General features: G+C 34.1%; 7 protein-coding genes across 10 annotated transcripts; 6 read left to right on the top strand and 1 right to left on the bottom strand.

The window, feature by feature from the left end:
* Positions 1-16,906: 16,906 nt before the first annotated feature.
* Positions 16,907-19,164, top strand: LOC133318308 (NAC domain-containing protein 90). Its single transcript, XM_061520299.1, has 3 exons — positions 16,907-17,095; positions 17,201-17,490; positions 18,323-19,164. The coding sequence occupies exons 1-3, from the start codon at positions 16,942-16,944 to the stop codon at positions 18,596-18,598; spliced, it is 720 nt and encodes a 239-aa protein (XP_061376283.1). The 5' UTR covers positions 16,907-16,941; the 3' UTR covers positions 18,599-19,164.
* Positions 19,165-23,013: 3,849 nt separating this feature from the next.
* LOC133318312 (vesicle-associated membrane protein 714-like) lies at positions 23,014-25,829 on the top strand. The gene is made up of 4 exons (XM_061520304.1): positions 23,014-23,230; positions 24,332-24,522; positions 25,222-25,385; positions 25,530-25,829. The coding sequence occupies exons 1-4, from the start codon at positions 23,014-23,016 to the stop codon at positions 25,618-25,620; spliced, it is 663 nt and encodes a 220-aa protein (XP_061376288.1). The 3' UTR covers positions 25,621-25,829.
* Positions 25,830-26,725: 896 nt separating this feature from the next.
* Positions 26,726-28,249, top strand: LOC133318310 (capsanthin/capsorubin synthase, chromoplastic-like). Its single transcript, XM_061520301.1, has one exon. The coding sequence runs from the start codon at positions 26,726-26,728 to the stop codon at positions 28,235-28,237; it is 1,512 nt and encodes a 503-aa protein (XP_061376285.1). The 3' UTR covers positions 28,238-28,249.
* Positions 28,250-38,301: 10,052 nt separating this feature from the next.
* LOC133318265 (OVARIAN TUMOR DOMAIN-containing deubiquitinating enzyme 6-like) lies at positions 38,302-45,272 on the top strand. Of its 2 annotated transcripts, XM_061520259.1 has the most exons (10): positions 38,303-38,386; positions 38,620-38,645; positions 38,726-39,527; positions 40,076-40,237; positions 41,707-41,784; positions 43,306-43,384; positions 43,469-43,614; positions 43,896-43,961; positions 44,070-44,244; positions 44,814-45,272. In XM_061520259.1, the coding sequence occupies exons 3-10, from the start codon at positions 38,853-38,855 to the stop codon at positions 45,020-45,022; spliced, it is 1,590 nt and encodes a 529-aa protein (XP_061376243.1). In that variant the 5' UTR covers positions 38,303-38,386; positions 38,620-38,645; positions 38,726-38,852; the 3' UTR covers positions 45,023-45,272. The 2 variants fall into 2 exon arrangements, with proteins under 2 accessions (XP_061376242.1, XP_061376243.1); XM_061520258.1 differs by having other exon boundaries at positions 38,302-38,386; positions 38,620-39,527.
* A 1,255-nt stretch (positions 45,273-46,527) lies between these two features.
* LOC133318268 (mRNA-decapping enzyme-like protein) lies at positions 46,528-52,167 on the top strand. 3 transcript variants are annotated; one of them, XM_061520263.1, is made up of 9 exons: positions 46,528-46,819; positions 46,914-46,954; positions 47,093-47,142; positions 47,891-48,035; positions 49,236-49,292; positions 50,216-50,342; positions 50,923-51,393; positions 51,630-51,696; positions 51,802-52,167. In XM_061520263.1, exons 1-8 carry the CDS (start codon positions 46,661-46,663, stop codon positions 51,684-51,686), a joined length of 1,107 nt encoding a protein of 368 aa, XP_061376247.1. In that variant the 5' UTR covers positions 46,528-46,660; the 3' UTR covers positions 51,687-51,696; positions 51,802-52,167. The 3 variants fall into 3 exon arrangements, with proteins under 3 accessions (XP_061376247.1, XP_061376245.1, XP_061376246.1); XM_061520261.1 differs by having other exon boundaries at positions 51,630-52,167; XM_061520262.1 differs by having other exon boundaries at positions 50,216-50,346; positions 50,927-51,393; positions 51,630-52,167.
* Positions 52,168-53,946: 1,779 nt separating this feature from the next.
* Positions 53,947-57,822, bottom strand: LOC133318276 (uncharacterized). Its single transcript, XM_061520272.1, has 9 exons — positions 57,491-57,822; positions 56,979-57,151; positions 56,111-56,215; positions 55,850-55,906; positions 55,610-55,690; positions 55,267-55,301; positions 54,957-55,046; positions 54,701-54,860; positions 53,947-54,587 (listed from the first exon to the last, which is right to left on the bottom strand). Exons 1-9 carry the CDS (start codon positions 57,648-57,650, stop codon positions 54,477-54,479), a joined length of 972 nt encoding a protein of 323 aa, XP_061376256.1. The 5' UTR covers positions 57,651-57,822; the 3' UTR covers positions 53,947-54,476.
* Positions 57,823-60,880: 3,058 nt separating this feature from the next.
* Positions 60,881-64,952, top strand: LOC133318274 (uncharacterized). Its single transcript, XM_061520270.1, has 10 exons — positions 60,881-61,020; positions 61,110-61,181; positions 61,288-61,380; positions 62,303-62,384; positions 62,537-62,593; positions 63,202-63,266; positions 63,352-63,447; positions 63,618-63,704; positions 63,804-63,884; positions 63,973-64,952. The coding sequence occupies exons 1-10, from the start codon at positions 60,919-60,921 to the stop codon at positions 64,705-64,707; spliced, it is 1,470 nt and encodes a 489-aa protein (XP_061376254.1). The 5' UTR covers positions 60,881-60,918; the 3' UTR covers positions 64,708-64,952.
* The last annotated feature ends 6,163 nt before the right edge of the window (positions 64,953-71,115 follow it).

Raw genomic sequence — 71,115 nt, 5'->3', positions numbered from 1 at the left:
AAAGAAAATTCATTCAATATTGAAAAGGAAATCTACATTAAAAGATTAACTCAAGAACATCAAGATCCAATTAGGTTCCATCTAACCTTAACTACAAAGGAAATTAGTTAGACATAGCGAAAACAAAAATAAAAGAAATCAAAAAGGCTTTTCCAAACTTCATCTCAAAGAGATACCTGGTAAATCTCTATGTATCTTAGCTCGATTGTGCCTCCTATGCGTCTCTGGCTCTCCAAAGCATAAAATTCTAATGACTTGCATTCTAAGAATAATTTTTCTCCTTCCTCAACAATTTTATAAGGAGAAAACCTAATTTTGGGGCCTTTATCCAATTTGGATCTTTTTCTCCTTCATTGGGCACTTGGCGTGCTCAAAAAGTAAAGATTATGATCAACAGATATGTCTACTCTTTGATGAAGGTGTGTGTTGTTAGGGCTTTATTAGCGCGCTAATCCAATGGCTTCCTTGCTTCTCATTTGCACAGTCCAAGTTTTTCTAGATTAGTCCTTGCTCCAATTCAACTTAATTCACTGTTGCGATCACGACAAGTATATCGATTGTACAAGTAATGAGTAAGTGAGTAGATTTATCTTTCTCACAAGGATTGATCTACCAAGCAATAATTTATCTACATGATCAAAGTTGGATCGACCTTAAAAGTTGTTTGGAATATGATTTAAATATTAAAAATGAAAAATAAAACTAACAATTATCAAGATCAAGAACTAAGAACGCAAGATCAAGAATGTATTATAATCAAATATGCAAAAGTGTAACTAGGGTGTTGATTTTCCCAATGTCTTCCAATGAATCTACTATTTTCTATAACTAACATTCAATTCATGTTATTGATAATTCTTTCTAAATTAATTAAACTTCAATCCCTTGGTGATTCAATCCTTTACCATATTCAAGATCCTAATCCCTTAGTAATTTCTCCTAGGGAAAGCATTAAGAACAAGAATTAAAGGTCATAGATTTCACAAGTTTATCCCAATATTAAGCAAAACCTAGCAATTAACCAATCAGAAACCTACACTAACATCCTTAATGTTATACGAGATTAATGATTTCATCTATGAGTGATTAGTTTCTACACAAAGTTAGGAATGGAAAACAGATTAATTGCATAACATAAAATTGAATGTCAATTACAAGAAAAGCATAAATATCAAAAGAAATCCATTGGTTCCATCTAACCTTAACTACAAAGAAACCTAGCCTCACATAATCAGGGAAACTAAGAAAACAGATAAAAATCTAAAGAAAAAGATAAAAAGAACTCATAAACCAGTCTTAACGGCGAAGCTTTAACCGTTTCTCCTCCTCCTCCGCTTTAGAACAGAGCTCCTCTACCTGTCCTTCTTCTCTGCCGCCCAAGAATGATGCAAAACGACCCTAACTTCTGTTTTTCATCGCATAAGATCTATGCTAAATGACGTCGCTCGCTAAGGTGCTCGCGGAAGCGAGCAGCTTAGGGAGCAGACACGATTTGCTCGCTGAAGCGAGTAAGCCAGCAAGGAGTAGGAAAAATTGGATGTCCTGAATGTTGCTCGCTTAAACAAGCAAGCCAGTGAGGATGAGGCTACTTCAATCTTGAAATAACACTACTCCGGCTCTTCCTTGGCTCAAGTCTTGACTTGTCCTGGCTTCCTTGATCCATAAATGTTCTGATTTAGCATTTTAAACCTAAAATCAATATATTTAAGTTAGTATCAAATCAAATCATAAAAACTTAAGATTCTTTTGCATTTGACAACATATCTTATGTTCTAGACTAATTAAAACGTTATTTATCTTGCTTTTGGCCTTATAAACGTAATGTGTTTTACACCTAACATTCACCCACAAAAATAGCAAGAAATACTTGGATTTGTAAGAGAAGTAAGGTTACAGTCTTCTATCTAAAATAACTCTAAGTTATTATGTTTTAGCCTAAACTTAAGAGATAATTATTTTAATTTTAACCATTTGAAATAAGATAAATTATGAGTTTATCAACCATTCCTAAAACGTAGAGTGCATACAACGATAGATTTTTGGCACTTGCCATTTTTCTCATAACTTAAATGGAAGATGGGTACGTTTTCTTCTTAATTAATGAAAATACCTATATACGATTAAAAAAATGCTTGTGGCCAATGACAAATTCGGAAGGTTTAAAATGCAAATGCACCGTCCCTCAGAACAACTTTATTTTCCTCCTAGTTAGGTTTATTATTTTGAATTGGTACTCGACTTCTTACCTTATGTAACATTTCCCTTCTTATATAATATTCGATTTTTGAATTTTTAACTAATAGTTTTTAGTGATTCTCAACACGTTTGTTTAACACTAAGAAATTTCATTCATCTTAAATAAAGTCTTAGTCTGAGTCTAGTGAACAAAGAAAATAGACGGTAAAAAAACTTAACCCCTAAAAGTAAGTCCACTCAATTCAAATTAGTCAGAGTCTAAAACGATTTTAAGATAGAGTTTCAAACAAAAAAATCTTTGGTGGTCGTGTTGGGAAACACCTAGGTATGTCCAGTTTGGTTCGTTCTTTTATTTATTTATTTATTATTTTACTCTTTTGAGTTTTGACAATAAAGTTTCTTTGATTATTAAAAAGAAAAGGGTTGGTTGCTCTTTTAAATTAAAATTCTTATCTAAGACTCTTAACATAGTCCAAAAGAACATATAATTTTCTGTGTTAGGCTTTTTTTGGCTCACGTAGTCACGTTCACTAAAAGCAATGACTAACGAGGACAAGTTCGATCAGTTCCTATGCCCTTTTTCGACAGCGCGCTGAGCCCGTAGCTGTAGTTAAGCTTCTCCCAGGGAAACTGTAAAGAAAATTTGGAAATCGACAATATAAAATCCGTTCGGATGGGTTTTTTTAGCCGAAAGCTGTTTTTTATCAGAAAAAAATACATTTATTTGGACGTCTGTTATAAAAAAAATAGAAATTACAAAAAAGTCATAAATCTACGTTTTTTTTTAAGGCTACGAATTTTAGCTTCCAGAAAAAAGTCAAATATTTTTCTCAAAAATCAAATGTTTTTTTAAAAATCTAAATAATTTTAACTTTTATAAAAAAATACTTTTAAAATAAGCAAGACATAATTTTTTTTATATATAAGTCACGGTCCGACCGAGAAATAGCTTTCTTCCATGAACTAATTAATGACATTTGAGATTTCACTTTTTTAATATCAAAGAGAATTTAGCAAAAAATTAGCAATAAATAATAACTTGGTTGTTCTAGAATTGACAATTATCAATAATAATTGGATTTACGTCATGTTTCCAATATTTCAATTAGGAGGTACACTGACCCTCTGACAGGACTCTCAAATTGTGTCCAGGTCAAGTTGTCTCGATCAATGTTAATAAAATCGGATTTACCCGGCCGGATTGACTCAAAAATTGATAAATCAGAGATATAACTGGTCCGGTTGAAGTAACGGACTGGCTATACATTAGAACCGGTACGATCCGGCCAATTTTCGTGAAAATTGGTGACCCGATCCAGTCCCAAAAAAAATTTTCAAAAAAAGAATTTTTGAAAAAAAAATCATAATGAACATATTTGAGTATTTTTTGCTTATTGATTTAGATAGGTTATGTATCTACAACACTAATATTATCTCAATTATACACTATGCAGGAAATTTTGATTTAATTTATAATTAGAAATATCATTTACTGAACCTGAAATTTCGTATCATGATCATTATATTTTTGTTTGATCCTTTATTGGATAATAATGTGTGATTTATTATTTTCATATTAAAATATTTGAATTTTTTTATCATTTTTTATGATAATTGAGTATATTTATAATTTTTTAATATAAATTATAAAATCGTATATAATTATTGACTTCAATCAATGACCTAGTATTCTGATCGGATCAATGACTCAGCCGATTTTAATAACATTGATCTCGTAGAAGGCAACACTCTTTTGGATTCAAAAAGAATTAAATATATAAATAAAAAGAAGAAAACACCGTTTTAGGTCTTGGGCCTACCGGGTCCAAAGACCTTGGTCACCCCTATCTAATTATCAATCACGACTTCAAGTCAATCATACATAGCATCCCCTGAACCAACGCTTAGGGCATTGTAAATCAAATTACTCTTGTTTAAACAATGCAAAGAGAAAAATAAAATAAAAATAGAAGGGTCATTCACTCATGAATAATGATGCAGCAATTAATCACGCACTCTTTACATGCATTGTATCAGTTTTTATTTCAAAAGGGTAAAAGAAAAAAAAAATACACAAAAACTTTCACGCATATATGGGTTTGGCAGCATCATTTTATGATTAGGGGTTATTAGAAAGTTTAAATATAAACAACGGGGGTTGACTCAAGTGGTAAGGTATTTAAATTCGCTTAAGCAAGGACTCGAGTTCGAGATTTTGTGTATGTAAAAAATTCTCGCTGGAAGACTCACCTATGCTAGGTAACTTACCTGGGTCGGACTGGATATAGTCAGAGCGAAACTCCAGAAACCAGTGGAACAATAAAAAAAAAAATTAAAGATATTATTACATCTTCGATGGTGTGGTGACTAGTGAGAGGGTCCCAACTCCCAAGTTCCTCACTCTCCCTCAGACAACTCCATTAACTCAACGCGGAAAGGAAGAGTATGCAAAGGGGAGGGAGGGAGTGGCGGTGAGTGATTTTATATCAACCCAAATTAAAGTCCGCTTGCGTTGATATCAATACGCAAGAAGCCAAGAAAAACACCCCATAACATGCTTTTCTTATTTAGATATTTTATCTCTCTCTCACACACATTGAAATTTGAAACTTTACAATAGAAGATTGGGTCATCGACACGTTGTTGAGTGATGATGTGTAAGGTCCCAATCCCGACAGCACTTACGTACTCATACAAAAGATTTAATTAGTATTATTTTAAAGGATATAAATTATGTTATTTTAATAATTTTAATTATATATTTTCAGAAATGTATAATTATAATATTAAAATTGTAACTTTGTCTTCCTCTTTAGAAGCTATCTGCTGATATAAAAATGAAAAAAAAATATAACCTTAATATTATAATATATAATTAAAGACTGCTAAAAAAAAAATAAGATCGTAGAAATGTATAGTTATATATGTATAAGGTTGTGTCACACAACCTTATTTAACAAATGTATAGTTATTTATAATGTACCCTCCAAAACACCATTTTTTTACTCTTGGATCCTAAATTCTAGGGAGAAAATTAACTCGAGGATACCCTTATTCAATTTTCGTTCCTTTGCTTCAATGAAGAATTCTAAGATATTGTACCCTTATTCAATTTTCGTTCCTTTGCTTCAATGAAGAATTCTAAGATATTGTAGATTACACCAGGAATTAATGAGTTTTATACTTTACTTCTTAACCCCATAAGTTAAATATTTATAGTTTAGTAAGTAATAATGGTACAGAACCATTTCAACGCACAAGTTTAATTTGTTAAGTGGGGACATAATAATTTTATATTATATTTTCAACATATCCTCTTATGTAAAAATTTATTAGGGTTGAAAGGTGGATATACACAGATTCATTCACATGTGTTAAATTTTTTTTATAATATTTAATTATTTATTGAAAAAAATGGAAGGATGAAGATCAAATCCATGATCACTTTATTATATAGGCTTTGATATCATATAAAGAACTCATTTAATCAAAAAATTTAAGTTATTAAATGAGAGTTACTATAATTATATATTATATTTATTTAATATATATATATATATATATATATATATATATATATATAATTGAGTGTAGGTTTTCAAATACTATGGAAAAAGCTAGTCAATAACATTCATAAATGATATATGAAACTCATAAACCATGCAACTTAAAAATAATCATAGATCATAAAGTTTTAAGGCCAACTTTATTTAATAAAAGGTATTATTTACTTGACCAGCTTGACCTTAACAGTGTTACTTCATAATCTTGTAATTTCATGCTATCTAGCACACAGTGTGCACCGTGGAATTTGCCCCTAGTTGGTTGCAATTGTGTTAAAATTTAGGGTTCTTTTCCCATTCGGTCTTGCATCACTCTACTATTTTTACTTTTATTTTTTATGGGGCATCACTCTTATGTTAATTATATGTTGTGAAGAAGGGAATTTGAAGTTGATTTAGTCGCTAATGATCTAGTATGAATGGGTAAGAGGAATCCACAAGTCTTATTTTCACATAGCACGTGTGTCACGTAGAATTTTGAGTCGCAAGATGCCCAATAATATGTTAGTACATATACCGCGAAACGTAATCCATAATATAAATGTCAATTGTGCTTTCACTGCTTTGGATTCCTTCCCAGTTTTTGTCTTTAAAAATAAAAAAAGAAGGAGCTATATTATACAGCAACAATTTTTATTTTTATTTTGAAACTGATCCTAATTACCTCTTTGAGACGAATCAGAACCCCCCGGTATCCCCACGAATTCGACTCTTTGAGCCATCTATGAGACTAATCTAGAGTTTGGGTGCGAGCTCAAGAATTACGGTACTTATGCTCCTCCCCAGATGGTGTTGGTGGGATTCGAACCGAAGTCATCCCACCACTCAGTCCCTATGCTACCAACTGAGCCACCACACTTGGGTTATACAGCAGCAATTTAATTTCACAAAAATTTTACGAATCACATGCAATTAAATTAAGGGATAAATATTTATCTATAAGATAGAGATAATTTTATCTTATGTACTCACATAAAAATAAATGAAACCCTACTCAATTTTACATAAATGTAGGAGATAAAATTATTTTTAGTTTCGTAATATTCTCTTAGGGGACGTTTGATAAAAGAATTTTTTTTTATTCTTGGAAATCGTGATTCCAAGAAATATGTTGAACAAATGAATTTCTTGATAATGTTATCAAAAATCTATTTGGTAGGCCAAGATATTTATCAAACTTATTCTATGTTTAGTTAATTGTCAATTATTGACGAGAATGTGGACTATTTACAAAGCTAACATTAGGAAAACCTCCTCCTCTCTCTCTCTCTTTCATAAGTCATAAAGCTTATTTTCTTAAATTAACAACACGAGCCACCCCAAAATTTGATTAACAACCCGTCATTATCCTAAACTATTGCAACTTCTCTCACCACAAAACTACCATGAAAAGTTGACGAATTCTTAGTTTCCACTAACTAACCAACCATAGGAAACTATCAGCAACTTAAACCAAATAGATCACACCCCAAATTTGCAGGAGAAACACAAAATCAAACAAAACAATCACGGAACCAAACAAATGTATAGTTCTGGGAATGTTCTCTCAAGCTAAGCGATTTTTTGACATGAAAATTTATTGAAAGCAGAAAGTAAAACAAATTAGAAAATGAAGGAAAATTGCAAAATGGTATTGAAGACAAAAAAGGTAAGAAATCTACCTTGTCAGGAGCTTGGGAAAAGAAGCTGTGAACCGAGGAAAAGAACTCAACGAAGGGTAAGAAACCTTGAGATGGACGGAGATGGTGGCGGAGGAGAGTTTTCCGGCAAGGTAAGTCATACAAGAGAACAAAGAAGCTGCTCAAGCCCAACATAATGCAACCAAAGTTCAAGATGTTGATGCCCAAATTCAGAGAAGCAAATCGTCATGTGTATCACACATACAAGCTACTAACCATGACAGAATAAATTAGCCACGTCAGCTGCTTGACTTATTTTTAGTTAGAGAGTTTGTTATGAAACTCAATTATGCAGTTAGTTAGTTTAGCTATTACGCGCGCGTTTACTTCTCTTTCTTGATGTATATATACAGTCACTCTTGTTCTATGACTCTCAAATAATGAAAACAATGGAATTTTTCACATTTTCTTCCATTCTTTCTCTTTTCTTTGAGTTTCAAGATGGTATCACAACTTTGAAAGCTCTGATATCTGCTTCGACAATCGTTGTTCAAGCTTCATCGTTCTTCTGATAAGTAATTTTTTTTTGAATTTCAATGGCAAATCAAATCCAGTTGCTGGAATTCTTGTCCAATCCTTCTCATTCGTATTTTTTGCATCTGAATGAGAGTCTGTCTCAGGAGCTTGTAACTCCACATTAAATGGGAGGAACTATCATACTTGGTCTCGTGCAATGTCAATGGCACTGAGATCCAAGAACAAACTCAATTTCATCAGTGATGCAGCAGCTATGCCAAATGCAGATGATCGATAATTTGAAGCCTGAGATATGTGTAACACGATGGTCATAGGATGGATTCATAGATCCATAACACAGACTATAGCTCAGTCGATCTTGTGGATAGAGAAGGCCTCTGATGCAATCATTTCTCACAATCAGACGTGTTTCATGTGCTTGATCTTCAAGAAGATATTTACAAGCTATGTTAGGGAGATAAACATGTAAGTGATTACTTCACTCAAATGAAAACAATGTAGGATGAATTAGAGGTTCTAAAATCTTTTCCCACACCTGCTATACCATGTGTATGTGGAGCTACATAGCAGGTACGCACATATCGTGATAGAGATCAAACCATTCATTTTTTGAAAGGCTTAAATGAGCAATATGCTCAGGTGAGATCACAGATCATGTTAACTGAGCCTCTGCCTAGTGTTACTAAGGCATTTTCATTAGTGGCTCAACAAGATCGCCAATTCCAATATGAAAATAATATGAAATTTTTGAATAATCCTCAAGCTTTGGTTGTAGTTAATGTTCAATTTAATTACAAAAGAGGAAATCAATTCAGTGGTGGACGTAGTGTTGCTGGAAAAGGTCGTGGACACACCTATGGTGGAAGAGGATCCAATTTCAAGCTTTGTACACACTGTCTTATAACTAATCACACCACTGAAACCTATTATATCCTTCATGGCTTCCCACCTGGATACAGAAAGAGCAATTTGAGCAATGCCAATGCAGTAAATACAGAAGTGAATGCTTAGCAAGTAAACTCATATTCAATGAAACAACCATTGATGCTTATGATCCAAGACTAATATCAAAAGATTCTCAATCTGTTGCAGAAATCTGAAACATCAAAAAGTGCCCAAACACAACATCTAGTCAATGTTGCTCACATTCAAATTCTCACTGATAATTTGAACTCAGGTATTAAGAGTGTGGAGTGGGTCGTAGACACAGGTGCCACTGATCATATTACCCATCTCTTATCGCAGTTTTCAAGCTTTCATGAGATCAAACCAATTCCTATAATGTTGCCCAATGGTACATCAGTAAATGCATCAATTTCAGAAACTGTCATTATTTCCCCATTGCTTACACTCACCAACGTTCTTTTTGTACCAACTTTTCACATAAATCTTCTTTCAGTTACCAAATTATTGAGCTCAATTCCTTGTACCATCACCTTTGATGAATCTACTTGTCTTATACAAGAGAAAAGCCTAGGCTACCCGATGACGATTGGTTCTGCTAAGAAGAAAAATATACTACATGTGATGATTAGTAAATGCAACAAGTTGACCAAGACTGTTTCCCTTTTACATACTCCTATTACCTCCACTTGTAATATAGCTCATAATAAAGATGTATCACTTCTTTGGCATCAAATATCAGGCCATGTTTCCAAAGATGCAACACGATTAATGTCATTGTAGTTCCCTTTTATACCAGCAGATCATATTCTTCCGTGTGAAGTTTTCCATTTAGCCAAACAACACAAACTCCTTTTTAACCTGAGCACAACAAAATCTTTAAAGCCTTTTGATTTACTTCATGCAGACATCTGGGGCCCTTACTCAATCAGTTTTATACATGAGCACAAATACTTCCTCACTCTAGTAGATGAATTCTCACGGTTTACCTGGACATTACTCATGTGTACTAAGGCGGAAGCTTGTGAACACTTACAGAACTTTATTGCTTTTGTCAAGAATCAATTTGGCACTACCATTAAAATTCTAAGATCAGATAATGGGCCTGATTTTTTGTCAATAAACTCTATTCTCAGGAAGGCATCATACACCAACGCACTTGCATTGAAACTCTGCAATAAAATGGCACCGTAGAACGCAAACATCAATATATTATGAACGTTGCTAGAGCATTGCTATTTCAGGCACATATTCCAGTTTCTCTTTGGAACTACACTAACACTTATGTTGTGCATTTGATAAATCGCATATGCACTCCAGTTCTTGATAACAAATCACCATATGAGAAGCTGCATGGCATTCCTCCTACACTGTTTTATTTGCGTGTCTTCGAATGTCTGGCTTACGCATCAACTATTTCGTCTCATCGCACCAAGTTTTCACCTCATGCTCGAAAAGCTACTTTCATAGGCTACCATGATGACACAAAAGGATATATGTTGTATGACTTGACAACAAATGAGCTTTTTGTCTCTCGTAATATTATCTTTCATGAATCCATCTTTCCATTCATTAAATCATCTACTGAGGTCTCTATTACATCTCCAACCGAAACACCTCTCACACCACCAATAGCTCACCTTGACATTGACCATTTTTTATCCATTAATTCACAACTCACAAACCATTGCAGCGATGAAGCTGATCACACTGAACTAGATAACCATATACCACCAAGCCACCAAAGTTCATCTCCACCACAACCACTTCATCGGCCTTCACGTCAACATGTGCCACCAAGTTATTTGCGTGATTATCACTATAGTCTGTCTTCGGCTCAGCAGTCCCATTCATCTTTAGGTAATACTTCAACCCATATTAAACACCCCTTATCTAACGTTTTATCTTATGGTATGTGTATTTCATATTACAATTTTTTTTTTGAAAAGAACCAAAAACCTTCAACTAGGCTATTAAGTGTGAGCACAGGCAGAAATTATGGATGCCAAATTATCAGCTGTAGCTAGTAGACGTTGGTAGAGTTACCTCAAGGCAAAACACTCATCAGTTGCAAATGGGTTTATCGCACGAAATACAAATCCAATAGAGACATCGAACGTTATAAAGCCGGACTTGAGGCTAAATGTTTTACACAACTTGAGGGTGTGGATTTTTTTGATACGTTTTCTCAGGTTGCGAAACTGACTTCTATTTGCGTTCTGCTTGCTATAGCAGCTACCAAGGGTTGGCTTCTTGAGCAACTGGATGTAGATAACGTTTTTCTCCACGAAGACTTATCAGAAGAAGTTTATATGGAACCTCCTTCGGGGTTGAGTGGCCTAAAATCGAACCATGTCTGCCGCTTGAATAAGTCACTATATGGACTTCGTCAAGTTAGTAGGCAATAGTACAACAAATTCTCGTTAGCTCTTCTTTCTCTCAGATATATTCAAGCCTAATTAGATCATTCTATGTTTACCCTTAAGAATGGAGAATCTTTCACAGTACTGCTCGTTTATGTTGACGATATTGTATTATCAGATAATTCATACTCTGAAATACAGTGTCAAATCTTTTCTCCATGATCAGTTCCACATAAAGGACTTAGGTTCCTTAAGGTACTTTCTAGGGCTTGAAGTATCATATTCGCAAAAGCGTATTCATCTCAATCAGCGTAAATATACGCTTGAAATCCTCTTTGATGCAAGACTTCTAGTTGTCAAATCTTGCTCCACGCCCATGGATTCTACTCAACATCTGAGCAGAACAAATGGGACTCCACTCAATGATCCTAATTCCTTCAGAAGATTGGTTGGAAGGTTATTGTATCTCACTACCACACGTCTTGATATATCATTCGCAATACAACAGCTCAGTCAATTCATTTCTCACCTACTTGACACTCACATGGCAGCAACTACTAGGGTTCTTCGCTACTTAAAGGGATCCCCTTCCACTGGTTTATTCTTTTCTTCTGCATCTTATTTTCATGTTTGTGCATTCAGTGATTCAGATTCGGCTTCATGTCCTGATACCAGACACTCCATTACTAGTATTTGTATTTTCGTTTGTTCATCCTTCGTCGCTTGGTGTTCAAAGAAGCAGCTTACAGTCTCAAGATCATCTTCTGAAGCGGAATATAGAGCTTTGACACGTTTATCATTTGAACTTCAATGGTTCCAATATATGTTCTATGACTTGCGCATTCCTTGGTCCAAACTAGCATCTGTATATTGCTACAACAAGTCTGCCATATTTCTTGCTCATAACCCAGTCTTTCATGAATGACCTAAACACATAGACATTGATTGTCATGTAACAAGAGAGAAGATTAGCTCTGGTTTGATCCACTTGCTCCTAGTCCCCTGCAATGCTTAGCTAGCTGATATCTTCACAAAGCCTTTGCCTTCAAAGGTTTTCATTCGTGCTATACTCAAGTTGGGTTTATTCAATTTGCATAGTCCCACTTGCATGGGGGAGGGGGTCATACAAGAGAACAAAGAAGCTACCCAAGCCCAATATAATGCAACCAAAGTTCAAGATCCTGAAGCCCAAATTTAGAGAAGCAAACCATCGCGTGTATCACACATACAAACTACTAACCATTACAAAATACATTAGCCACATCAGCTACTTGACTTATTTTTAGTTAAAGAGTTTGTTATACAACTCAGTTATGTAGTCAATTAGTTTAGCTACTATGCGCGCATTTACTTTTCTTTCGTGATGTATATATATAGTCACTCATGTTTTGTGACTCTCAAATAATGAAAACAATGGAATTTTTCACATTTCCTCTTCCATTCTTTCTTTGCTCTTTGAGTTTCAATAGTAAGAATGGTGGGCCATAAGAGAGTGTGGGCCAGTGGTTGATGGCGTTGGAGATGATGAAGGGTTTGTTTAGTCATTAGACAAGATAAAGCATGGATTTTTTTCCTAAAAAATGTGAAAAACTTTCTCATTTCACGGTAATCCAAGAATACCAAACATTCTCGTTCATAAAATAAATTAAAATAGTGACAAATGTGCCACGTTTTTGGTATTTATATACCAAACTGCCACGCGAACAGTAAAATTTATTCGACTGTCACAAGTTGAAGTTCCCTATGACTGGTAGCGAACTTGGTAGCTAATCATTTCTTGACACGTGGCACACTTTCGCAGGAAAAGCTGACTGCCACTTGTCCAAGTTCACAACAACTTGGAGCGAACTTGGTAGCCAATGATTTCGTGACACGTAGCACACTTTCGCAGGAAAATCTGACTGGATTAAGTTTGCTACCAAGGGGTAGCGAACTTGGTGCGCTCTGTGGCACAATCTCATTGCCCAATTAGAATTAATGTACAAATCACAATCAAAAAAAGAAAAAGAAGGACCAATTATCAATCATAATTAATGTACCAATTACCAATCATAATTAATGTATCAATCATCAATCACAATTAATTTTGATCACAAATAACGGACCAATTATCAATCTTAAATAATGTACCAATCAATATTAATTTTGATTGGTACATTAATTGTGATTGCTGATTGGTACATTAATTGTGATTGGTGATTGGTATATTAATTGTTTGTGATACTATTATTACAAATTCGAACGATATTTTGTGAGAGATAAAATATACCAAATGAGTTGTTATTGTGTATATCTCGAAAAGTTATATGAAATAAAATAAAAAATCATGTGATTTGGATATCCGAATCAAAAGTTATGGCCTTCCGAAGTGATTGATTATTGCTACATTAATTGTGATTGGTACATTAATTAAATAGTCTTTTTTCTTCGTTTTCTTTTTTTGATTGTGATTGGTACATTAATTTTGATCGGGCAACAAGATTGTGCCACGTAGCACACCAAGTTCGCTACCCCCAGTAGTGAACTTAGTCCAGTTAGCTTTTTCTGTGAAAATGTGCCACGTGTAACGAAATCCTTGGCTACCAAGCTCGCTATCAGTCGTAGAGAACTTAGACACGAGACAGTCAACTTTTCCTACGAAAGTGTGTCACATGTCACGAAATTATTGGCTACCAAATTCGTTACAAGTCATAGCAAACTTCAACGCATAGAAGTCTGATAAAAAATATTGTTCGTGTGACAGATTGGAAAAAAATTGCCAAAAAAGTGGCAGTCTGGTCACTATTCAAATAAATTCTCGTGAATGTGATTTTCCCAGAAAAATTTTCACAATCCTTATACCAATTATGGGTAAATAAAATTCTCAATATCAATTTTCCGAGAACTACAAAAAAAAACTCTACCAAATACCTCCTTAAACCAAATTAAAGTAAAGTATTTCTCAACTGAAATATTATGAATAAAAAATAAATAACCTAAAAAAGCTGACAACGTTAACTCACTCTTTACGGGAGTGTTTAGTAAAAGGTTCTTTTTAGGATTCTCAGGAATTTGAAGGTGCTAATTTTTTTTACCTACGTTTAGTATGAGATTTCTAAAATTTTATCTGGAATCTAATTTTCTCATGATTTTATTTTGTGAGAATTTTTTTTTGAAAATACCATCAAAGAATACCACTCATGGGTGATATTCTAAGATTTCCATGACAAGAAAAAATTTAACACAACCAAACATAACATCAAAAAATTTAACCCAATATTTTCAATAATATTTTATTCTACCAAATAACTTTTTGATAACATTATCAGAAAACTCATTTTCTCAATATATTTTTAGAAATTGTGATTCCCGGATAATTTTTTTTTCCCTTAACCAAATGCTCACTAAGTCTTTTTTGAGTGAAAAATAATAAATAAAATTAATGACATAAATTCTTATGTATGCCTCGCATTTAGGCATGGCAAAATGGAGCCAACCCATCATAACCCAGCTAAAATGAGTCGATTGGGTTAGGAAAAATGAGTTAGTAACTCGAGTCAGCCCGACTCGTTTCAGCTCGAAAAAAACCGAGCCAACCCACGGGTCAAACGGGTTGTCTCGCGGGTTATGATTTTTTTTTAATATAAAAGTATTAAAATTAATGAAGATAAAGTGAAAAGCTAAAACCTAAAATTTCAATTCCAAAGACCCAAACAAAAATACCCTGTTGCTGCCAATAAGTCCAAAATCGTGTATTAAGGACCTTTTTTTATAGTATGTGTGACAGTGTGAATGTGGTGCTAATTGTCAATAAGTCCAAGTTCAAATGCAAAATTTTCTATGGTTTATCAGTATAATGTTTTTGTATTGAATAAATTAATAATTTAGAAAAAAAATTAGAAGTTATAACATCAATGGAATTTTACTTTTTTTTTCTATTTTTTTGAGTCAACCTGCGAGCCAACCCTAACCCGACTCGAGTCGGGTTAGGTTGAGTTTTCTGACTCGTTTATTGTTCGAATCAACCCTAACCCGACTTATTTTTTTCGGATTAAACGCGAATTGAGTCGGGTTGACCTGTTTTGCCAACCCTACTCGCAGCTGAAAAACAAAAGCCAATTGTTTTCTATTTTTATTATTTTGTTGGTCACGAGTCACGTCAATGCAAAGTGCAAACGATTAGCCACATGCTTTTGAGTTTTGACTAATAAAGTAAAGACCGTTTCCCCCTGTCCAGGCTAGGATTACGTATTCATTACATAAACTTCAGGATTATTTATTTACACATATTTTACTTAACAGTTTTTAATCGAAGACAGAAATCCTTCGTCCATTTATCATTTAAAATGGTGAGGGGTTTATATTATTCGATTATTAGAAGCTTCACGATCTTTTGATCGGTTATGACAATAAAAATCATGATGCTTCATGAATAAATAGTTTGTTTTCATGTTCTTTAACTATAATTTTTTTTTTTTATTAATGAACCAAATTAAATTGTGAACTGTGATTTAGTTTGATTCAATTCGCAAGAACTCGTGATTTATTTTATAAAATTTCCGAGGAATATGCTAATAAAGTTGCTCTACCTATTCCTAAACAATTAATTAAGTATGATTTGATTAGTTTCAACTGTTGAATATGACTAATATTTCGTATGTATATGAGGATTCTTATTGGGTATAGTTGTGGGTCTCAAATTTATTTTATTTTATTTCAAAAGGTGAACCAAAATAAATATGTGTCTTCATTATTTCTTCCTTACTTTACTTTTTATTTTGCAATTTTGTGTGCAATTGTTCCGTATCAATACCTACTCAATTTTAATTTGCAGTATTATATAATTCAGAAGACCTATTTAAAATAAGATCGGGATGAAGGTCAATTAAACATAATTTTTACCTTTAAATTTTTTAAACCCGTAAATTTTCAATTATAAAAGAAAATTTTATTATTGCTCCAAAACTCACCCTAATCATATATAACTTGATACAAACTTTAATAGAAATAAAATCATTGGCATTTTTCTTTGAGGTAGGATATTGTAACAACTAATTAATTTTATTATCAAAGTTCAATTAATTTTACAGTTAGATCGATTATGTTGATCTAACAGTTATATTTATTTTCATCTTTTTATGGTTATAATTCCACATATTTAATGTAAAAGTATTAAATATGGAAAATCATAACCATACAAAGATGAAAATAAATATAATCGTTGGATTAATTTAATCAATCTAACGATAAAATTAATTGGTAGTAATAACACTAATTGATTATTACAATATCTTTTTCTTTTTCTTTTAATGAAAATCACAAATACGACTTGTTCCACTTATAAGATTCTACGGCACAGAAATATAAGCAAAAGGATCTTAGATTGACGTACGGGAAAATGCCATTGGTATATTTTGATAATGCAAAATTTATTGGGTTGGGCTTAGAAGAGGATGGAGATGACTAATTCAAAAGGGGGTTGATGATGTCATGGCTAAAAGTGAAACCATCATAAATATACCCAAAGGGAAGAAAAACACTTATTGGGGGGCACAAAGACGTTTTCTTGCTCCTGCAACCGCGTGGAAGTTTCCAACCAATCCCACCTCATCAAACTTTTCTAATTTCACTCGGCAAATCTCTCTTCTCATATCTCTTTAGCAATAAACAAACTATTGCATATATATTTATGTATATATATATATTAAGTGAGGTCATTCGAAATGTACAAACACACAAAATAAAAAGTACGAGGAGCTACTAGCACCACCGAAAAACAATATGGAGAATCCCCCAACCGGTTTTCGATTTTACCCAACAGAAGAAGAGCTAGTTGTTTTCTATCTACACAACCAGCTACAAGGCCAAACAAACGACATAAACAGAGTTATCCCAGTCATTGACATCAACGGCGTAGAGCCATGGCACCTTCCAAGTACAATAAATAAAGTTTTTGTAACTCATGTGATTCATGTTTACTTTTCAAACCCAAATGTGTTTGCTAAAATGATTTTGGTTTCTTGTGATTACGTTGTTGCAGCACTTGCAGGGGAGCTGTGTCATGGAGACAGAGAGCAATGGTTTTTCTTTTCACCAAGACAAGAGAGAGAAGCCAGGGGAGGCAGACCCAACAGAACCACACCTTGTGGATATTGGAAGGCCACGGGTTCTCCTGGCCACGTTTACTCTTCTGACAACACTATCATTGGGATTAAGAAAACCATGGTGTTTTACCAAGGGAAAGCTCCTAGCGGAACCAAAACCAAATGGAAGATGCATGAGTACAAAGCCATTGATCACTCTCACCAATCCAATACAGCCCCTCCTAAGGTATATTGTATATACAAGGATTTATTGATTTTATCTCCTATACATAAAAGAACCATGTTTTTCTTTTATTTTTTTTCTTTCCCACACACTTTTATATACGTAGAAGATAATTTTATCTCCTACAATATGAGAGACATTAAACTCATACAATACAACTGCTTTTATGTTATCGTAGCATTTTCGTATATATTTTTAGGGTAAAGGATTTCTCCGGTCAATAGAGATATGTTGTCTCCGGTGATACCAAAACGACGTCATTTTGTAGCAGAAATAAAAAATCAAGGATTTTTTTGTAATTTTAATATATTGCAAGATTATATTAGTCTTTATCATTATAATTTTTAAATCTTAAAACCTTAAAACGACGTCATTTTGAATTCACTGAACATAACTTTGTCTCCGATTACTGGAGAAATACTTTTCCCATATTTTTATAGGCTTTAATGTTTCTAAAGTGAATGTAGATAAGTTATCTACATTCGCTCGCAAAACGACGTCGTTTTGGGTTGAAAAATTAAAAAATTATAATGAAAAAGACTATTATAACTCTGAAATAAATTATAATTACAAAAATACCTTAATTTTCGCCTCAAAACGACGTCGTTTTGGACTCATTGTAGATAAGTTACCTACATTAACTGAAGAAAAAGCGAACCCATTTTTATATTATATTTTTCTAAGATTTTATTTGCATAAAGCCTATTGAAATTCAAGGATATACAATACACACATCCTTTTACTAGTGTCAAGATGGTGTCAATTTAATATAAAAACTTAAACGGTTAGTGAAGACTATATTGATAATTTTATATTATATATTGTTTTTTAATAGTTAAGGCACGAATTCAGCTTGTGTCGCATTTATGTCGTATCGGGAAGCTTTCGATCATTTGATCGACGGCCACTAGAGACTTCAAGAGAGTCACGAGTTGATGGGGACATAGGTGCCGCTTCAACAAGTGCTCAGCAAGCAGGGGTGGATGCATCAAGCTCGTCTGAAACTTGTCATTCAGGAGGAGGAGTTGAAGGGTCAAGTGGTACAAATTGTAATGAAAATAACGAGGCTGAAGAACCTCTTTGGGAATGGGAACAGCTTAATTGGCTCTAACCTGTGAGTCAAGCCTACGGCTACCAAGACCATTTCATTGAGTGTAACATGATCATTGTATTATGTTTTAGGCATAGTCGGCGGGTTCAGCTTAATTTCCTTCACGTCATAGGGATATGTAACATGATCATCATATTTGGGAACAGTGGCCAAAGTGCCACTGTTGGCAAAAAAAAACATCAAATGTCACATCAACATTAAATTTTGTCAAAATATCACATGATGTATTTCACTACACTGTGTAGCGAAATATGTGTGCAAATAATTCACTACACGGTGTAGCGAAATATACCACGTCAGAACCAAAAATGCCACGTGTCAATTAGGGAGAATTTCGCTACACAGTGTAGCGAAATTCTTTCTATCTGACATGTGTCATTTTTGGTTCTGTGTATTCTGACGCGGCATATTTCGCTACACCGTGTAGCGAATTATTTGCACACATATTTCGCTACACAATGTGACGAAATATGCCACGTGATATTTTGGCAAAATTTACTGTTAGCATAACATTTTGGTATTTTTTATTCAACAGTGATATTTTGGCCACTGTTACTCATATTTGTCGTGTAAGAATAGTATTGATTTTTCCCGGGGAAAATAAATTATATATATATAAGCTCCACGTAAAAAAGGATGGTAGCTTTGCGTCTTGTCAGATTGCTTTAATTAGTTTGTTTGTAGATGGCTTAGTCTTGTAACGTTTTCCAATTTGAATATTATATCAATCTCTTTTTCGCCCCTTTTTAACCTTTTTTTGCAAACTGCGGAGTTGAAATGAATTGACATGTACGTAAATGTTTCTTTCGCTATATAGTTCATTCATATCCATAGTGAGAAACTTGAAAGGATTTTCAAATAGCATGCTTAAGTGGGTTCAGATTTCGCAGGAATATAGGCAATAGTCAATGATCGTGCGTTTTTATATTCATCTATTGAATATTGATAAAGTAGTCAAATTCCCATTGCTTTCCCTACAGCTGGGATATAATTAATGAGACGTGCATATTTAAGCAAAGATTTTCAAATGCATGTTCAATTGTTCGCATTAGCGCATTTTGTACAAAGTGTTTGTTGCTAAACGTATGTGTGGATTATGTCTATAAATTAATCGCCTTATAAATAATTGAAGAAAAAATGTATAAGAATTGAGAAATTAGAAAATTAAAGTCCAACTGAAGTTCACTTCTAGGACAAATAAAGGGTAGGAAATGTCATCCAGAGTCCATGATGATTTACTTGAGCTCCACCTAGAAATTTATGTTAAGAATTATTTTCCTTTATAACCGTCAATGTCAAAATTGGTATTGTGACTTGAGCGTAGAGACCAACTTAACTCCGTCCTTATATATATATATATATATATATATATATATATATATATATATATATATATATGGAGAACATGTTTATCATTTTAAATAACATAATTTTTTGTCATTTTAAATGAAAATACGTCATTTTGTTGTATTTTATCATTTTAGGAAGAAAAAAAAGTGGAGGAAAGAGAATGTAAAAACATAGCAAAACGATGTAGTTCCATTATTCATATTGCATGTGACTGTCCAAAGATTAAAAAAGTTTGGTCTGATCTTGTAAGGCCAAATTTGATAAATGATTTATTTGATACTGAATTAGATTCTTGGCTTTCCTTAAATATTCAAAATGTATCTATTTTGTGCTTTGATGCCCCTTGGTCGTTGGTTTTTGTTGTTACTGTTTGGTTAGCTTGGCAGTGGAGAAACAATCAGGTGCATGGTGTGAAAAATAACAGGAAAGCATACAAGGTGCAGTCCGTAGAGAGTCTGGTTTGTGAGTATACACAAGCCTAGATAACTTCTAAGGGGACAGAGCTGACCAAGAAATACATTTCTGTTCCTATTAGATGGTTACCTCCGGACACAGGTTGGGTAAAACTAAACACAGATGGTGCAACCAGTAGTGATGGTAGAGGTGCTGCTTGTGGAGGAATTATAAGAGATGCAAATGGTTATTGGATAGAAGGGTTTGCTTACTATATTGGCCATTGTTCAGCTTTTGTTGCAGAATTATGGGGCGTCCTCAAGGGTCTTGAATTTGCTTGGGCTAGAGGTTGGAGACGCTGCATTCTAGAAAGTGATTCAAGCTTAGTTATCACTTTGCTCTCCAGCAGTGGAAGAGCATCTCGAGAGTCTCGCTTAGTGACTCGGATTCGAGCATGGTTACAAAAGAATTCAGAAGTTCACCTGGTTCATGTTTTTAGAGAAGGAAATAGTTGTGCAGATTAGCTTTCTAAATATCCTTTAGACTATCCTCTTGAGAATAATTTTTGTGTTTTTTCAAACTCTCCCCCTGATATTTGGCCTTTATCTTGTAATTTCAGAACGATTTTATTGAATTGATCTCTTTGGGGTGTTGTTTTTAACCCTCTTAGATTACCAAAAAAATGACAACTATATATATATATATATATATATATATGGGATTAATGTTTCTCATGTTGTAGGAGATAATTTTATCTCCTATACATACATAAAAGTGTGTGGGCCCATGTGTTTTGTCTCTTATCTTCACATGGGGGGTCCACATGGGCCCACACACTTTTATGATTTTGTAGGAGATAAAATTATCTCTTGCAATATGAGAAACACTAAACCATATATATGCTTAGCCCCATTCATCTTTGATGCAAGAGCACTGATTAGTGAGCTATTATGTACTTTCAAATGTGTTTGCTTCTAAGCAATTGTCTCTGCACCACTTTTAATCACTCTCTCACTGAGCAGTCTTTCCTAGTTGTCTCTATATCCTTCTCGACGATGAGGCTTATCCCTTATCATCTCATGGGCCGACCTTGACCCTTGTTATTTGGAGGTCATATCTAGTATTTAGGGTTTGCCTTGATATGGTACCGCTTTCATGTGGCTTGCTGTAACACCCCGTGTATACCCGGTTTGTTATCATGTCATCGTATTAAGCTTTGCTTAATTAAAAATGTAGAATAACTTTTTCTTTTCAATTTTGACGTCATTATCAATTACCAAGTTGATTACTTAATCCTTTTAAAAACCTTGCATGTACGTAATTGCAATTAAACAGCTATCTACACTGAATAACCTCATAATATAAATATGTGAGTACCTAAATCACGGAACTACAACACGCAGTCAGGACCATAATCCTAATACATTAATATAACTCGAATCTAAAATAAGACATAATCAATCAATGTGGCATGGACAATCCTCATGCTCACCCAATAAGGCAACAAAGTCCAACACCATATAATTTAAATTTTTTAAAAAACTTGCTTAAGATAGAGAGTTTACACTTTTCAAAAGAATCCAAATTATTATATGAAGTACACGTGGCAAAACTTTTAACATAATGACTTTGAATTATAATATAATATAGATTTTCCTCTATTTTTTTTTTACTATTAGTTTTTTCTATAAGTGTTGTAAGTTTTCAAAACATTTAATCTTAATTTTTAGTCATCACTCTATTTTCTTCTTGTAAAAAGAGTAAAATAGGTATATTAGTTAAAATTCTATCCGTTTTAATGAGAAATTTAGATGGAAAAATTATGGAGGATAAATGGTTAGAAAAATGATAAATAATTCAAAGTAAAACCACAATGAGATTTTTGAAATTTTCTCAAATTTTTAATATTGCAATCAAATAGGATTTGGATTCTCTTACGTATGTAAAAGTGGTTATGTTATTTTATCATAATCACTACTTTATAAATCATATATTTTTTTTCTCTCATCAACAAGTGAAAAATGAGATGATTCAAATCCACCAAAGTATATGTAGAATTGCGGTTACTTTTTTTTTACCGTAACTAACTATTAGATTTATTATATGCTTTACCTAGGTTTCACAATTTTGTTATTGAAATAAAGGAAAAAGTATTTGTCATTTTAAATGATATAAGGTTCTATTATTTTAAGAAAGAGACAGACACATAATTTTTTTATTTAAATTTTAAATTAAAAAAAATCACTCACTTTCTCTCTTTCATGATTTCTGTTTTTTTTATCTATCTTTCTCCTAAAATGACATAACTTATGCCATTTAAAATGACAAACACCAAACCCTGAAATAAAATAATATAAAACTAATGACAGTATAAATATTTTGGTCAACTTTTTTTATGCGAAAATATTTTTTCCATTAACCATCTCAACAAATATTAACTCATATCAAAACAAAGTATGAATTTTAACAAGTAAATGTTTAATCCATCGTAAAATCAGAATTTAAATTTCCATGCCATATTGTTTCAAATGATGCGCAATTAAAACGTAAATCACATTTAATAAGCGTTGTTGATTTAGATCAATTTCGAAAATTTATTTTAAACATGAATTGCTGAATGCTGAGAAATTCAATTCCACGAGACTGTGGAAGGTATAGGAATTCGATTCCCGATGGCGATTCTGTACGCATTGGTGGCGAGAGGCACGGTGGTGCTGGCGGAATTCGGCGCCGTCACCGGCAACACCGGCGCCGTGGCTCGCCGGATACTCGAGAAGCTGCCGGGAGAGGCCGACTCCAGACTTTGCTTCTCTCAGGATCGCTACGTCTTTCACATTCTCCGATCCGATGGCGTCACCTACCTATGCATGACCAACGACACCTTCGGAAGTGAGTATTTCTTCTTCTTCTTCTTCTGTTTCCTCATGATTTCGATTCGAGATTATTATTGTTGCAACTGGTTCGAAGTGCAAAACGTTTAGTTCAGTAGGTATTGGAATGCAAGTGTGGCTGTAATGATTAGTGTTGAAGAACAAGTAATAATTTGACATTTGTGCATTTTGATTAGAAAAGTAGTAAATGAATAAATAAAAAATTAATTTGTGTTTGTGTAGATTAAAAAAAAAAAAAAAAGAAGTTTGTGAATGTAACACTTTTCTTTTCATATTTGCTTCTGTGTCAATTCATCAATTGTGAAATTTAATTACTAGGTGCAGATAAATGTATGTTCTTCAGAGTCATTTGCTACTTCTAATGAATGTTAGGGACTAGCGTTCTCTTTGATAGCTAGAATAAGTTCCGTGGACCTTAAGTAACTACAGGATCCATGCAATTTTTCAAAACATGCTCCATGTTCTGTAGGTGATGTGGTATCAGACCTCCAAAAGGACCAAAACAGAAACAGTCTGTCCCTACTTTGACTGAAAATATTAGGATGCCAAAGAACCTAGCAAAACTTATTCTCAATATGTAAACTGTTTTTTAGGGGCATGCAAATGGTGAATAAAGTTGTGCTAGAGTTGTTTGATTAAACCACACATCTTTTTTTCCCTATGTGATAGCACAACTTTAACTTCACACACAAGAAAATGTTGAATTTAGAGGCTTCCAGAACCAGCCGGAGGCCAAGCCCCATCTCCAACTAACAAGTCTTGTACATTTATATGTGGGTTCTAGTTATCTGGCTGTCAAAAAGGCGTTATCCTTATTTCCAAGTGTCTGTATTATATATATAATAGTCCAGCGATCAATATTTATTCGGTTAGAGTGGTTCATCATCGTTTGGGTTATTCACCAGAACATTTTGGGAATTTGCTAGTTTAATTCTAGCTCCTTCCACCTCAGTTTATACTTTTTGGATCATTGAAGCTCTTCTTATTTATCTTAAGCTAATTGATGAAACAAACATTGTGTAATATTTGGTAATGATGAACTGAAACCTCCTATCAGCAATTGTCCACGTTTATGATGTTCCTTTTTCTCTTTATCCAGGGAGAATCTCTTTCTCGTACTTGGAAGATATCCAAATGAGGTTTATGAAGAACTATAGTAAAGTGGCCCACTACGCACCAGCTTACGCAATGAATGATGAGTTTTCAAGGGTTTTGCATAAGCAAATGGAATTCTTTTCTAGTAATCCTAATGCTGATACCCTCAATCGTGTGAGGGATGAAGTTGGTGAGGTAAGTGTATTTCAAAGCAAACACACCCACCCCACCCCACCCCACCCACACATTGCTTTGTCATGCATCATCACCATTTTATGTATCTGGCACAAAGATAGATGAATGAGTGCTTCAGTTTATTTAATGAGTACCTTATTTTCTGCTGGTATGTTTCCGCTCTATCCCTTGCTCCTATTTTAGGTATGGACTGTAAGTGACAGATTAACTAGGGTAATATATAATCTGGTTTGTGGGACCATTAAAAAAGAAGAAGAAGAAAAAAACAAAAAAATTATAATCTGATTTATCTATATTTGTTCCCCCAATTTGTACTTTCAGCGAAAATGTCATGATATGAGTTATTATAGAATTTACCCAGGATAGAAATTTGGTAAATTAAGCAGACATTGTGTACCGCTTGCTTTGAAAGGTTCCATTTCTTTCTAAGGACTAAGGAGCATGGTTTTTTACAAGGTTGTGATGGCGAGAGAGGCTGTACTGGCTAAGCTATATGACTTTTTTTGTATTGGAAATCATCATATTTTGCTTACTTTACAGACATGTTTCTGAAGAGACTATCGGTTTTCAAGTTGTATAGATGCTATTCTATTTTTAAGTTTATTGAATAGATGTTTCCTATGATATTATCGTATGTGTAAGACAATTTAAATCCCTTCACATAGTTGGTGACATTATAACTCTCAATCTGTCCCACAGATACGCACTATCATGGTAGAAAATATTGAGAAAATATTGGAGAGAGGTGAGCGGATTGAGCTTCTTGTTGATAAGGCAGCAACAACGCAGGACAGTGCATTTCACTTTAGGAAACAGTCCAAGCGCCTTCAAAGAGCCATATGGATGAAAAATGCCAAACTCTTGTATGTAAATTTTTTTCCGTATATGTATAATGTAAAGTATACATTTTAGATTTTGGGAATTGTTTGCAAGTTTGCAACAAAAGGCCTGGCATTTTGCCTTTCTTCTTCTATCCTTGTCTTAACTTATATTTTGGTCTTTGACAGGGCGCTATTGACATGCTTGATTGTTCTGTTTCTTTACTTAATAATTGCTGCTTGTTGTGGAGGCATCAGTCTACCGTCCTGCAGATCCTGATTGATACACTTGCTGGTTTATTTATCTGCTGAGCTTGGCAATTATCACGATGATTCATGTCAAATATTGGTATTCCAGATTCAAATTTATGTGCTGATTGGGAGGGTATGATAAAAGTTCCACAAACAGTGGCATATTTCCTTGCTTATGTCGTTCTTGGTTCAGTATTATAAAAGTATATGCTTGAGCCTGATAAGGTTTTATATTATGATTAAGAGTCATCCTTTTGTAAATATCTGGATTTTACCATACTTAAACATCATCTATGTTTAGTTTATTTTTCTTGCTTAATTTTTTGCATGTTACTTGTATGCATTATATACACGATGATAGCTGAAGATGAGTGGTTTGGTCAAACGGACTAAGTTGGTTCATGCCACGCCACAAGGACGTTGTGTCAAGATTGATTCTTATCTCAAACATAAATCAAAATAAAATTATAATTTGCAGAGTCAGGAGAATGAAGAATGTCCACAATTGGGAAAGCAGGTTGGAATTAGGGTCCATCCAAAATCAACATTTGCTTATATTGACCAAATTTTTCATAGAACTCCCTCATGGAACGTGAAAATATTGAAATGGAGAAAATAACAGAGCTGTCGACAAATTATCTGGCCACCTAACACCGGTGTCTGATGGTAAAATGGAAGGTCGGTTAATGTGCAGCGCTTTCTGCCATAAATCTGTTGCAACTCCCACCCCCCCAAATTGATACAGTAAAAGCACTTGTCAAACACAAACTCACCTTATACTTATACAAGAAACTTTTCACATGCATGTATGAAGATTTTTTTATTGTAGGAGATAAATGTAATTTTACAATGTACGACACAATTCTACATATATTTAATGTTAAACGGCGTGTCTATATCTATCTACTGATTACTGACTCATCAATATTGCTATAAAATTCAATAAATTCAATTTAAAGCTTGCGCCAGAAACTAATGGGAAAGCATCATGTGGAGGGGTGTCACTTTAAGATTCCTATTTGTCTTCATGTTCCCGTTGCCAAACTTAGTTTACTAAATACAATAACTTAGCTTCCTCCATTCTGCATATAGTTTCTTTATACATTTTTCAATCACAGAGAGGGAGAGAGACCATGGACACCCATTTCATGTTATTTTCCCCACCGCCTCCGACCAAGATTCCTCAACTCATCCGCTCAGCCACACCTTCATTCCCTCTTCCCAAAAACCATTACAGAACATCATCTTCAACTTCAAGAAAGATTCTCAGCAGCAACAGGATCAACAGCACCAGCAAGTTTGGAAATTTCCTGAACTTAAAGCCTGAGTACCAACCCGAGGCCTCAGATTTCGACCTTCCATGGTGTCACCCATCTGATCGTGCTCGTTTCGAAGTGATCATCATCGGTGCTGGGCCTGCAGGCATTCGCTTGGCAGAGCAAGTTTCCTGCTATGGAATTAAGGTTTGTTGTGTTGATCCTGATCCTCTCTCTTTGTGGCCTAACAACTATGGTGTGTGGGTAGATGAGTTTGAGAATCTTGGGCTTGAGGATTGCTTGGATAAAACATGGCCTATGGCTTGCGTGTATATTGATGATAGCAAGACCAAGTATTTGGACCGTTGTTATGGCAGGGTTAGTAGGAAGAAGCTGAAAAGGAAATTGATTGAAGGGTGTGTCTCCAATGGGGTTAGATTTTACAAGGCAAAGGCAATGCAAATTGAGCACAAGGAGTTCGAGTCTTCAGTTCTGTGTGATGATGGGACAGAACTGAAGGGGAGTTTGATTGTTGATGCAAGTGGATTTGGTAGTAATTTTATAGAGTATGACAAGGTGAGAAACTACGGTTGTCAGATTGCTCATGGTATTTTGGCTCAAGTGGATGATCACCCTTTTGATTTGGATAAGATGGTTTTGATGGATTGGAGGGATTCCCATTTGGGAAATGAGCCCTACTTGAGAGCTAGCAATTCCAGGTTTCCTACTTTCTTGTATGCAATGCCATTTAATTCCAACCTGATATTTCTTGAAGAAACTTCCCTTGTTAGCCGTCCAGTGTTGTCTTACATGGAGGTGAAGAGGAGGATGGTTGCAAGGTTAAGGCATTTGGGCATTAGAGTGAACAGGATCTTGGAAGATGAGAAGTGTTTGATTCCAATGGGAGGACCTCTGCCCCGGATCCCCCAAAATTTAATGGCCATTGGTGGGACTTCTGGGGTAGTCCACCCTTCCACTGGGTACATGGTGGCTCGAACTATGACTTTGGCTCCTATTGTAGCTGCTGCCATTGCTGAGTGCCTTGGCTCCACCAGAATGATCAGGGGGAAACAGCTTTATGCTAGAGTTTGGAATAGCATGTGGCCAATAGAGAGCAGACTCAACAGGGAATTTTACTCTTTTGGAATGGAGACTCTTTTGAAGCTTGATTTGGATGGAACCAAGCGTTTCTTTGATGCATTTTTTGACTTAAAACCTTATTACTGGCAAGGATTCCTCTCTTCAAGGTTGACTTTTAAGGAGCTTGCTTGGTTAAGCATGTCACTCTTTGGACATGCCTCAAATCCATCCAGGTTTGATATTGTCACAAAGTGTCCTGTACCATTGGCTAAAATGATGGGCAATATCGCTTTGGAATCCATTGGATGATGGAAGGTTGTGAAATGCCTGTACAAGTTTCTTTTTTTTTTCCTCGTAGCTGAACCTACATATTGATTTGTTGAATTATCATTAATCTGATAATTTAGCTGCTAAAAATCATTTCAGTTCAGGTGAATGTGAATCCTTATGCAAATAATAATCTGATTCTTTTATATCTCTGGCTATAGTTCACTGTTCTATGTTACAATTGAAGTTTTCCCTTTCTATAACATGAGTCTCTTTTTTTTGGACATATGGTAGGAATAATTTAGTACAAGAGATAACCTTATATTCTGCTAAACTGAAATTAGAAATAAGACAAATCTAAATTACTGCAGGTGTGTCTAATATCGATGCATCCATATACAACTTGTTTAGCTCTGAAAATGGTATTGCTACAACTATAAGCCTTAAAAAAACATGGAACAATAGAATGCAACAAGAGACAGAGCATAAAATAGAAAAACAGGAATAACATGTGTTGCTGATGAGTTGCAATTCATGAATAACGCAGACACAAATGCCGTAGACAGATAGATCCATTTTACAGGTGGCAGGTGAAGATGTTAAGGATGTTCATGCTTTGGTGGTAGCGGGTGAGATGGTCAGGGTGGTGAAATAGGAGGTATTGTTGGAATGGCCTTATGCACTGGCGGATTCTGGTGAGTGACTCACGGAGCTGTTGCTGGTGGCTCCGTCGAAGTTCCAAGCTCTGGTGGTGAAAGCGGAGGAGCTCCTCCTGGCTGCGAGGTCGGTGGCTCAACCTTGCAGGGAGGAGCCTGTGGTGGCGAATATAATCTTGGAGTTCATCAATAAGGCGAAAGAGGCGGTCCACGTGGCGGCGGCATTGAGGATGAGGGTGGTGGTTGTGGAGGTGGGTCAGCCATGTAGACTGGCGAAGATGGCGGAGGATGACACAAATGCGGTGGAGCGGATAAAAGGGTCGAGCCATGGTGATGGTAGTAGTGCTATAATAGACTAGTATTTGGAATATTGAATGAAGAGGTGTTAAAATTTGGCTATATATATAGAGAGAAGTAGGCAAAAGAGAATTTGCATGCTGATGGTGTGTGCATGTGTGATAGAGAGAGAGAGATAAGAGATTGTGATGTGATGTCAACTTATGCAGCAGCGAAGTGGGGGAAAGTGATATCTGTCTTTAAGATATGGTCTGAATCTATGGACACTGCTAATTTGGTGGCGGATTCATGCATGCTCTGCCATCCAGTTTTTTGTTGTTGCTTTCTACACTTGTCATTCACATTTGGTCAAGCCTTTTGAAGGATCTGATATTGGCAACGTTTGTAAAAATTAAATTGAAAATGGGATTGGTGAGACCTTTGTGTTACCATTTCTTTTTAATAAATATGATAACATGGGTTGACTCGTTAATCCATTACTATAAATTAGGTAGATGAGGTTTAATTTAGTGTCCGTCGCTTCTCATGTGACTGCTGATGAGAAAAGTTGCAGCAAATTTTTAACACTAGGATACACGTGCGGATCCTAGGATACACGTGCGGATTCTATCAAAAACAAAAAAAAACCAGGATTCGGACGCGTATCCTGTGTTGCTGCAAGTTTTCCCTTCTGCAGTCACATAAGAAGTACTTTCCCCTTTAATTTATGGGTATAATAGTTTTCCTGCTACTGGCATCACTTCTCCTGTTGCAAGCATAACTTTTTATGTGGGGTCCTAGTTAAAAAAAATTTGTTGCGTCTCTGCAAGAAGGGGGTGAGTTCTCCGGTGACATGAGAAACTCAACCCCCTTAATTTATATATTAAAATGGATCAATCTGCACTCATATAGTCATATTGTTCTTGGTTAACTCATGAAAGGTTAAGGTTGATTGTGGGTGACAATTTTCAACTCGCCCCATTGATGTGATATGAAAAATTTGTATTCTGGTTAATCTATTTTTAAATTTGTGTCGTGACATGTATTAGAATTTATGTAAAAGATTTCATGGGTTATGAATAAGAAGTGATTTAATAGAAAAAGAAAATAAAGGGAAGATGAAAAGGTGTGTGAGTTATAAAATAAGAAGTCCCACGATGGACAACTAATAAGAGGTGTAAAAGTATATAAGCTCCCGCCTCACACTCTTAGATTGTCCCTTGGGGCACTACACATTTTGTGGAGGAGAGAGAAGTTAGGTGGCCATTAGTCCACCACATACACGTGCCGCCATCCGTTCGGTTCGGCATGTGTGTTAAATAAAAAATAATTTTCTATTAAATTATTTTATTTATTTTTATCCAAGGTTTCGTTTTGAACCGAACCGGTCACCGGTTGTAATGATTCACCGCCATCAGTCGTTCATCGTGTCTTTCCGGTGTCTATATATAGACACCGTTACTCTGCTAGATTTTTGTTCCATCTGTGCATGCATACATCCATACTTTCCGGTGAGATTCCTCAAGCATCCTGTTGTGTTCGTTCAGACTTCTTATGGATAGTGTCATCGTTCTAAAGACGTCAATCTGTTCTATTCTGAGAGATAAGTGTTTATCAACCTTCGGCATCAGTGGGGGACCAAATTGTCTTAAGGAGACAACTTTAGTTGGGCTCGGATTCCGCATACTTCTATTTTTGATCAAGTTAGTCCGTTCTTAGATTTTTATTGCACTTTAATTATACCGTTAATTATTATCTCTGGTATCATACACAGATTCAAATCTATAGGCGAATTTTCACCCATTGTCTTTTACAACAACATATTGCAAAAACTGATCTGTAAAAATTTGTGTCATGTTGCATGTCAACTCGCGGACCCGAAATAGACCCGCTTTAATTTTCTTACAGGTTATTCGTGTTGTGTCGTGTCATAAACAGGTTATTCGTGTCTTATCGTGTCGTGTCGATCCACATAATAAATAAAATAGTTTGGGGCTGACAGGTTATTCGTGTCATGTTGTATCGTGTCAACCTCCATAATAAGCAACATACTATGATTTTGGGGTTATTTGTGTTGTGTCGTGTTAACCCTCAAAATAAACGAGTCGTGTTCGTGTCGAAGATTTTATTCTAATTTCAAATTCGTGTCGTTTCGTGTTAGGTCGACCCATACTTTTATCCCTAAGGTTGATAGACCCACTTTATCATACATAGTTCTATGAATTTAATTGGTTAAAATAGTGGTTGAAGTATGACCTAATTAGACAAGTGTTAAAAAGGGAAATGTGAGATTTGAACCCAAGTCATTGTTAATGTAAATGGAAAATTAGATTTGATGTGTCAATGGTCACCCGCAAATATTGATTTAAATGATAAAAACTTTGTTTCCCTTAACTAAATGTCTGAGTTCAATTTCAGAACAAGGAAAAAATTATATTTAAAGAAATACTCATATAGAAAATAACCATGTTCAAACTAGATTAGTTAAATTTCTCACGAATTTATTGGTAAAATAATTCATAAAATAAAGCAAAATTATTTTTATTTGTGTCATTTGATTTATTGTTACAAGATATAAGTTTTTTTAAAAATATTTCTCTGTTTTGAAATTTTATATTTTCATTAACTTTAAAAGTTAGGTCCAATAAGTATATAATATCTTAAACTCTTACATGATATGACTCCCTATAATTAGTTAAGATAACTGATAAAAAGAGATAACTATAAAAAGGGGATAATTATCTTAATCTAAGTAACCTTTTGCAAGGCCTTGGTTATCCACGCGTTCTAGGTCGTTTGATTTCTCTACAATGGCAATGTGATCAACTATAGAAGTGTTTGACTGTTGGGAAGTAAATCAGATAAAGGAGGAATTGCTAGTGCACTTTGATTGACTTGTAATCTCGAACTTGGCACGTTATTGGATCGTCTCATGTGAGTAGGGAACAACTGCATGCAACCATATTAGGTAGCGCAATTTTTTGATGGGTCATTATTAAGAGACTGTACATTTTTAGAGGCGCCATTAATGTTGGGTAGTGCATTATCAGAGGTGATATTATTGCTAGGGTGATTTCCCAATGGAACAATTGAATTTACAACCATTTGGTGAAGTTATTTTTGATGTTCAGCATAGTGCTTCCAAAGCAGTAAATCTATGTGTCCTTTTTCTTTAAATCCATTTCCTTCTTTGAGCGTTAGGCTTAATGCATTATCTCTCGAGTCTTTAGTGAATTCCCTGACCCATCAAAATTGGTCTTGTCTGCAAAGCCTTGGTTATTAGTGTATTTCAGGCCATTTGATGTCTTTACAATTGCAATGTAATCAACGATTATAAGTGTTTGACCTTTGGGAAGTAAATTAGATAAGGGAGCAATTGCTAGTGCACTCTGATTGGCTTGTAATCTCAAACTTGGCACGCTATTGGACCGTCTCATTTGAGTGAGGAACATCTAGCATGCAACCATATTGGGCACGACAATTTTTGATAGGTTATTATTAAGAGACTATACATTTTTAGAGGCGTCATTAATGTTGGGAGGTACATTGTTAGGGGCGGTATTATTGCTAGGGTGATATCCCAATGAAACATTTGAATTTACAACCTTTGGTGAAGTTGTTTTTTATGTTCAACATAGTGCTTCCAAAACAGTAAATCATGTGTCCTTTTCCTTTAAATCCATTTACTTCTTTGAGTGTTGGGAATCCTGGTCAAAATACACCCCTCCTTTTTATTTGAGCGCTGAGTCTCTCTCTTGGGTTGGGCTTCTAATATTCCTTTCACCCCCAATTCTTTGTGTTGTACCTGATTAGAAACTTGACCATGAGTTGCGTCTATTTCTTCGTTTAGTTGGGGTGGATCATTGGAGATCGAAGCACCATAAGAAATGTCTAGAGGTGTGTGAAGAATCTCTAGGTTCATTTCATCTTCCCACATCGCTACATTCAGAGATAGATTTGACCATTGAACTATGACCTATCTAATAGCATGTCCTCCTCACCAGATCGTATGGTTCAACACCATTGTCATTGGTTTGTGGTTCACTCTCGAGGCTACATTTGACGGAAGGACTTCCGGTTAGGGTTGTTTGCTATTAGGGATATACGACCGTAGCATGGACACATGAAACATTAGTTGTAATCTGCATCCAATAGCATTTGCAGGCGATATGCTATAATTCTAACCTTCACAAGGTTCATGTATGGATTGAAAAATCGAGGAGCCAACTTCTAAGATGACTGTTGGTATATTAATGATTGGCAATACAAGTGTAGTCTTGTGAGAACTTGGTCACTTTTGATAAAGGTGCAATCATTTTGCTTTTATCCACTTCTTTTTTCCATTGCTAGTCGTGCCCTTTTGAGGTTCTCACAAAGGTTTGTCAAAATGGAGGCATTTTGGCTTATTGTAGAGTTGACAAATTTGACTAGGGAGGAGCCCATGGAGTAATAGAGAAGACAACGTGGTGGTTTGCCAAAAGTTTCCTTATATGGTTAAGTACCAATACTCTTATGGAAAATTGTGTTATAATGAAACTTTGGGAGAAGTAAAAACTTGACCCATAACTCTTGGTGTTCCGACACATATGCATGTAAGTATTGTTTTAACATTATGTTTCCTCTTTCCATTTGACCATTGAACTAAGGATGATAGGAAAGAACTGAAGCAAAACATGGTGCCTTATATGCAGAATTAAGCTTTCTAGAAGGTGCTCAGAAAAATAGGGTTCCTATCTAAGACCAAGGACTTTGGGGGACCATGTATTTTACCAAAACTGTCTAAAAGGCTTGAACCACTATTATTGTTATATAACATGCTCGCAGAGGAATAAATGGGCGCCTTTTGTCAAGCAATCAACAACCACCAAAATGACAGAATAGCTGTGGGAGTTTGTAAGATGAAAGATGAAATCTAGAGACAACATAGCCTATATTTAAGTTGGAGATGAAAGCGATTGTAACAACCACAAATGTGAGAGGTGAGAGATGAAGTCTAGAGATAACTCAGTCAATATTTAAATTCAATAGTATAATGATAACCCAAAAGCTCAACTAGGAATTACTATTATTCCGGCGTCTGAATGACATGAGTCATCACATTGTGTAAACTCTTGTGATATGTTCCTCTAACGAAACTGGATCCGAAGAGATATTGCCTCCACTTGGTCACTGCTGAGGTAACAACATATATTTACTTGATATATGTAAATTGGTGTTACATGCATGAGGATAACTTGCAACTATAATAGGCAATAGCCCGACCTCCTTGTAACAGCACATCACCATTACATATATTAGAAGAATATGCTTCAATTTCAAATTGTTTGGTAAAATCTGGTAAGATCAGAATTATAGTCTCTACAATTTTCTACTTAAGTAGGATAATATCCCGATTAGCTTTCAGGGACCCGTTAAATCAATTATCAGTCAATAAATCAGTAAGTGGAGACGCAATCTTGGCATATTGATGAATAAATTAATGGTAGCACAATAAGCCAAGAAAGGTGTAAACCTGAGTAGGCGTGAGCCAATCAAAGACTTCCAAACCTTTTTAGGATCTAGCGAAACACTGTGTGCTAATAGAATGTACCCTAAGAAGTGGATTAATTGATGGCAAAGGAATATTTGGCGAACTTGGCATACAAACAACCCTTGTGTAAAGTAGCCAATACATGTTCCAAGTGTTGCAAATGAATAGACAAAGAAGGACTAAAAACAAGTATATCATATAAAAAATCACCACAAAGCGATGCAGAAAGGTTACAAAGACGTCATTCGTGATTGCTTGAAAAGATGATGGTGTATCAAACAAACCAAAGAGCATTACTAGAAATTTAAAATGACCATGATATGTCTGGAATGTCATTTTGTGAACATCCTTTGGGTGCATTTGTATCAAATAATGGCCTAATCCGAAGTCCAATTTATATAAGACAATAGAGCCATGCAGTTTATTCAAGAATTCATCCACAATACGGATCAAAAAAATTTCATGGACAGTAATAAAGTTCAAGGCACGGTAATCGACACAGAAGCACCAAATACCATTATTTTTCTTGACCAACAGAACCAGAGAGCTAAATGGTGAGTGACTAGAATAAATAATCCCAACTGTTAACATTTCCTTACAAAGTTTCTCAATTTCATTTTTCTGAAAGTGTGTGTAGCGATATGGTCAAACTTGACTTGGTCTAGAATTTGGTTGTGGGTTAATATGATGACCATAGGTGCATTTAGAGGGTAAGGAAGTTGGGTTGGTGAATATGTCTTGGTATTGAAGAAAAATGTGTTGAATATCAAAATTATAGTGTGTGGTAAAATGTTGATTTTGGTGTCCAAGGGATTGGTAGGATTGTAATTATTGGCAAAGCACATTAAACAAGAAACAATTGATTCCCCTGAAATAAGCTTATGTAATTGGTAGGAGAAATCGTTGAAGGAATGGCTGGGATATCATCCCATAGTTGTATGTCTATTCCAATGTAAGTAAAGGACATTATGAATTAAGCATAACGGTTAAAATAGGCCCTAAGGTAGCCAACCATTGTACACCAAGCACAATGTCAGCCTCTTAACACTTGAATCAACTTTCCATATATGAAACCCTGTAAACAGAATGACCAAGCCGAGTAATGGTCAAACATTGCATTTAAGCAAACTTAAAAAAAAAGTATCCACAATCAAATTAGTGGGATGTTGATATGTTTCATCATATGCGACATCATCTTTTGTACCTTTCAAGCAGAGCAAGGTTGCTTTCCTTTTACACTTGTGACTGCAAACATAATGTTCATCACATTTATAAGAGATGCCTTTTTCATGGTGGACATGAATTTCAGCCGGTGATAGTCGTTTGATGGGAACGATTGGATTGGGTTGAGTTTGTTTAGGTGGTGGTAAGGGTAATGGAGCGGTTTTGCTTAAGGAGATGGTAGATATAGTAGTGTGTTTGGGATCCACGGTATATAATGGGATTTGGTAGTGGATTGGGTGTCTGCAAATTGGTCCTCATAGACCTTCGCTAATTAGAAGGCGATGTGAATGTCATGGGGTTGCTAAATTAAGATTGTTTGCCAAATGTGGAGTTTGAGATTGGAGATAAATAAATTGCGATGAAGTTTGGGTGAAGGACCCAATACATAACTAGAAATCTCTTTAAATGCGGCATGCAATTCATGAACAGACCGTGATTGTTGTAAGTCAGATAAGGATACCATTGGGTAATCAAATTCTAAGGGACCAAAATGGTGGTGTAATGCAGAAACAAAGGCTAACCAATTCGGAAAGAGCTAGTCATGGAAGAGACCTTGAAACCAACATGATGTCAGTTTATCAAGATTGAAAGATGCGAGCAAAATGTGTTCTTCTTCGGGTGCTTGGTAATAATCAAAATACTGATTGGCATTGAATATTCAATTTGTTGGTTCGCCATTCAAAAAGTGTTCAAAGAGACTTTCAATTAGTGCGAACATTGTGGGTCTGCAGTGGATGATCCCGAACGTGTAGGTCCAGTGCCTAGAATCCTTGCATTGGATGTATTATGGCTTGGAGAATCTTGATGGAGTTTTAGAATGCGGGCTATATCCTGTCCTAGTATGCATAATTATTGATTTTGAGATTCTTGGAGTTGAGTTTATGATGCTTGAATCCCTAAATATTGTTGTTCACAAACCATCTCCTACTTGGAGCTATTGTTCCAGAATTTTCACCTGCTGGTTAAGGTCGCAAAAACGAATGTTGTTGGCCGTAAGAGGTGAGAAGCAATGAACGCACCAATGAAGGAGAAGGTTTAGAGAGGGAGAAGAACAGCTGGGGAAAGATACGAGAGAAGAGACATGAGACCAAATAAACTTGATTGTTTTATTTGATTAGAATTTATATAACACAATCCTAAATTAACAATGTTAGAGGATAACAAATTAAAAACTAGATAAACAAAGCTACTGGTGAAAAGAGATAACTATCCTAATCTAAGCTAACCTTATTATAATTTTATTTACAACATAATAGAATTAACTAAAAAGAATTATCCTACCTAGTATTAGGTTGCTTAACCATTTGATTTTGATTCAATGACAACAAAAATAATTATAATAGGTCAAAAGTATAACATCTCTCTCACACACACATATATATATATATATATTATTTTTTTATTAAAATGGTAATTGTGAATTTTGTTTAAATGAAATTGGATTTATGATTTTTTTTAAAATAAAAAATTTGAATTAGTCACTGAACTAGAGTCTTTCGAGTGAATGACAGGACTAGCCTCATCTGCTGGAGCCATTGCGTATTTAGCTCATAATGGGAGTCAAGATGCAAATTGGATGGCTATTTGTTAGCAAGTCACTAACATCTGCCAAACTGTTTTATTATTGTGTTTTTCTATATTTATAAATTTATTAGCTTCACTAAAATATTGCCTCAGCGATTACAGTGCTGTGCTTTATATCTTTGAGCTTGAATTAAATAATTCGTCTACAAGTATTGAGTTGATACCAGAGATACATCCATAAAATTGCTTAAGCACAAAGTTATCATAAAATACAAAAGAAATTCTTTTGTTTTTTGATAGTAATATAGTCCAATATTAAACTCATTTCTCGCAAAAAAGAAATCTTTCATTTTGGGTTTACATCCCCAAAGGTTATATTGCTAATCATAGGTTAAAATTAAACCAAGAAAACAAGAAAAGAATATGTCCGTTTATTTCCACATTGTTACGAATGCGTTTCAATGTTGTCATTTCTTAACGTTTTCCTCTTTATATTATGTTATTTATAAAAGCAACACGTGTGAAAGAAGAAGAATAATCAAACAGTTTGGCATGTTATTTTATAGCGTCTTATAAGAGTTATATTATAGGAAAGGTGATTGTGTAATGTTATAGAGATTTATTTTGCGTGCTGTTTTTCTTTTTCTTCTACAAAAAGTGTGAGTCCTATAAAATATTGTGTGTAAAAAAATTTAACGTGTCATGTTAAATGACAAATATAAACTCCTGTTTCATATTATCTTCATTTCTAAAAGGTTCAGACACAAAAAAAAAAAAAAAAAGTGTCAACCATTAAACCCATTGACAAAGGTGGCACGTGCCACCAACTCCAGGTCACGTGCCACTCACCGTTAAAATGCAAGCAACTTCCTCTCTCAACATTCCAACTTTTCTCTCTCAGTTTTCTCTCTTTTCGTTGATTCCAAAAAACAAAACCCTAATTTTCACTCATCTTCCAATCCTCTTCCGCGATTCTCTCAGGTTCAAGTTCATCTTCCATTTCTTTCTCTCTCTCCGGTTAAATATTTACGATTAGAATTTTGTGTTCTATTTTTTTTTTCTTCTTCTTCTCTCTTCTTGATCGGTGGTTAATTGAAATTGATTATTCTTGGGGTCCCCCTTTCCTATTAAATGCTTTTACTTGTCAGAAAAAAGAAATCTGCATTTATTTTGATTTTTGTGGCAAAATCTTTATGGTGGTGTTTGGGGTGCAGGTTATGCTCCCGAAGGTGCATCGAAGGTAAATTCGATTTCTGAAAGAAGGTTTTGTTGTTTAAAGTTGAAGGTCTAGGTCTGATGAGAATTAATAGGGGAATGCAGAGATCGTTTTGCGAGGACCCGAAGAAATCGTTCAGCAAAGGCATTGGCATCACTGTGCCCAAGGCAAGAACACGCGATAAACCGTTAGGTCTCTGATTTGGGAGCTCTGGTTGCTTAAGGATTTACGATGACTCGCATCTTGGTTCAGCGTGGTTCTTCAGGTGGTTCTTCTCCGAACCCAAACCGGTCCGGTTCTTCGTCGGCTCGGCCGGAGTCGCAGGCTACTGGGTCTCCGGTTCCTTCAGTTGCCAAAGATGAGGAAAGTGGAGAGGAGATACCTGGACACGTTGTTAGGGATGATCTTTTGGAGTATGTTGGAACTAGCGACTGTGATAAGGGAAAAAGTGATGAATCTTTGATGGAAAGTCTTCTTGAGCAGAATGACACCGCCTCGGGTGATGAAGTAGTGGCTGATGCTGGGAAAGATGTTAAAGAGGAGGTTGAGGGTCACCAAGAATTGGTGAAAGGGTTGAGTGGAGAAAGACCTTCATCAGAGAATGAGGGCTCATGTGGGGATTCTTCAATCAATGCTAGCGGCACTTGCAGTTCACATCCTCCACCTCCCCCTGTTCCACCCCCAAAGCCTTCTGCAATTACCTTAAATTCAAGGGGAAATGTGTCGGGGGCTTCAAATGCTGTCTATGTAGGATCACCTAGGAGAGCATCTGCGTGGCCTGTTGTTTCAGCTAGGACTTCACCTGCTGGGTCTCGGCCTTCATCTCCCAGGGCTCATAATGAAAATGAGGGTTATAATAGTGCTGACGAACAGAATCCATGCTTGGTGTCCTCGTATGATGATTTAGTAAGTTGATGATTATTGTCTGTTTTGTTGAACTTCATTTCCCAATTCTTTAGCCTGAGTTGGGAAAGTGGGTAATTAGATAAAATAATATTGCTAGAAAAATCCTGGTGCGTGATTCTTATTATCTTTGGGTTGATTCTAAGAATAGAATTGTTAGGAATAAGGTGGGTGATTTAGTCTAACTCTATACCCTCATGCTATAATATTTAAGATTTCTAAATTGTCCAACACTTTTGGACTATGCTTCTGTATTTAGAATTATTCCTTTATCATTTCTTTTCAGTTATTGCACAGATTCACTTGCATCATTACGGCCTAATTATCAAAGATCTGTACCGTTTGGTTTATTTTATTGAAAAGTCTATGTTGGATTGTATGATTGTATCTTGATGCCTTGAAGATGTTGCAATGTATTATTGCATATTCATATATTAGTTAAAAGTATATATTTGAAGGTTATTTCTCCACCTTGATAATGCAATTTTGTTGCTTCAAGGCCTTCACTAAGATAATCATCATATATTGAAATGATATTGACATCTATGTAGGAAAGAGAGCGGCAGTTTGAAAATGACATCAGAAGGGCAAAAGGCTATGAAGTAAAAGGAATGATGGAGGATGGAAATTGCCTTTTCCGTGCCATTGCAGACCAGGTGTATGGGGACTCTGAATTGTATGATTTGGTCAGACAGATGTGCATAGATTATATGGTATGACAATGCTGTACTATATATGTATTTTTCCCCAAAATATCCGTACTATATCACTGCTTCAATTTATCATAATTGAAAATGTACTTTTCATTAGGTTAACTGTTTATTAATTTTATGAGATGCTGAGTTAAGGGCTGTGGGTTTCGATGGACTTTTGAGAAAAAGTATTGACCTTAAAGGTCTTGAATTCTCTTCAATATTTGTTGTTTTCAATCAATTACTTGAAGGAATGCTACCACCGTGTTCCTAGGGTTTTAAAACTGTATTTTTACAATTACAGTAAGGGATTTAAGAAGACTTGTTTTAAGGTTTAGGGATTAATCATGGGTTGCAGAAGGTTTTTTTTGTGTCTAGATTTAAGTATGTGCGTTCTGGAATGCCTGGGCAGTAGGAAAGTTAATGATTTCACTTGCTAGAGTTACGATTTTCTGGGGTAAAAGCATAGAAATTTTTGGGTGTTGAAAATGGGTAGAGGAGATGGGCACTTTTATCTTCTAAAATATAAGAAAGCAAGAAAAGAATTTGTAGGACTTCAATATTGTTATCAAAAGTAATGTGGTAAATTGAAAGATGAAAAATGTTGGAGAAAATGAGAAGGGGATATCCTAAACTCTAGAGTATTTTTACTCTAGTAGAAGGAAGATTAAACCTGAGCCAGAAAATGGAGGGTAGTCCTATTATTATTATTATAATTAATATTATTTTTGTAATAGTGGCTCACATGCAGATTTGCTTATTTCGGTTGAACTCCCTTACTTTATTGTATTCATCATATTTTCTCACTTCTATTTTAGTTGCACGGTTTTTTCTGGTTTTGCTTTTAATTAAAATTTGTTAGTTTTCTCGTATTCTGTTAAATAGTCTGTGAATCTGATAGAGATCTACAACACAAATAAAGAAACAACTCAGAATATTAACAGAATCAACATTACAATGCTCAGCAGCGATGACAATTACAGAGAACATGTATTCCTACTCAATTGCAGTAACACAAATGAAGAGACAATTACAGTAAAGGAACTAGAAAATAACAGTGATAGTTCTAGAGCATTCGAGAGGCTCTAGTTTCTCCCAAATCACCCAAGAGGTGCCCAAAAGTCCAAAGTCCCAAAAGATACTTCCCTCCTCCTACTATTCCCTATTTATACTAATTCTTTCCCTTTATTCCAGTGTTGCTTCTCACGTGTGTGTGTGTGTGTGACACTAACAGAATTGCCTTCCACTCATATTTGCTTTTAAATGCCTTGCTGACTCAGCTTCTTCTAGAATATACCTTTAGAGGTGGTTTTAGGGGTGGTATCCCTATCAGAATTTAGCTTCCTTTCATGGTATGATTCTATTATCTTCCATGTTTTTAGTGTAACTTTAGCTATATGAATGCCACTTCCTGGATGTTTCTTGCTCACATACATTGATTGCATTATTATTGAACATCGGAATAAGTATTACTAGTTTTATATCTTCAGGAGAGGGAGAGAGATCACTTCTCTCAATATATAACGGAAGGTTTCACATCATACTGTAAGAGGAAGAGAAGAGATAAGGTATGTCACATTATAGTTTGGCAGTTTTTTTTTTTAAAGGATTTCATGGCATAAACCAACTGCAACAATTGTTGGGCTTTTAGCTTGTGTTTGAATATGATTGTTTTCTTACTTTTCCTTTTAATTTCTCAGTAGATTGTGTAGAACATTGCTTCCAAAACAAACTGGCCAAGTTTTTCTTCTTGGTTGTTTTATTTTGCAAATGACTTCTAGAACAGTTTAAGGTGGAATTTCACAAATATTTTCAAAGCTGTACTTTTGTAGTTGGGGGTATGATTAATGCAATGGATAGTTGAAAATGCTTGTTAAGAACCTTGAGGTCACCACCCCAAAAGCTAGCTCAAAGAGTGGGAGTGTCCAAGGCCTTATAAACTCCACATTAGTTGCACATACAACCAATGTGGGACTATATATCTCAACACGCCCCTTCACACGAGAGCCCATTGGGCTTGAAGAGTGGAAAATGTAACAGGCCCAGCCTATCTGTGCTAGGAAATGCCACAAGAGAAAGTGGGGGGCGGCGAGACTCTGATACCAACTTGAAAAGGATGAATGTATTGTATTGTATTGTGTTGTGTATAAGAACCTTGAGGTCACCACCCCAAAAGCTAGCTCAAAGAGTGGGAGTGTCCAAGGCCTTATAAACTCCACATTAGTTGCACATACAACCAATGTGGGACTATATATCTCAACAATGCTTATAGGCTTCAACATGCCAATTAATCTAGATGTGGGTTATGGTTGTTAACTTCTCCCTATAGTATAACTATACTATCACCGTCAACATTATACAATTTTTGATACTTTTAGAATTAAATACAGAAATTTAAGGGAGTAGGCGGATAGCGGGAATCGAACCCGGGTCTACTCCTTGGCAAGGAGAAATTTTACCATTCGACAATATCCGCATTTTCATTTTTTTAGTACTTGATACGTAATACCGATTAGATTTGTGCAGGACTAGGCCTGCTTTTGACTAGCTATCTATATTGTCATTCGTGATTTGGTTATGATTTTCTTTCTTCACTTTCACTTTTGTTGAGATATGATTTTTTCTGTTCTGGTAGATTGTGCCAAACTTTATTGCTTTACTCTCTAAGATGTTCTAGCAATCTCGTTTTACTTTTGGCTTTCAAATTCTTTCATAATTGTCAATAAGTTTGGTCCTATGAGGAATTGGCCATCAAGAGCTATAATATAGCTAGGCCTTTTGCAGACAATATCATCATTCTTATGATTAAGGGAATTCTTTGTTCTTGCTGTGATCAACTAGTCAATTGAAGCGGTGGGGATCTAGGCATGGGCCCTTGGTGTTCAATTTAGCTGTAGTAGCTGTTAATTTTACTCACTCTTAATTAGTAGTAATTTCTGTTGGAGAAATTTAGAAATTTGTTTGGTTGTGTGTGTGCTTGGTAAGGTATTCCTTTTTAATACAATTTGCAGTTTTAGTTGGTTCGAATGTGTAGATAGGTACTTTAACTTTCTGCTTTAGGCATAAATGTGTTCCACCTTGGTTGGCAGGTCTATGGTAACAATGTTGAGATCCAAGCCATGTCTGAAATGTATAATCGCCCAATTCATATATACTCCTACACTACTGGTACAGCTTCTGTCCAAATTTTTAGTAGTTGTAATTGTTCTTAGTGAGTTATTTACTAATTAATAACATCAATTTTTGTTGCAGAACCTATCAATACATTTCACGGAAGCTATAACACTGACAACCCACCGGTAAGACTAAGTTATCATCAGGGGAATCATTACAACTCCCTTGTTGATCCGCGGCGCTCAACAATTGGTGCAGGTCTTGGGTTCAGCTCTCTTAGTGGGGTGAGTACTCTGCCATCATCATATAAGTTGCTCTTACTCTATTTTCTTTTTATCTTTTCTTTTTTTGATTTTGTATTATGATCTAATGTCAATAATTTAGTTTATCTTCCAACTGAGAAAACGTAAGAGTCATATTGAATTCTGCTTTAAATATTTATCTGAAACCTCAATGATCTCAGGAGGCCCAACTAAGAGGCCCTGTAACTTGAAGACCGACTGATCATTACATTGATTAAATGGTTGGATAGTGATTGATGGCACGTTTTTTATTTATAATGCAGACGAATGTTGACAAAGATCAAATCAAGGCTGCTATTAAAGCTCAGCAAGACCAACAGATCGATAATGTAAGTATTTCAAATTGTAACACAGTGAACATGATTTTTATTTTTTATTTTTTATTTTTTAAATTGATGCTGATGATATGAATATTTTCAATTTATTTCTTTTTACAGGCACTTTTGGCTGAGGGACGGTTTTACTCTGATCTTGAGCTCACAGAAAAGGAAATTGAACGTGCGGTGATGGAAGCTTCTCGGGCTGAATATCTTGCTGATGGTACATTTAAGCAACAACTTGGCTATAGAGAGTCGTCTACATCAAATGCTGAGCCATCTTCTTCTGGAGCAAGTGAGTGTCTCCTCTCATAAAGTTTGGTCTATTTGCTTCAAAGAAGTGTGTTAGTTCTCTAGGTTGGAACAGCGTTAAGACCTGAAACTTTGAAATCCAATAAAATTTCTTAGATAATAATATAAATCATTAAAGAGGCCTACAATGGTTTTGGGTGAAAATGGTTTTTTTTATGATATCAGAGCTTCGAGGACTACAATGTCACGAGTTCGATCCTTACCGCCTTCTACTATTTAGTGGAATTAAAATAAGTATAAGATAAACCAAAAAAATTAGACCTGTGTAATATCCACGCTTTAAGTCCAAAGAACTCTTGCGTGAGGGGGTTATTATAGAATAATATAATCATTAAAGAGATCTTCACACAACATTTTAAGATTTTGGGTCGAAATGATTCTTTACAAAACTAGAGCAACCTTGGAAAATCTCCTGCATTTTTTTTACCCAAGTTCATCCCTTTTGTTCTATCTCTGTTTCTTAAATTTAGCGATATACCATATGTAGGTGTATACTTGATTCATTTGAAATTTGGAACACATAAGCTAACTATGTGTTAATGCGAGTTGCAGGATCATCCGGCAGTGAGCCCAAGATGGTACCCGGAAAAGAGAATGATTCTCATCTTAGCAGCAGTATGCGCATGTTACTATCAATGGGATTTAGTTACCTACAAGCGGTTGAGGCTTACAGCATATTTGGGGATGACGTCGATTCTATGGTTTGTTACCTGTTGGAAACTGGCACTAGTAGCAGCCGAAAAGGAAAGGCCACTAAATGACAAGAGATAGTTAAATGAAAAAAAATCCTACAACTTTAGCTTTCAATTGTCGTCCAAATCAAATAAACAAATATCTTGTATCAATGTCTGTACTCCTTACTTTAGAGGTAGTACAAAGAAAATTGGACTTTATTTTGCTGGTGTAATCCGATGTTTGCTGTTGATCACTCGTGGGCATTTGGATAAGATCCCTTAATCAGACTGCTATGAAAATCAGGACTAAATCAGAACATTTTTCAAAGGCAAAATCTAGAGTACATTTGGATGCTTCTTTGAAACAATTATGATTTATCTGTTTTTATTACTCAATCACCTATCGCACCCCCCCAATTTTGGCGAATCTTCCCCAAAGGAAACTGGCATTAATATCCAAAATCGGTTGAGCGAGGAGGGATTAAAAGTTGAAAGTCAAAATCGAAAGGATGCATGGGGTTTTTATTGCAGAATTAAAACTCTTTTTCTGTTTTAACAGGCAATGCGGTATATCCTGAACACTTTTTAGCAATTGTATTATTTGTAATGCATGAAGACGAATGTTTTAAAGGACTCTACTGGATTTCCTTCCAAAGTTTTTGGCAGTATTGATTCATGGTTTGTCCAGTTTAAAGAAATAGGTCCCAGTACTCGATTTTATGAATGGACGAGGTTGGGGTCTGTCTAACCAAGGTCGAGGTTGTGGTCGACAGTAGACACTAGACACACATGCAACGAGGGGAATGATAGGTGTGGCCTGTCTAACCAGGGTTTGTCCACGTTGCACAAGATGATAATAAAATAAACAATTTCCGTATTTTTACCTTTCATGTTTCAAGTAAATTACTAATATTGACATTAAATATAAATTGTTTTTTCCTATATTTATAAAGGCTTTAATATTTTTATAAGAGAATTTAGATAAGTTATCTACATTCACTCTTAAAATGACGTTGTTTTGGGTTGAAAGATTAAAAATTAAAATAAGAACGATAATTATAACTTTGAAATAAATTATAATTATAAAAATATTTTAATTTTCACCTCAAAACAATATCATTTTGGACTCAATGTAGATAACTTATGTATATTAATTGCAGAAAAAATAAACCTATTTATAAAGAAAAAATATGTGTTAAAGATAGATATACAAAGAGGCTAAACACACTTTTTTTCTTCTTTTTTTTTAATAGAAATCTATGCTTCTTTGTATCTGCTTCTCTTAAAAAAAAAAAGCATAAATTTGTGTTTAGTGTACTTTTCCCATTTATAAATTGGGCAATATTAATCTTATGCAACAGGATTTTATTTTTATCTTATGTCCATACATCGATACTTGTGCCATTTCTTTTTTATTTTTTTTTCTTCTCTTTTGTGGTGGGCCTCACTTCAAGTTAAGTGTGCATGAGATAAAAAAAATTTGCTGTGACATAAGACTACAATTACCCTTATAAATTAGTTATAAGGTTGTTTTGGTCATTTTGTCGAGGTTTTTCTTTGGGAAGAAGCTGAGTCTGATCGACTGAATCTGGTTCACCGGCATTGCGTTGCGTTGCGTTGCGCTCTCTCTACGTTTGATGTTTGAGAAGAGAGAGAGAAAGAGAAGACCCTAACCCCCAAATTTACAGCCACAGGGTCCGTTTTGTAGAGAGAGAGAGAGAGAGAATGTCTCAGAACGGGAAGCTGATGCCGAATCTAGACCAACACAGCACGAAGCTTCTCAACCTCACTGTTCTCCAACGAATCGACCCTTTCGTTGAGGAAATTCTCATCACCGCCGCACACGTCACCTTCTACGAGTTTAACATCGACCTCAGCCAATGGGTTCGCTACTTCTCCCTTTCTTTTTCCATTTTCTCTCTTCTCCCCTTCTTTCTCAACACTTTCTCTCTCTCTTTTCTCTTTGATTGCTTTGCAGAGCCGCAAGGACGTTGAAGGATCTCTATTCGTTGTTAAGAGGTTCATTTTCTTCTCTCTCTTTTTTAGCATTTATCATATCACGCGATTCATCGGTTCAACGATCCAAGTGTTAGGATTGGAAATTTATTTTCAACTGAGGTGAACTATAGCTTTCGTTTTGGTTTTGTTTAATTTCAGGAACACACAACCGCGGTTTCAGTTTATTGTCATGAATCGTCGCAATACTGGTTAGTGAGAACATTGTCTTTTCTTTGTTATCAAATTTTTTATTTTTTATTTTTAATTTTCTATTTGGAAAAATTCTGCAGTTTGTTGACAACTTGACGTAATGCACCACTGATCTTCAATGATAATATGAATCTATGAGATTTGATAATGTGATTGTGATTGTTGGATTTGGTTTTGAAAACTTATCATTTTGCCTGCAAGTATATTCGTTAGTCTTGAGTTCACTGGATTCTGTTTGTAAACTAGCTTATAGGCAATGAGACGGAAACTCTCTCGTATAGCTGGACATGCTTGAATTGGATGCAGCGTATATTAGTAGAGTGGCCTCCCATTCACTTGAAAAAGAAAAAAGAAGAAGCTCAATCCGTTGTCAGGATTAATGGATATTCTGTATTCTGATATTGTTGATTCTTGTCTTGGAATATATATATATATATATATATATATATATATATATATATATTATGTTAGTTTTTGCTCTTATGAGGTGATATTATAGTTTTAGTTATGTGTTTTTATCCTTAAAATTATAGGATTGGGGCTTGGGTGTTGGCCGTTGGCACTCCACACTCAGCATCATGCACTCAATATTTTTAGTTTTATGCATAAACTGTGAATTTTCCTTTTAAACCTTGTTTTAAGGTTGACATAATAGATAGTGTGCTCTTACTAGACCTGGTATGGAGAAATGCCTAATGTCCATTCGTGTAACTTGCATTTAACCCTCGTTCTTGTTGGCATAAACAGAAAATTTGGTGGAGAATCTCTTGGGGGATTTCGAGTATGAAGTTCAGGTTCCATATCTACTGTATAGAAATGCTGCTCAAGAAGTGAATGGTATCTGGTTCTATAATGCGCGTGAGTGTGAAGAGGTTGCGAATCTTTTTAGCAGGTATTGCTCTTCCTATGGGTTGAATTATGGAAATGCTACATATAGGATTTTTTTTTATTTTTTTCCGTAAATTCTTAGATTTGGCAAAAAATTTATTACATGCAGTGCTTCTGAATAATCTAAGGTGTATTGCATGTGTATTGCATGTTTGAATTAGCTTATTTTCTGTTCAAAATAGCATATACTCAAAATCTTTAAGCAAGTTTTTGTAAAAGGAAAATACACATTTTTCCTTTAGTTTAAGCAAATCTAAACATGTTAGTAGTAGTGTATTGTTTTGAACCTTGATGGGTGTAAAGTTTAGGTCTTAAAGTTAGTAAATAAGAGTTGATTTGGGGGAACACTTCCAGAAGGTAAAGAGTAATATACCCTTATCCTTTTAAAAGTCAAACACTGGTGTAACTATTAGGTTTTGAATTTGTCATCTCTCCCTCTTCCAGTTCCCAATGGATGTCGGGTTCAACTTAAGGGTTATTGACCTAAATATGGTGTTTGTTTTGTATGGCAGTCAAATTCAATTTTTGAGCATTAGTTAAAGGAATCCTGAAATTAGTTGATGGTGTCCCATAGATGACAGATAAGCTGTGTGCAATAAAGCTTTGTTCTATTTAATAATTTTCTTTTCATGTCAAATATTTTGCACATCATCATTGATTGTAGTTGTATGTTGATATATATATATGTGTGTGTGTGTAGTCTTTTAACATTTTCCTACTGAACATAAAATTCTGGTGTCACTTACTAGAAAATGGGAAAAATCTCCTTTCAGCAATATTGATACTCTAATATGTAGATGATTTTCCCTATAAAAACTGCAAGAATATGATCAAATATTAGACGTATGCAAAGGATGGGAAAAAACAAAGGTTTAGCTAGCAACTTCATCCATTATAACTATTTCCTAGTAATGTGTCTGAGAAACTGCAGATGTTACCTGTGGTCTGTGGATAGAAAGGGTTGTGAACAAAGAAAAAGGAAAATATTGAAAGGTGTTCATGTTATTATTATTATAATTAAGGAATACAAGTTTGTCAGCGGTGGCTTTAGTTGCTGATGTTAACATCAATCTAGATTGATTTTGAATTGGTAAAATCATAATTGAATTTCAACCCCCCCCCCCCCCCCCCCCCCCCCCCCCCCCAAATTTTTTTTTTCTTTAATTGTATCCATATTATTCATTTATATTTGACTGATTTTCAGGATCCTTAATGCTTATGCCAAGGTGCCTCCAAAGTCAAAGGTGTCTTCTACAAAGAGGTAATAATATGCTTCTACCTGGTTAAGTGAATTTGTGCCAGCATCTGCTTGCTCCCCAGTGAATGGTGGGGCTGGTTTAATCAATGTATTGTATATTTTTTTAATACAATCCCATTTAACACTATTACATCATATTCATATCCATCCACCTGAAAGCAAGGGGGTTTGGAGTGATCTTGACGGATGGGTTCCTCTTTCTCTCTCCCCAATCTTTATTGCGTGCTCCATTTTGTGTCTGTCTCATGTACTTCTACTTTCATGGGCTCCTGCCTATCTTTCCAGCATACTATCATGGATGACTCCCGATTCCGTCCAACTTTAAGTTGAGATAATTACTTTTAGCTGTCTGGAACCTATCTTTTTTGTTGTTGTTTTTTTTTTTTTTTGGGGGGGGATGGGATGCATTTTGGAATTTGGATCTTATGTGGAATATGAGTATTATTCTACTTACTTGTGGATATGCAACGTACACCTAGGTCATGTTATTATATAATTATGTTATATTTTGTTTGTGGAAGGGGATAAGTTCCATTATTTGTCCATTCTTGTTTCTTTTGTATAAAATTGTATTAGTTACTACAGAACAGGGTTATGTTTCTTCGCCTTCTCTTTGGTGTTCTACCAATGCCTGTTTCGAGGGAGTTCCCATCTTTGATATACAGAAATATTGAGCAGCCTTGTTTCATTTTTACTTTTCTTCTTTTCTGTTTTTTTATTTTAGTCTTGGATAATATTTTACCCTCCTCGTCATTATACTATCCTTTTTTCTCTAAGAAATTTTTTTTTTTCTATCAAAAGATTTCTTGTCAATAGTAAATGATCATGCTGTGGTTGACAGCTTAGCTAGCATAAATTAGTCATTTATTTCTGCACATTGTATACTTAGAATTTGAGTGATGAAGTTCTGCTTACATTTATTGTAGCGAGTTTGAGGAACTGGAAGCAGTACCAACTATGGCAGTTATGGATGGTCCTCTTGAGCCATCATCATCAACTGCTTCCAATGTGACTGATGTTCCTGATGACCCATCCTTTGTAAACTTCTTCAGTGTAAGTACCATAGTGGCCATTTTTATTTACTTCTAATAATGTCATCTATATCTGAACTTTCTTGACAAATGATATGATGTGATGACACTGGCATAGTGAAGATGGATAATTGCTTGCATGCTTAGCTTGGTTGTGTCCTTTGGTTCCCTTGTACCTAGGTGTTCCTCCTCATTTTCAGCTATGTCATAATGGTCTTTCCTGGCGATTGCTTTTGAACAATAAAAGAACTGAAATTACTTTACAAAAGCATACTGGATAAGTTGACTACTTGAAAACTATAAGATGGGGATTTATTTCATCTAATATTGAAATGTTCTTTCACTACATCTGCCACTTTAGTATTTCTGACATTATTAGTGAATCTCATTTTTGGATCTAACTTTTGAATCTAAACATCATTTGTTGTCCATTTTTTCACAAACTATAGGACCCACTGATGACCATACGGTGCTCCACTTTTGACCATTTATGATCAATATTCAGTACATTGATATTGTGAACATAGTTTTTCATGATAAGTTAAACATTTGTAACTCAGTTCTGATCAGATTGATTTTTTTCCGATACTTAATTATTGCAGGCAGCGATGGCCATTGGGAATACTCCAAATGCTCCAATTACTGGACAACCTTATCAGTCTTCTGCTACAATTTCTTCATCTTCTGTGCCAACTACTGTTGCTTCACCCACTGTGCCAACCTTGCAGAAACCCTCTCTTTCAGCATCCACTCCTCTATTACCCCAGCTTGATGCTCCTGAATCCATCAGCAGCAGCAGCAACCGAGCTACAAATCTTGTGAAGCCTTCTTCGTTTTTCGTCCCTCCCCCTTCTTCTTCAGCGATGATGATACCCCCTGTGTCTTCATCCACACCTACTGCACCTCCCCTTCATCCTGCTGTTAGTGTACAACGCCCATATGGTGCTCCACTGCTACAGCCATTTCCACCTCCCACTCCACCACCTTCACTTACTCCTGCTGCTCCTCTTCCGAACTATGGTCCAGTTATTTCTAGAGAAAAGGTCCGAGATGCTCTTCTGGTGCTTGTTCAGGTTAGTGTACTTGCTTGGTACTTTTGTATGATATCTTGAGTACAATGATCTTAAATGACTGTTAGGGAGAAGATAATTTTGTACGATCTTCTTGTATTCTATTCCCTACTAAGAAGCATATATTAGTATGATTGTATTATTATTATTCTTTTCTTTTTTTCGGAAACATATTATTATTATTATTATTCTTGTTTGTCCTCTAATTTTCTAAAAGAAATTTTTTTTTGTGTTGGTAGGATAATCAATTCATTGATATGGTCTATAGAGCGCTGCTGAATGCTCATCAATCGTGACTTTCAGAAGGTGTTTAATTATCAATTCGCTGGAAGAATTGTTTTTTGGGCTGATACATTTACTATAATTTTTAGGCCAGGCTTTTATCATGTCCTAAACTTTGAAATGTTTCAGTCATTTTCCATTTGCAGAATTGGTTGTGCGTTGTGATGACCATTTTGATCTCGGTAGTTTCCTGAATGTCACTGTTATTTAAACAAAAGACAAAACGGCCATATCAACTTCAGTAGTGACATGACATGGCAGGAAATGGTGAGAACTCCGGATGAATGGTTAGAGCAACACGGAACTGATTTCACAAATTATAGTATTTGACTGGAACAAATCTCCAAATTATGGGGGATGGTAAGGTTTTTATTGAGCCTTGTTTATTGTGTATTTTATTAAGTTGTTATGCGTTAAGATGACTGTTGTGTATAGCACCATTGGTCAGTGTTTTAATGAAAATGAACTGTGCTGCATAATGCAAGTATATAATCAGCCTGATTCTTTTGAAGAATTATGCAGCACCTGAGAATCGTTCTTCTGACTGAGGCACTGATATTGCACTTTGTACGTCTATCATTCAAAAAGTAGTACTCAACTGTCGCTTAAAAATTCTGCATTGGTAGTCCATAGGCTAAAGCACCATTTTAAAGTTTTTGGACAGAAGAATTGCCCGGTTAAAGCTGATTGCATAAGTTTTTCCAAAGTAATGCAGTCAAACATGTCACCTATGCTGACGGGACTAGTCCCGTCACTGATACTGACGGGACTCGTGCCACGTCAGCGCCACGTAAGCAGTCCAATTACCGTAAATTTTCGGAAGACCATAACTTGTGATTCGGGTATCCAAATCAGATGATTTTTTTTTTGATTTCACATAACTTTTCAAGATCTACGCAATGACACCTCATTTGATATATTTTATCTCCCACAAACATAGTCTTATGGATAAACACTCTTGTGATTGTGATACAATTGTTACAAATTCAAACTATGTTTGTGGGAGATAAAATATGTCAAACGAGGTATCATTGCGTAGATCTCGAAAAATTATGTGAAATAAAAAAAAAATCATCTGATTTGAATACCCGAGTCACAAGTTATGGTCTTCCGAAGATTTACGGTAATTGGATTGCCTACGTGGCGCTGACGTGGCACGAGTCCCGTCAGTATCAGTGACGGGACTAGTCCCGTCAGCATAGGTGACATGTTTGACTGCATTACTTTGGAAAAACTTATCCAATCAGCTTTAACCGGGCAATTCTTTTGTCCAAAAACTTCAAAATGGTGCTTTTCCCGTAGTCCATACGAGGAAAGTAGTATTATTTTATCTTTTTGAAATTATAGATGGAATAATAAAAATTGGAAATTTTTATGATTTTAAAATTTTTATTACTCATTTTGTAAAATTTGCTATAAAGTTTGTAATTGTAATTGTAATTGACTTTAATATTTCTACAGTAAATTAAAAAATAATTTTTGAATTAAAAAATTATAATAAAAAAAATTATAATTATAATAATATTTTGATTTTTACTTCAAAATGATGTTGTTTTGGATTTAATGTAGATAAGTTATTTATATTAATTGTAAAAAAAATGAACTCATTGTAAATAAGGTGGTACTTGTTTATATTAAAATACTTGAGTATTCTTAAAAGTCACACTTGACTAATTCACCATATGTTTTATAATGCAATGCACAGAACAATACAATGCTCCTAATTAAACCAAGGGAAATATGACTTTTAATATTATACGAGATAAATTTTGTCGTGTACACACAAGAAATGGGTGTGTTTTTTTTTTCACTTTAGTAGATTCTATTTACTTTCTTTGTATGTTGCATGAAATATAATTATCTCGTATAGCATGGTTGAAGAAGAGGATTCCTTGTAGCAAAGAGTTTGTAAATCGTGTCAAAATTATTATTTTTATTTTATTTTTCAAAAAAAAAAAAAACAGTGGATCACAGGATCTTGTTTCTACTACATGAGAAGAGAAATTTTGCTCCAACAGGAGATCGTTTAAAGTTTAAACCCTTTAACTAAACCAGAAACTGGCAAGTTATTATTCAAACTGAATTACATGAATCAAAACAAATTTTTTACTCGAGTATAGCTTTTACACAAGTTACATTACAGAAGTCTAGTACTTAATGGTGTACTTACAGTCACACTGCAATGTGTCGGCTAGGCAAGCTCTTTACCAATGAAACATCTATTATCTCTTACCAGCACTCTTCTTACTACGAGACCTTGAACAATATTACAGTACCATCGGAAAAACCTGCACAATTGTTGTATGACGAATCTGCATTGCCCTCAGAAAAACCAGCATTATCACGGGCAATTAGAGAGTGAAGTAAAAGCCATTAAGAGTGGGCTAAGAGTGGGTTGAGGGATGTTACAAGTTCAAATTTCAGTGTCAAAAAAGGAGTGAAGTATCTCTGTGACCAAACTGACGTCCATTATAAGTTATACAACTAGGAAAAATATTCAAGAACCCCGGAGAATTTATTTATTTATTTTTTCTTTTAAGTACAAAAACACCTCTAGTTTAATAAACATAAAAGGAGAAAAGCCTCACTCATCAATTTAATTCCTTTTTTTTTTTTCTTTGAATTGTTCAACACATTAATATACTCATTTATCATCTCTCTAATGGGTTCACCATGAAGACACAAGCATTGAAGGGTTTTAATCTGTGTGGACAATTCTGGATGTAGCACTTCATTTCAAATATTCGAGGATGTAGGGAGTGGTGTCCTGTATTGAGCACAGCCAAATAAATACTTCAATCATTTTAGCCATCCCCGTTTTCTGGAAACACAAGCTGCAAGTCTTCATTGTCTCTATACACTTGCACTAGAACTGCAGCCTTGTATACAAACATCCCAAACATGGCCGGCACAAGCTGGAGTTAACAAGACACAGTAATATAAATGACCAATTTGTTTCACTAGAGTTGTATAATAATGCTTTGTGCTTAAGAAAAAGTTTTATAGTACACTTGCTTCTATGTGTTACCTGAAAATCAAAGAAGTTACTGGTTAAATATTGATGAGACAGAACCCAAAGTCCAAAAATTGTTGCTGGAATCACAAGCCTTGGAGATGAAAGTGACATACTGCAACCCTTGATCGACACCTCCAATAAATCTTGAAGGTCCTCACTTCTTATACCAATTCTGGTAAAGAAAGTTGTTTAATCAAAACAAGGGATGAAAGAATATCAACAACAGAAAATGCTAACTGGCATGCAAAGCACAAGTTTTCAGTTGTACTTCTTTGACTTCTTTTTTGTGAATATTCGAGGAACAGTTTCACTGGATAGGTTGTCTGCATGTTGATACAAGAGGCGAAGGTACAAGCAACTGCATTGGAAAATGATATCTTAATTACCATAGTAACATTAAAAAAACCAGCTTCTGAGCAGAAAATTTTAAAATACCATAGTGATATTTGAAAAGTTTTACTTTCATGAACCTAACTCAAATAAAGTGAATAACTAAGAAGCTCATCACTGACCACTTAAGCTCATCAAACATTAACAAGACAGTTTCAACTTTCAACCTAATAAATTGCAAGACAAACCTGAAAAGGACTCCAATCGCATAACTTATAGCCGCCTGCACAATAAAAAGACAGGCACTTAAACACAACATGCCCCAAAACTATTTTTGATAGGCAAAGAAAACAATATGCTCCAAACTGTTGTTTTGAGATGAAGGAACTCATTTGGAACTTATTCGTGGTAGTGGTTAAGATTAAATCATTGCTGTAAGACCTTTGCATCCATCTAAAGTTAATCTTATCATGACAAAATAAAAGATGATTGAGTGATTAGAAGCAGTCGTTTGGCCTTATTATCAAATATAATAGCAAGTTGGTGAGACATTGTTTTTCAAACAAAGCATTTAATGAAGGAAAAATTTACCTGCACTGACAAAGTTATCAAGCAATATCCACTACAAGCCAGTCCAATACCCACAGATAGAAGCAATATTTCCCTCTTGAGCTACAATTACAAAATGATAATAATAAAGAATCAGCAGCTTACACAACCTTTGATCAACAATAATTAATCAAAGCCTACATGCCTTGAGGTAAGAAAGCACTGATGTCCTTGGTTGAAGCTAATAAAAGAACCTACTGAGTTTCAAGATAAGTGTCATACAGATTCATATTTGAGAATGTTTAATTTCTTCCTTCTTGCACTGCTGTCCTGTAACATCTGTTAATATTTGAAAGCAAGCATCAAATATTATTTACCCATGAAAGAAGCTGGATTTAAAATACATCAAAAAAAAAAAAATATGTATTAAAATTTGAAATATATTAACTTCATATCCAATATCCCACTTTTGTGTCTAGGGATGGTGGCGTAAAGAAGAAAAATGAAAGTTCCTCACATCATATAAAAAAACTAAAAGCATACCTTAGCAGTCACTTTCTTGTTTATTGGAGCAGATATGTCACCTAATACCCACTCATGGGTTCTTGAAAGTTTCAAAAAACCATCATCACTATTACTCTCTATGAACTACAAATATTAGAAGCACCCCATATGTCAATGAATTGCCTAATCAATGAAATCATATACTTCAGAATTTGTATTGGATCACTACAAGGAAAAGAATTGTCAAAACTGGCACACTTTACAGAATTTACAAAAATCATATCATAATGGTTTAAAATGAAGTGTTGGGAACTCGGTTCGTTCAACTCGGCACCGAAGTGTGTCAAATGTCAAACGTCAAGCTTGGAGCTTGGCACTCACAATCAGAGGTTGGCCTCAGTCACCAGGTCAGTCTGTACACAGCAGAAACAGAAGAATGCAGAGGAGAGAGATAGAGATGAACACAGTCAAATTGTTTTATATGGGAAAACCTTCTCCAATGTAAAGAAGTAAAGACCTACGGGACATTAGTCCAGAATCAGACTTCTACTGTGAAAATAATGGGTACAAGATATCAAACTTCATCAATAATGGTGGTATTCTCTCAAACCTCACCTACAATGGAGGTATTCTCTTAAACTTCCCTAAGAAGGTCTAATACTCAAACTTCTCCCTAGAGATGCTCTCAAAATTGTCTAAAAAATATCTAATCCTAACCTCTCATATAACACAAGCTTATATAGGAGAGGAGGTAAGATTCTAGAATATGAAAGTGGGGATTAGGGTTTCTTGAGCCCCACAAAAACAACATTGGTCCTTGTGCAGCATTGAAAGAGGAAAAGCCCAACAGGAAGCACTGAAAGGAAGTCAATCTGGACAGAAATTGAGTACAAGGAGTCAGCTGTACCTGCTCCTGATCTGATTGCTGAGAAGTGTTGTCGGTGTTCTTGTTAATATCAGAATCAACAGCATTTCTTAACTTCCTCTGCCACAATATATCAGAAGCTCTTGATATAAAATCCCCATTTAGTTCCCTTTCCTTAAAAAATATTTGCAACACATCCTCTTCTGCATCACTCACTAGAAATTAAGAGTTTCAACCAATTAGCTTTCATTGGAAATAAGGATTGAAAATGACAGACAAAAGATGAATGCTAATCCAACTAAATATAACTTACATTGGGGCCAAAAGGATAGAAACAATGGTGAAAGAACATATACTTCAATAAATGTATATAAGCTAAGACATAAGGGGTAAATATAATTATTAAAATTAAACTTTCTGAAAAAGACAAAAAAGCTATCTCAGAATCTAATGAACAACACCTTCAATATTTAAGGTCCTGTCCTTCATGAACTTACTCTCTCTCTCTCATTGAAACCAAACAAAGGGAGAATATAATGAAGAGAGGTGCTAACCTGAAGGTGAAGAAGGACCAGCTCTTAAGACTGAAACAAATGGGGTACTTGTTTTGGTAGAAAAAAAAGCACGTGGAAAACGAGACAAGGTATAAATTTTAGGGAGATGAAGGTTGTAACAAGCAGGGAGGAATCTAATCCTTGAAAGGGTATCCATCATGATATGAAACTGTTCAAGTTTGAAGAATTGTTTGTTCAATACAATTATACAACTCAAGGCTCAAGCAAAGTAAAGAATATATCTGTCATTTGCTTCTTTGAGCAATGGAAGCCAAAATATCTTGGTGGCGACCACTTTAGCGTATTGGTGCGGAGCGAGTGACTCTGCTTCAAATCACTCGTCGCTTAGCAAAGCAACATTATCTGGACAAATTCTTTTAATAAGAATTTTTCATTCCATATTTTAAAAGAATTTGAAAAAATGATTTTGTTTTTAATTCACTTGAGTTTAACATTTTGTTTTTATTGGAATTTTTTTTTCTCTCCCACATTCATATAATCAATAACACCTATATTTACTTTTGGGAAAAGTATTTTTCAAATCACTGAAAATAAAATTATCTCCGACAAGTTTAAAATAATGTCGTTTTAGGATTATAAGATTAAAAAATTATAATGATAAAGACATATTAACCTATAATATATTAGAATTATAAAAATACCTTAATTTTTGTCTTAAAATAAAATTATTTTGGACTCACCGAAAATAATTTATCTTCATTAATAAGAAAAATCCTTTACCCTTTATTTTTAGGGAAAACTCTAACAATTATTTTTCGTAAAAACTCTATAACTTAAGTTTTTTTTTACCATTTACACTCCTAAATTAGAGGGATAAGTGGTAAAGAAACTTTAAGTTAGAAATATAAGTGATAAATAAAACTTTAAGTATAATATAAAGGAAGAAGTTATAGTTACTACATAAATATTAGGAAGAGGGTAAGTGATTTTAGAAAAAATTTATAAGTTTTTTTTTTAAAGTTTTTCTTCATTTTCATATAAGTATGAAAGAGAAAAAATTTCTGAAATAAAAACATAAATATTTTCCCCTTTATTAAATCATAATATTTTGATTAAAAAATAGTTTAATGCCTACTTTTCTGACTTTATTTTAAAATTTCAATTTGATTTTTTAATCTAATCAAGTATATATTCATTTTAATTTAAATGTATTTTTAAATTTATACTTAATTAAAATTTAGTTTAAATTAGAAAATTTAGTATACACACCGGTGCTTTATAATTGTCATAGCTTTTAAGAAATTAATAATATTATTTATATAATTTTCTGAAAAAAAATCACAAGTAATGTCAAATTATTAATATATAAATAACAAAGTTAAACTGTACTAAAAAATAAAAATGGAAAAAATAAAAAAGTTTTTTATTTAAAAAAAAAAATGCTCATGTTATTAGTAACACCGTTGTTAAAAAGTGAAAACCAACACTAATGGCTTTTTGATCTTTTGTCTCTCATTAATTAATTAATAATCATTTTACCCTTTATCCAAAACTATCTACCAACCTGCATCTCTTTAATTGAAATTTGAATATTTAATCGATTAAATAGTCAAAATAGACAAAAATGGTTGACTCGAGATTTAATTGATTAAATCTCCCTCTTTAATTGATTAACTTGAATATTTAATCGATTAAAACTTATATTTAATCGATTAAATATCCCAAATGAACGTGAAACATTGATTGAATGAGACAAACAAGAAAAACTCGCTACATTCAAAGGGGATGATTAAGGTTTAGTTTACTATAATGATTAAGTTTTGGCTGACCTAACTGTTCGTTTGAAATCTGTCTTACTTGCTGTGAAGAAATACGAAATGAAAGTATTTCATCACGACTTGAATTGAAGTTTGAATATGTTAATAAGAGCAGTGAGTACATGCATGGTGGTCATCCTCAACTAGTATATTGTGATTTAGGGACTTCAGAGGGTACTATTGAGATATATACTTATTGCAAATTTGAGCACAAGACTCTTCAGAGAGAAGCAATATTAAGCAGAAAATTTATGATAAGAGCTACTTTTAGAGATGATACGAATTATAATAACATATATTGTCCAGTGTCAAGTGACTTGTCAGAAGAAAGGTTATTTCTCTTTCAACAACGTTGGATTAAAGGTGAACCAATCATAGTTCGAGATGTTCTTAAACTAAGTACAGGTCTGAGTTGGGAGCCAAAGGTCACTTGGCAAGCATTATGTGAAAATTTGGATTAAGAGAACAACTCAAATGCGTTAATGAATCAAGATTGGTTCTCGCTACGCAGTGAATCAACGAGTTTTCCTTGTTTGTCTCATTCAATCAATGTTTTCACGCTTATTTGATATATTTAATCGATTAAATATAAGTTTTAATCGATTAAATATCCCTCTTAATCGATTACAGAGGGTGATTTAATCGATTAAATCTCGAGTCAACCATTTTTTCCTGTTTTGACCATTTAATCGATTAAATATTCAAATTAATCGATTAAAGAGGGACAGATTGATGGATAATTTTGAATAAAAGATAAAATAATTTTTAATTAATTAATGAAGAATAAAAGGGTCAAAAAGCCGCCATAAATTCTTGTCATTTTTTTTTTCATTTCAAAAAGTGCTAAGTATAAAGTAAGGTATATAAAGTTCTTAGAGTATATTATAAATTATTAAAAGGCCCTGGTTCATTAATTAATTTAATTTTGTGAAATTTTTTAGTATTGGTAGGTGGATTTATATATTGTCCATCTTCTCTTAATAAGCATATTAGAATATAATATAAATCATTAAAAAGATTATTATCTTTTTATTGGAATTAATTTTTTTCAAAAGTCAAGTATATAAATAAGGGGAAGGATATTGTAACAACTAATTAGTGTTACTACCAATCAATTTTATTGTTAGATCGATTATGTTAATCCAATGGTTATATTTATTTATATCCTTGTATGGTGATGATTCTCATATTTAATACTTTATATTTATTTTCACCCCATATTTAATGTGAAAGCATTAAATATGAGAAATCATACAAAGATGAAAATAAATATAACTGTTGAACCAACATAATCGATCTAATAGTGAAATCAATTGATAGTAATATTACTACACTAATCAGTTGTTATGATATCCTACCCTTATAAATAATACTATTGAAAAATACTTTCCCATGTCGAGAAAATTTTGCTTACTAATAAACAATAAGATATAATATTCTGAAAATAATTAAATTTTTCAATAAAAATATTTTTATTATATTTATTAAGATTTTTAGTAAAATTTACAAGATTAAATTCAGTTGTTATTAAAAATCAAATGTAAAAAAGAGTAAAGAAAGGTAGGGTTTTTCTGATGATATGCTACAAGTTTAGGGTTTTCTAAGGCTTTTGCGAATTGGATCAGTGAGGTTAAGGGGACAGAGGAGCCAATGGCTCGCCTGAGCTCCGAGCAGGTATTGAAGGACAACAATGCTGGCGGCGATCCAAGCTCCGTTATCAGTCTTCAGCTCACTCACAAAGCTCTTTCTGATGTGATGTTTCATCCCCTTTTGATTTATGTACCCTTTACAAGTGACAACCACCAAAAATATTAACTTTTTTAACTTTGGAAATTACCCAGGTATCATGCTTGGCCAACTTCAAAGCCTTGGAAAAGCTTGACCTCAAGCTCAACAATCTCACTTCACTTGAGGTACTTTGTTTCTTAGCTCTCTCTTTTTATTTTTATTTTTTATTTTTTTAAGATTAAAAAAAGGTTTGGGCATTTCTGATTTGTTTGTTTTTACATGCTACACCAGGGGTTGAGATCATGTGTTAATTTGAAGTGGCTATCTGTTGTAGAAAACAAATTAGAAAGCTTAGAAGGAATTCAAGGACTTACTAAGCTCACAGTAAGTAGCTGCTTTGTCATTATCACCTAAGCTCCTGGTTTTGTTTTGTTACTTTTTAATTTAACAGCTATTCCTATGTATCAGAAGTTTTTGTTTTTGTTTTTTGTGGGACTTAGTTTATTATGTTAAGTTTACTGGTAACTTGAAGGGTGTATTTGTTGTTAATAGCTTTTGTTGTGCTCTTACCGGTGTGTCAATTGTGTGAACTTTTCCTTTCATCAACTAAAATATTTATTGTCAGAACATTTGTTTTTCTTTCTAGAATCCTGTGTTTCAGATACCTTGACTCTCTCTAGGACTGGGTTACTCAAATTGCATTCGGAAAACAATGCTTTATGATTAAGGTCGTTGAGATTCTTCTTATCTTGAGATTGATATGATTGTAGCCTAACTCCCTAGTATTGGGACTCCCTTCTTGACACTTATTATGCTGGAATTTCCAAGGGCATTACTTGTTTCGTTTTGCAAGACGCATTACTTGTTTGGAACCACGTGCATCTTGTATATATACTTGTTATTAATATCCTCATATAGTGGCATTTCCAAGGGCTCAAGTCTCTACCTTTTTAGATTAAATTTGCCAGAAATCTTTCATTTCACAGGTTGTGCTGAAAGTTTGATCGAGTAATATTGTTCTTAGAATTTGATTACTATCTTTAAAGCTTTTGAAAGAGTGGCATTCTGCTGAGTTCTTTTCTGAAATGAGGATTTTTCTATCTTTCTTCATGTGCTTGTTTGTTTACGCATGCATATGTCCAGAATAATGAACTTATTTCTTGTCAAACAATCTGCCTATGATTGATTAAGGGCAAACCCCGCTGCACAAGACCCCCTGACCTTCCTATGCTTAATTCTTCTGATAAAAGTCAATGAGTTACATGACGATTTAGGAATCACATTTATACGTATATATGCAAACCAGGTGCTAAATGCAGGCAAAAATAAGCTTAAATCTATGGATCCGGTCAGGTCACTTGTTAGCATCCGAGCACTGATTTTGAATGGTGAGACTTCTTACATGATCATCTGCTAACCACATCTATTTTGAAGGTTAACCCAGAACAATGCAAAAAAAAATTTAAAAAAATAGTGAATCTTTCCATATATTTCTATCTTTCTTTTTCTTTACTCTTACTTTTTTTTTTGGTTTTGGCAGAGAATGAAATTGTCTCCATTTGTAAACTTGATCAGATGAAAGACTTGAACACTCTTGGTATGACTGATTATGCTTTGCATTTTCTTTATTTTTTAACATTTTCCGACGCCACCTAGTGGGATAGACTCGGTTGCTGTCTACCATTTTTAGTGACTGATATGGCTTTGATGTTGTGCTTCCGTCATACAAGGATAAATTTGAATTTTCATTTAGTCTCTCAGTAATTATCCACTCGTAATAAGGATGTGCTTCTTGAAGCAAAGATGAAATGGAAATAAGATAACATTAAAAGCCTACAGACAAAGTCAGGATGAAACAATATGAATTGGTATATATAATCGATTGCAAACTTTCTTGATGGATCCTGATTCCGAAAAAAAAAAACAAAGAAAGGAAGTTTAGCAATACACATTTCACGTTGAAAAAGAGAATTGTTAATTATACATACATACGTACTTCTATATATATATATATATATATGTCTGCAGTTCAAATTAGATAATCATGCATATTTGTTTTCTTTTCTATTTTGGTTGTTTGGGCCTTGGGGGTGGGGGAGAGGGGTTACTTTTTGTGTGCGTGTGGCTGGCAGGTACTTCAAACTAAAAACTATACTGATGGTTTGAACTTGAATAATTTCTGAATATCTGTAAATTCTCCTGCAGTTCTATCCAAAAACCCTATCTGTAAAATTGGTGAGGCTCTGATGAAGGTGAAACGTATAACAAAGGTAAAGGGTTCCCCAAGATATTGACACCTTCAGTGTTTGTTTCAGTATTGTATTCCCATTGCTCATAATACTTCTCCTGGTCCAGCTTTCCCTCTCTTATTGTCAGCTTGAGGGTATTGACACTTCACTGAAGTCTTGTGTTGAATTGAGAGAGCTCCGCCTTGCTCACAATGAGATTAAGGTGTGCTTCAAATATGTGATTTTCCCTATTAAATTCTATACCAACAAATGGGTTTGTCTTTTGAATGTTCCTTAGAGTGCGTTCATATTATACTTATTTCATGACTTTATTGCTTAAGAATTTTTTAGTTTTATATTGTTTACAACATCTTACTAACTTTTGGATTTCAGTCTCTCCCAGATGAATTAATGCATAATTCAAAGCTCCGGAATTTAGATTTGGGGAATAATGTGATCACAAGGTGGTCAGAACTAAAGGTTTGATATGCATATCTGGCATTTTCCACTTTTTCCAATATTTCATAGTTGTCTAGAACACCCTTTACCTTGTATCTTCATCATGTATTATGACTGCAGGTGCTCGAATCACTCACAAATCTGATAAATCTCAACCTACAAGGAAATCCCATTGCCGCAATTGATAAAATTACAAGAAAGGTGATCCCCCTGTTTGTTTGGTTGATAAGTTAATTCACACTTGATTCTCATATTTCATTCTTAAACTAGCGTGGGTGCAATGTTACAGATTAAGAAAGCACTGCCGAAACTACAGATATTCAATGCTAGACCAGTAGATAGCGATACCAAGAATGAGAAAGGCGACATGGTTGATGGCGTTCATGATTTTTCAGTAGATCATGCGGGTCAAAATTTGAGAGATAACACCAAGGAAAAGAAGAGTGGAAGATTTCATCCAAAAGGTGAAAATGAGGATGATCATCTTGAAGCTGTTGATGATCTTGACTTGGGGAGAAAATCAAGTAAGAAAAGGAAGAAAACTGTTGATGTATCCAAGAAGGAAGTTGGGGTCCTTGATGAGGAAAATACAGGTCATAACAAGGGTAGGGAAGATAGAAAGGAAGACAGTCTAACAGTTACTGTTGATCCTAACATGGAGAATAAATCAACTAAGAAAAAGCAAAGAAAGGATAACAAGCCCTTGGACAAGGGGTTGGCTCTTGAGGAGAATGTTACTAGGATTGAGAAGAAACAAAAGAATGAGGAACAAAGTGAACTTCATGTTATCGATGATGCAGAAGCTTCATTTGCAGAGTTTTTTGAAGGCAAGGATGCAGAAAAAATGAACCATGGTGGTGAAAAGAAAGTACGGGACAAAGTGGCTAAGGATGTGAAATTGGTGGGTAGCAATGTAACCTCATTGGTCAAGAGTAAGAATTCTAAAATGCAGAACATAGAGGCTCTAAGATCTTCAGTAGAAGAAATTGGAATGGGAGGACCATCAACATGGGGTGATGAGTGATAATATCTGGAGATATGGTGATGCTTCAAGCCTTTGACTATGAGGAGTTGAGGACTAGTTTTGAGTCTCAGACATTATGTTTTATGCCCCCCCTTTTCCCTTTTTATGTGACTAATGTGAAATGCAGTTAGTTAAGTGTTATGTTACTTTTTCTTTTCTTTTTTGGATACTTGTAATGTTACTTTTCAGAGGGGGCTCCTTGTTTAATTTGCTTGTAGCATTCAAAGATAGATTTTCATCCCTGCTCGGTGTTAAACTGTTGTCCAGTCCAAGATTCTGCTACTATTGTGTTGAAAATATAACCCAAAACAACACCCCTTGGTATGAAACTATAAAGAAGATAACAACAATCAGATTCGTTGGGTTGAGGATTTTTCTTACCTAATAGGGAAGTTTCATGACAGAGAGAGTAAAGTGTGAGAGAGAGAGGATAAACTATATTGTATTTTTACACACTAAACAAAAGGTATATCAAATGAGTATTTGTTACTTGGGAAAAAATATTCTCATGTCACATGAGATAAGTTTTTTTTCTTACACACCTTTCGATAATTGTGTCATTTTTTTTTCTTTTATTTTTTTTTTCAGGTGGTAGAGCTCACTAGTTTGTCTTTATGATATGAGATAACTATCTCCTTTAACATGAGATTAATAAAATCCTTGTTACAATCAACTAACTATTCACAAGAAGTAATTATGGTTAGAAGTATTTAACCCGAGTTAAACACAAGCAACTAATTATAGTTAAATATAAAATGTAGAGTAGGATTATATTGACAAATTTTTTTTTTATAAATTTACAAATTACACTATCTTTGATCGGTAAGACTCTACTCAATAGTGTTTTACTGGTAAGACATAGTGTAATTTGTGAGAGTTTGTAAACAAAAAGATTATAAATATAACATTATCCTAAAATGTATTCTATAAATATTTTGGTTTGAGTTAAAATATTAAAAACCAGCAAACAAATTAAATTAAGTTCAGTTGCGACTTGCAAACGTCTAGACCTAAACCAACCTGCCTGATGACTTAACATAACTCATTTGCTTTAGGTTGAGAACCTAAAGTAACGAATTTTAAGTTATTTACAACCTAATTCAAACGTAAATAACGAATTTTAGGATTTTATTCTCTTATATACCTAACTTTTTGGTCCCCCGCCTTCCAACAGGTATGTTTTACCGTGTCTTAATAACAATTGGTAACTGTAATAATATTTTGAAGGGTTTTATAAGAGTTATGTTGTAGGAAAAGTGATTGTGTAATGTTATAGAGATTCGTTTTGCGTGCCGTAATTTTTTTTTTTTCCTTCAAAAAGTGTGGGCCCCACAAAATGTTGTTTGTGTAAAAAAGTTTGTTGTGTCATGTTAAATGACAAATGCAAACTCCTATTTTGAAATCGATGCACAGTTAAAAGATTGAGGGGAATATTCTTATTATCAAAATTTTTTACTATCAACTTACTACTTATCTAATTATTATTGGATCGACATTTTCTATCTTTTTAGAAACTTGTTAGCATGCTCTTTCTTTGATTCAATGATAATTAGATAGGTAGTAAGTTGGTAGTGAAAAAATTTAATAGTAAGAATATTTCTTCTCTAAAATATATTGTTTTTGGAGGAGGAATATTCTTACTATCCAAATCTTCTACTACCAACTCACTACTTATCTAATCATCATTTGATCAACATTTTCTCTTTTTTCAAATTTGTTTTGGCTTATCTAATTAGAGTTTGGTATGTTAATATAGGATCTGTTTGTCCTCTCTCAGGTACCTATAGGAGAGGTACCCTAAAGATAAACAGATCACTGTGCACTATAATATAACGACATAGTCAAGGCGTGGGTGTGTGTGCACAATGATAAGCTAAGAGAGAGGATTTAGAGTGTGTGTGCCTTATTGGTTTAACCCCTTATTTATAGATGAGTTTGTGTCATGTTGTTTGTGTAAGAAAGTTTGTTGTGTCATGTTAAATGATAAATGCAAACCCCTATTTTGAAATCGATGCACAGTTAAAAAGATTGAGGGGAATATTCTTATTATCAAATTTTTTTACTATCAACTTACTACTTATCTAATTATTATTGGATCAACATTTTCTATCTTTTTAGAAACTTGTTAGCATTCTCTTTCTTTGATTCAATGATAATTAGATAGGTAGTAAGTTGGTAGTGAAAAATTTTAATAGTAAGAATATTTCTTCTCTAAAATATATTGTTTTTGGAGGAGGAATATTCTTACTATCCAAATCTTCTACTACCAACTCACTACTTATCTAATCATCATTGGATCAACATTTTCTCTTTTTTCAAATTTGTTTTAGCTTATCTAATTAGAGTTTGGTATGTTAATATAAGATCTGTTTGTCCTCTCTCAGGTACCTATAGGAGAGGTACCCTAAAGATAAACAGATCACTGTGCACTATAATATAACGACATAGTCAAGGCGTGGGTGTGTGTGCACAATGATAAGCTAAGAGAGACGATTTAGAGTGTGTGTACCTTATTGGTTTAACCCCTCATTTATAGATGAGTTACCTGGCAGGAGTGAACTTTTGAGCCTCTTAAGAGTATTGAGGGTCCAATTGTTGATCCATTGCTGCCGTAGTAGGATTAGCATAATTAAGAAATTTTTTCTTAATTTCCTCTTACCTGTTAGCCCTATTTGGGCTTCTAGAATGTGTGGATAGGATCATTATTAATAAAAGATTCCTTTCCTATTTGTGTTGTCCTTAATTGGACCTTCTAGAATACAGCTATTTGTCAAGTACATAACAGATTCAATGATGATTAGATAGGTAATAAGTTAATAATAAAAAAATTTGATACTAAAAATATTCTTCCTCTTGTCTTTGTACCAAAAAAGAAGAAGAAGAAGATATTGTTGGTACATTTAATTTATTGTTTTTTTAATCACTGTAGATCCGAAGAAACAAGAAGTTCAAGTGTTCAACCTTGACTTAAAAATACTGACGCAAACTACGCAGCCAAAAAAGAAAATTTCTTACTTAACAGGAAGAAAAAAAAACAGACAATTTCTTTCTCGCGTGACTTTTGTGTTCCTTTTTCATAATATTCTTTAGTCAATTCAAAGCAACGTAGTTTGCACTTTTTTTTCTGTAGTTTGCATTTTGCTGCAGCGACTCAATCAACAGTGGAGCTATATTTGGACGAAAATAATTAGGTAAAGAGGCATTTAAAAAAATATATATACATATAAAATATGAGAAATAGTAGTCTCATGTGGTAGAAAACTACTATCTTATGTCATAGACACTTCGATAAGTGTGCTGCTATTTTCTTTTCTTTTCTCCTTTTTAGTGGTAAGTCTCATCATTTTGTGTCTTAGCATAAGATATGTTCTCTTCTACAACATGAGAGTAGATAAATCCATAAAATATTAAACTTTAAGACAAAGTATATTCAATCTTCATAGATTTTAGAAAATTCATAAAATGTCACCACGTATTTTAAAATTATTTGGATTAATTCTTAAACTTTAATTATTGTGTTAAAAAAATTGTTATTCAGCTTTGGTTAAGTTTTTATTGAAAATGTCATGACAAACTCTTTTTTTATCATGTATAATCTTAGTCCTTTATTAATTTAATATTTTGAATCAATTTTTAATTTTTTTTTTGACAAACTTTTTTAATCCAATAATAATTGTAAAATTAAAGAAATATTATTATGTATAAAGTACATCCAAAATCCATGATATGAATATGAAAACCAAACTCCATCATGAACGAAAAGGACAACATTGAGTTCAATTTTTATTAATAAGATTCACAGAGCCGCCCCACTGCTCCGCATTTGTTTGTCAAATTCATTCTATAGGGGATTGGGTTCATTCAATGAAGCTTTGATCGGGTTTTCTTCATAAACTTTTTTATTTTGAAAACTATAAAACTAGATAAAATTTAAATTTATTTTGTTCATATTACACAAAATATAACGGCTCAGAATTTGTCAGATAACATTTTCGTCAAGACTTAACAAAAGTTTAATAGCAAATTTTATTAGAATGATAGTTAAAATAAAATGATTAATTAATATAATTTAAAAATTTATAATACCGCTTTACAATATCCCAAAGTTGAAAAAAATAAAAAATAAAACACGCTTTTCCCTCGACTTTAAACGGTTATGTTTATCTCATTTTATATGAAATAAACAACTCTCCTACACACAAAAAAAGAGATTGGGTCTCACCACTCTCTTTTTCTCTCTTCTTATCTGTGGGTTTCACTTATAATTTTATTTCTACAACATGAGATAATTTTTTTCCTACAACATAAGAAAAATATATCTCTAACTTTAAAATAGTTTGAGGAGGTCAATGCTTCCCTTTTAACTCAATGAGACGCCCTGACCTAAACAATAATATCTTAATCAAGCATGTACTCTCTAGTATAAGCACCGCCACAACTCTGTCTATCACTCTGTTCTGTTGCATTGTAAATTCTCCATCTTAGCTAACATACTTTTGATCTGTTGACTAATCTTGATTAGTTGTTATAAATGGAATCATTTGTTTTTTCTAATCCTAAAACGTTCTCAATTATGTAACGATCACTCGTTCCATTTATTTTATAATTCGTCTTCTCGTTCTTAGGTGTTGCTTTGTTTTTTCTAATCCTAAAACGTACATGTGCAACTCAGTATTTTAAAAAATGAATCAAATATATCAGAGAGACTTCTGAATTATAATTTAATTAATTTAATTTGCTAATTCTATAATTTAATTAGATAGTATTTGAACGATAACATAATTAATTTATGGTCCGGTCAATTCACTCAGGCCATTTAATCTATTTTTTAAAATATTAATATAGCTACGCATCTGATTGTCACGTGAATTTGGTTGGTCAAGTAATCTTATAGCCGCCTGAGATTATTTTTCTGCTTTACATGTCTTCCACATTGGGACAAACAAATTAAAATTATATATTCCCCCTTTTTTAAGATGTAAAATCACGGGATAGCTATAAATAAACTATACATTTGATTGATCAAATTTGTGTAAAATAAAATATTACGGGAGACGTCATATTTACTATTTTTTATCTTTTACTATTAAATTTTAATTGTTAATTTTTATTAATTTAGCGATTATAATTTATTGGATCATACTTATTAATTAATTATTAATTTTTAATAAAATATAAACATTAGATTAACGGAAATCAACGATTAATATTTAGTAGTAAAAAAAAAACAATGAATATAACCTTCTCCAAACATATATGACAAAATATTATTCTGTTTACGTAAATAAAAGGGTGAAGCAGCCGGTATTATACGTACTATTATATAAGCTTGAAAAAAAAAACATAATTCCATTCAAGATGCCCCAGTTTTTTAAAAAACTACAACGGTTTTAGTGGGACGGAAAAATTATTATAAAACATCGACGTAGCAAAATGTTGAAGAGATTTATTATAGTATAGATTTTGGCTTTCTCACTTGTCATAACAGCTAAGAGTCGGGACAAAATTTTCATCCCTTTCAAAAAATATTTCTTAAGTGTTCTTAGAATAACACAATTTCTTATAACAGAAGTACTTATATTTTTCTGTCATTTTTATTTAGTTTTTTTTTTATATTATAACTAACGTAATTTAAAATTTACTCAATACTTTTATAATTGAATTAGTCATTGAACTATTAAAATTCACTAAATTACTCCAAACTAGGGGTTTACATTTCTACAATACGTGCAGCAATTAAATACACTACATATATATATTTGAAAGCATTAAATGCGGGGAATCATAACCATACAAAGGATGAAAACATTAAATGTGAGAAATCATAACCATACACCTGTCGTTACTGTACGTAAAGCGGCTGCAGAAATGATATGGTAGCGGCTGCAAAAATAATTTTACCATATATATATATATGAAAAAAATATTTCTCTAACAAGATATAATTATGTTATGAAAACATTAAATGTGGAGAATCATAACCATACACCTGTCGTTGCTGTACGTAAAGCGGCTGCAGAAATAATTTTACCATATATATATATATGGAAAAAATATTTCTCTGACAAGATATAATTATGTTTTACTGGTAAGATATAATTTAAAGTGTATGACTGCACCTACACCTAATGCACCAATACTTAGGTGCAGTCGTGTTACAAATCATTTATATATATATATATATATATATATATATATATATATATATATATAGATAAAAAGAAGGAGAATGATCCGTTTACAAACTTTTTTTACAAATTACACTAAGTATGACCGGTCATACACTCTTGATTGAAGTAATACCGGTCATACTTAGTGTAGTTTGTAAGAGTTTATAAACAAAAAATTTGTAAATATAACCTTCCTCTACAGGGAAATAATACTTACAAGTTACCGGCTTAGTAAATA

The sequence above is a fragment of the Gastrolobium bilobum genome, unplaced genomic scaffold, assembly GCF_033153095.1.
Source record: "Gastrolobium bilobum isolate Gb01-03AN ecotype WA unplaced genomic scaffold, APGP_CSIRO_Gbil_v1 utg11607, whole genome shotgun sequence".
NCBI lineage: Eukaryota > Viridiplantae > Streptophyta > Magnoliopsida > Fabales > Fabaceae > Gastrolobium > Gastrolobium bilobum.
This window is presented reverse-complemented; position numbering and strand designations above follow the sequence as displayed.

Coding starts and splice junctions, on each gene's coding strand:
- LOC133318308 (XM_061520299.1), top strand. CDS start 16,942: ATGGAGAATCCCCCAACCGGTTTTCGATTTTACCCAACAGAAGAAGAG. Junction 17,096..17,200: donor AGAGCCATGGCACCTTCCAA/GTACAATAAATA, acceptor ACGTTGTTGCAG/CACTTGCAGGGGAGCTGTGT. Junction 17,491..18,322: donor CCAATACAGCCCCTCCTAAG/GTATATTGTATA, acceptor GTTTTTTAATAG/TTAAGGCACGAATTCAGCTT.
- LOC133318312 (XM_061520304.1), top strand. CDS start 23,014: ATGGCGATTCTGTACGCATTGGTGGCGAGAGGCACGGTGGTGCTGGCG. Junction 23,231..24,331: donor GACCAACGACACCTTCGGAA/GTGAGTATTTCT, acceptor CTCTTTATCCAG/GGAGAATCTCTTTCTCGTAC. Junction 25,386..25,529: donor ATGAAAAATGCCAAACTCTT/GTATGTAAATTT, acceptor GGTCTTTGACAG/GGCGCTATTGACATGCTTGA.
- LOC133318310 (XM_061520301.1), top strand. CDS start 26,726: ATGGACACCCATTTCATGTTATTTTCCCCACCGCCTCCGACCAAGATT.
- LOC133318265 (XM_061520258.1), top strand. CDS start 38,853: ATGACTCGCATCTTGGTTCAGCGTGGTTCTTCAGGTGGTTCTTCTCCG. Junction 39,528..40,075: donor TGTCCTCGTATGATGATTTA/GTAAGTTGATGA, acceptor ACATCTATGTAG/GAAAGAGAGCGGCAGTTTGA. Junction 43,615..43,895: donor GGTTCAGCTCTCTTAGTGGG/GTGAGTACTCTG, acceptor TTTATAATGCAG/ACGAATGTTGACAAAGATCA.
- LOC133318268 (XM_061520263.1), top strand. CDS start 46,661: ATGTCTCAGAACGGGAAGCTGATGCCGAATCTAGACCAACACAGCACG. Junction 50,343..50,922: donor CCTTTGTAAACTTCTTCAGT/GTAAGTACCATA, acceptor TAATTATTGCAG/GCAGCGATGGCCATTGGGAA. Junction 51,394..51,629: donor CTCTTCTGGTGCTTGTTCAG/GTTAGTGTACTT, acceptor TTGTGTTGGTAG/GATAATCAATTCATTGATAT.
- LOC133318276 (XM_061520272.1), bottom strand. CDS start 57,650: ATGATGGATACCCTTTCAAGGATTAGATTCCTCCCTGCTTGTTACAAC. Junction 54,861..54,956: donor ACAAAAAAGAAGTCAAAGAA/GTACAACTGAAA, acceptor TTTCTTTACCAG/AATTGGTATAAGAAGTGAGG. Junction 54,588..54,700: donor GTAACTTCTTTGATTTTCAG/GTAACACATAGA, acceptor TGTTAACTCCAG/CTTGTGCCGGCCATGTTTGG.
- LOC133318274 (XM_061520270.1), top strand. CDS start 60,919: ATGGCTCGCCTGAGCTCCGAGCAGGTATTGAAGGACAACAATGCTGGC. Junction 61,021..61,109: donor CTCACAAAGCTCTTTCTGAT/GTGATGTTTCAT, acceptor GAAATTACCCAG/GTATCATGCTTGGCCAACTT. Junction 62,385..62,536: donor CCGAGCACTGATTTTGAATG/GTGAGACTTCTT, acceptor TGGTTTTGGCAG/AGAATGAAATTGTCTCCATT.